The 64,559-nt window shown below is 31.9% G+C and overlaps 4 protein-coding genes across 4 annotated transcripts; all 4 read right to left on the bottom strand.

The window, feature by feature from the left end:
* Positions 1-76: 76 nt before the first annotated feature.
* Positions 77-2,873, bottom strand: LOC139491974 (temptin-like). The gene is made up of 3 exons (XM_071279960.1): positions 1,745-2,873; positions 1,281-1,437; positions 77-438 (listed from the first exon to the last, which is right to left on the bottom strand). Exons 1-3 carry the CDS (start codon positions 1,922-1,924, stop codon positions 347-349), a joined length of 429 nt encoding a protein of 142 aa, XP_071136061.1. The 5' UTR covers positions 1,925-2,873; the 3' UTR covers positions 77-346.
* A 10,942-nt stretch (positions 2,874-13,815) lies between these two features.
* LOC139491975 (uncharacterized) lies at positions 13,816-17,773 on the bottom strand. The gene is made up of 6 exons (XM_071279961.1): positions 17,637-17,773; positions 17,135-17,225; positions 15,979-16,048; positions 15,790-15,851; positions 14,864-14,954; positions 13,816-14,166 (listed from the first exon to the last, which is right to left on the bottom strand). Exons 2-6 carry the CDS (start codon positions 17,216-17,218, stop codon positions 13,850-13,852), a joined length of 624 nt encoding a protein of 207 aa, XP_071136062.1. The 5' UTR covers positions 17,219-17,225; positions 17,637-17,773; the 3' UTR covers positions 13,816-13,849.
* A 6,743-nt stretch (positions 17,774-24,516) lies between these two features.
* On the bottom strand, positions 24,517-26,331 carry LOC139493032 (uncharacterized). The gene has a single exon (XM_071281172.1). It carries the CDS (start codon positions 26,329-26,331, stop codon positions 24,517-24,519), a length of 1,815 nt encoding a protein of 604 aa, XP_071137273.1.
* A 5,621-nt stretch (positions 26,332-31,952) lies between these two features.
* Positions 31,953-60,725, bottom strand: LOC139491976 (leucine-rich repeat-containing protein 15-like). Its single transcript, XM_071279964.1, has 12 exons — positions 60,550-60,725; positions 55,271-55,450; positions 54,959-55,030; positions 53,461-53,532; positions 48,156-48,227; positions 40,789-44,818; positions 40,370-40,441; positions 38,912-38,983; positions 35,827-35,978; positions 34,539-34,604; positions 33,914-34,006; positions 31,953-32,842 (listed from the first exon to the last, which is right to left on the bottom strand). The coding sequence occupies exons 6-12, from the start codon at positions 40,872-40,874 to the stop codon at positions 32,247-32,249; spliced, it is 1,137 nt and encodes a 378-aa protein (XP_071136065.1). The 5' UTR covers positions 40,875-44,818; positions 48,156-48,227; positions 53,461-53,532; positions 54,959-55,030; positions 55,271-55,450; positions 60,550-60,725; the 3' UTR covers positions 31,953-32,246.
* Between the last annotated feature and the right edge of the window lie 3,834 nt (positions 60,726-64,559).

A 64,559-nucleotide genomic window follows, 5' to 3' on the forward strand; every position in this document is an offset into this window, starting at 1 on the left:
TTTGGACGTTGGTTTCTAAAAATTGAATAAAAAAAGCTAAAGATTTATTCGATTGACACAAAAACAACACAGAAAATTGCAAAAAACATGCAGCTTTTATTGTCGTTCCCTTGTAACTACTTTTCTAATAATACACATGTGTGATTACAGGTTCATAAACATGAAAATATAGTTTTACAGATGCATAAAATGCGATTACAAAAATACGTTTTGTAACGATTTGTTAATGGATGGCATTTTATAAAACAACGTCATATTGCACTTGTTCGTGTAACCGAACAATCATGGTTGTGTGTTTGTTATGCAGAATCCCTTTCCAGTTCGTCTTGTATGGCTTGAAAACTGCTTATCGGCCAATAATTTTTCCACTTACACTGTCACAGTACATTCCGACATTTTTACCTCTGCATTTAGGACTACCCATAGGTTCACATATTCCTAAAATCATTCACAAACAATTATTTATTATATCGAATGACTATTTATAATAGCTTTGTATATATAATCCTTGTATATTGCAAAAAGTTAATTCACAAAAATACTGAACTCCGAGGAAAATTCAATACGGAAAGTCCCTAACTTCAAATGACAAAATCAAATGATAAAACACATCAAACGAATGGACAACAACTGTATGTTGTTTCGTCTTATTCTTTTTATATGTATTTGCTGTTTTCTTTAATTTGTTTTTTATTTATTTTCCTTATCTTTTTTTTTTTATTTATTTTTTATGGAATTCTATATCGTTGAAAGAAAATGTGGTTTTAAATTTCGACCAACAACTCATATGAGCTCCAATCTTCAGCAGGGATTTTAACACAAGACCGGAATAATGTGTTCTTTTTTGGGGGGTTCATTTCATATTGTGTTGCTGCCTCATTGATGTTTAACCCATAACAAACTTTTTATTTCACATATTTAACAACCACACGTTGTTATATTGTGATCTATACAATAAGATACATGTATGATTAAAAAGGAGCTGCATGAAGATACAAATACAGGCAGAAATATGTTAAATAAAGGCTACAGTAGTATACTGCTGTTTGATACTCAATAATCGATTAATACTGATGTATTTATTTATTGTTTAACGCTAAATTCAGTGATTTTGGCTATATATGACAGCCATTTTTATTAGTGGAATACGAGGAATACGTCAGAGTTCTCGGATAGGAAAAATAACAGACCTCTGGCCTGAAAATTTTAATTCTAGTCTTTAATTGTTTCAATTAGCTGTCTTAACAGTATGTACAGTATAAACTCCACAGCTGACTAACCTGGATGTCCAGTTGCGTTAGATATCACTGGGTTTGTTGCTTCCATGTACCATTCACATTTTGGATCTCCTAATTCTTCCCCATTGGTTTTCCCGTCACCATCAGAATCCATTTCACAAAGATTAACAGTCCATCGGAAATTAGCATAGAAAAAGTCCTACAAAAAATTCCCGATTAAAGTGTTTGTCGATTTACATATTGCTTGAAAGGTAATGTTTCTTCTTGATACATTTATTGCATACAATGAATTGTCTATATCAAATCAAAATCAATGATATTAACGAATTTAAATTTTTCAATATATATTTAGTTTTTACAACCGATTATTTATTGAAAGGTAGTATTAATTTGGCTCTCTGGTACCACATCAAATTTATATTGACAGCTTAGCCTAGTGCACGTAGAACAACCATCATAAATATTTTTATTGTATATCAAATGTCATGTAAAAATTAAATACTCACTTGACCAAAGCTGTTCCTTGGGCCACTTCCTGCTTCACTTTGATGCCCAACAGCAAGCCATATGTACGAGCCTCCTTTACAGGGATCGGGCACTTTGTTACCATTTGGAATTTTCCCTTGGAACCATGGATATCCATATGTTAAAGAAATTAAGAAAACAAACATTAGAATTTGACACATCTTTGTTTGATATTAGCTATATTCTGCAAACTTCAAAAAGCGTTTCTGTTAATCCAGAAATTATATTGTATATCAAATTTTCAGAATTGCGTTTTATTTATACATAAGGTAAACTATATTTTGACCTAAAAAATCTGTCGATAACATTTATAAGAATTGAAATCAATTAATCAAAAGACGTCACATGCCAAAATACATTTTAGATGGTGCGTGAGTGTATGTAAATAGCCATTGCAAAGCTACAAAATTAATAGGAAACATTTTATTTTCATTTCAAGGTGAAACTACGGGGAGTATGTGTCGTATGTTTTAATAATAGATTTTAAAAAAATCTTAAGATACGTTTTTCTTATGCACGACATGTACCTGATAAAGTTAACGTCAAGTTTCCTTTTCAAAGCCATGACCATACAACTATCAAAGTCAGCGCATAATTTAACACTTATCATAAAACGAACGTTAGAATATAAAAATAATGATAATAGAAAGTCGGAAAAGTTCTGGCCTCGCGGTCATAAAACTTTCGAGCATGATTTTTGTACTCAGACTTAAGAATCAACCAATCAAAATGCGGGATTTCATGTTTCGAGCATGATTTTTGTGCTCCGAGCACCGAGCAAAGTTTCAAGGTGTTAGTTTTAGTTTGTAACCCGGATTTGATTTTCTCTATCGATTTATGAATTTCGAACAGCTGAATACTACTGTTGCCTTTAGTTAGCTACGGCTTATTTTGGTATGTCCATCCGTTTTCACTTTATTGTCACTTCCTGGATGGTGCCTTTCTTTTATATCCCTTCTTGGCGAGTTCCAATATCAGAAACATCGAAAAAAATGTCATTTTTTTAAATTACTGATTTAATGTTTTAATTATTATTTTTCTGTTAAAACTTGATTACATATCCCATAATGTATATTTGTTGAATTTTTCAAAGGTATAATTATATCATATCATGACTACTATTATTATGGTCACATATTTTGAAGAATTATTTTATTTTTATTTCAATTCCTGCCCCCCCCCCCCCCCCCCCCCCCCCCTTTTCGATTTTTTTAAATTTATGTATTGTTGGGTAAAATCTACCAATTGGGCAAATTAAGACTTAAAAAAGTAAAATCACTAAAATACTGAACTCCGGGGAGAATTCAAAACGGAAAGTCCTTAATCAAATGGCAAAAGCAAAAGCTCAAACACATTAAACGAATGGATAACAACTGTCATATTCCTTACTTGGTACAGGCATTTTCTTTAGTCGAAAATGGTGGGTTAAACCTGATTTTGAATCTAGCTTTACCTCTCACTTGTATGACAGTTGTAAAACAACTTTATAGTCAGTTTGAAAGAAACTATATTCATGTTTAACAGATTTAAGGGGGCTCGCGGGTCTAAATCAATTTTTTTATTTAATATAGGATTTCGATATATTTTTCTAAAAATGAACTTTATCTTATACTTAATAGAAAAATGAAATAAAAACATGGGGTCACCGTTCATTTACGCTCACAATCTGCCATCGAAAAAAGCATACATTTTTGTTAATGTCCTTTTTTCTGTTGAACTAATAGGAGCAATAGAGGTAATATCGAAATAAAAAAAGAACTAAATTACAGAAATCGCTTAAATTTTACAATTATTTAGTTTATGTACAGTTCATTCGAAAACAACAATAAAAAATATAGGTCACCGATGAGTTAAAAATGATATTTCAATTTTAATGTAAAAAAATAGCATTTTTGCACCAAAGGGAGATAATTTGGAGCTTTTTCAATGATATCTACATTTTAAAAGTCACCTGGGGCCAACACGAGTTGATTTTGTGGAAAGATTTTTGTAACATATGATAAAATAACAACTACTTAGATTTCTACTTAAGCTCATAAATAAAATTTGTAATGAAAAATAAATGTTTAATTTTTTCTGAAAATTTTGTACCCGCGAGCCTCCTTAAAACATTTTGCTGAATGCTAAAAACAAAAATTATATTTAAAAATTGAAAGTGTCTGAATATTCTGGTGTATACATATATTTTTTTATGACTTCTGAGAAATACATGTACCACGTCAGGAATATGGCAGTTGTTATCCATTCGTTTGATGTGTGTGAGCTTTTGATTTTGAAATTTGATAAGGAACTTTTCGTTTTGAATTTTCCTTGGAGTTTGGTATATTTTGCTATTTTACTTTTTGTAAAACTGTCTTTAAGAACTCGTAAAATATAAAGGCTCCGTCCGTGTACATTTACGCCAAACATTTCTCATTTTAAAATGAAAAATAGATTGCAACTTTGAAAGTTAATTGGTTTAAAAAAAATGTACCAAAAATCTGTTGAAGTCACTTAATAAAAATCATTTTCTTATTGAGATTTGAAATTTGTTATTTTCATGCGGATATTAAAAAAAAATAAGTTGGTGTAAACAAATTATTTGATTTGTAAACAGTTCCCCCCCCCCCCCCAAAAAAATATATCGTGTTGTATACACAAATGACAAAAGCTACTAACACAATAAAAGAAGAACCAGCTTGAACCACAAACAATAATAAATTTTTCGAGCTTTGTTTTTTATTGTAGGCCTCAATATTTTAAAAAATATAAGTTAAACAATATCCAATGCAACATTTTTACACAAAGTTCATTTAATTTATAGTGCTCTAATTATTCCAGCATTGCACGTAAACAAACTCAGAAAAGTCCTCTAAGGGAATGACAGCATACTAAGAAAAACCCTTTTAGAGACCAACCAATTATTAAATATCACATTATTTAAAGTGACTTTCGATGTTCTGCTAGTAACTATACATCTCAATGGTAAACTGCAATAAAGATGTACCATGGAAGATAAGACGAAAGAACACTTAAGATACTCAAGATTTAGTTCAAAATATTGTTGTTATTGGTTTGTAAATATTGACACTTTACTTCCGTAATGTCAGTGTGGGAATTTATCTTGACGTTTTGGTCATGATATTTAATTGTTTGTTAAATTGTAAATAATGCGATAAAAGTGGGTTTGTATGACGTCACATTGATCCCCACGTAGCAGGTATAAACATTGGTGTGCCAAGATAACACATTCAATGTGTATATTAAAATGTTCATCAAGGAAACCGACATCAATCTAAAAAAAAAGGTAAATTGAAAAATCAGCGTTTATTTGACATTTTCTGATCAAAATAAAAAAATTAATATAAAAATAAAAAGATGTGGTATGATTGACTATGAGACAAATTTGTACCACAGAAAAAATGATATAGAAGTTGGTGACTACATTTCGCTGTACGGCTGTCAACAATGAGCAAAACTCAAGATGTTGAAGATCCTTAAACAATGTAAACAAAAATTGAAACGAGATAACTAATGTCCTCGTTTGTGTACAAAACAATAAACGAAAAACAAATATAATATATAGAAACACACGACAATCACCGAATTACGTTCTCAATGCTTGGGACTGTATCATACAGAATATGGCATTGGTTAAAAATGTTAGTCGGCGCACAACCATCCCTTACTTGGGACAGCAGTGTAAGGTCACAACAAGAACAAACTATAAAAATCAATTGAAAGGCTTAACTCCTATATTCGCCCTTCAATTTGAATACAAAGAATCACACAAGGACGAGGTTTCAAAGCTGTCGAAACTTTGCTTAAACTTGAAATTGAATACTTGAATATAAGTATTTCAATAATCATACATGTCGTTTATAAATAATAATCAATTTTTCCTATATCAATATTTAACATTAGAAAAATACGATATTTCAAATTTCAATTGTTTTTCTAAAAAAGATGACTCAGAGAGAGTTTTTATTTTTCAATTTTGGAAGAATAATAATCTCACTCCTACACTGGGTGTAAATAATTGGAAAATATGACATTCATAAATAATCTCGTACTATATATTATGTTTATTTAACCACTGAAAACAGATGTCAAAGGGCGTTCACATTTGTGCCATAAATATATTCTAATTTAATGATAAAATTTAATAACCAAAACATTGCGGATCTTCACACATGTTGGTTTGTTAATAACAATGTTCAGGGTGGTACATGTTGTAGGTGATTAACGACATTATTATTTTTATAACAAGAATAGCGCACTGTTTACCAAAGACAAACCTAATTTATTTTTATAAATATTTTTTATACATATTGTTTGCTTAACTAGTAAATAGCAAAACCACAAAAAAAAACTAAACTCCGAGGAAAAATAAAAACGAAAAGTCCCTAAACAAATGGCATATCAAAATTTCAAGAACATCAAACGAATGGACAACAACTGTCATATTTCTGACTTGGTACCGGGATTTTTTTAAGTAGAAAATGTTAGATTAAACCTTGTTTTATAGCTCGCTAAACCTCTCACTTGAATGACAATTGCATATAATTTCAAACCAATTGTTATCTGGAACAGCTCTTAACAATTTTTTCAGTCTTTCAGTCATTTGTCAGATTTATTAATTGCTGTAAATTCAGTGCTGTTAATTCAATTCGCATGCTGTCAATTAAGATACATCCTGTCAATTTACAAACTGTCTATTAGTTGTTATTTGCCTGTCCACATTAACATCATTCTGAATTCTGCACAAAATGAAAAATTAAACAAAAATCGAATTGTCTGAACAGAGATATTTTTTTAAACAGTGACGAAGTCTGGAGTGAAAGAACATTTCTGTTTTCCGTTCATTTTTTTTTTTTTTTTGGTACCTTGATTAGGCCGTTCTTTTTTCTCGTTTGGTGGAGTTTTTATTCCCCGAGGGTATCATCAGCCTAGTAGTCAGCACTTATGTCTTGACATGAATTATCCTTGATATGGTCATACTTATAAATTAACTGTTTACCAAACTTTGAATTTTTGAAATACTAAGGCTTTTCTACCTCAAGAATAGATTTCCGTAGCTGTATTTGGGAAAACCTTTAGAAATTTTGGTCCTTTATGCTCTTCAACTTCTTACTTTATTGGCCTTTTTCTCTTTTTTGGATTCGAGCGTCACTGATGAGTCTTTTGTAGACGGAACGCGCATCTGTCGTAAATACAAAATTTAATCCTGGTATCTATGATGAGTTTATTTGGATAGTGTTACATTTCTGATTTCGGTGTCTTTTATAACCGACTATGCGACATGGGCTTTGCTCTTAGTTGAAGACAATACGGTGACCTATTATTAGCTGTTAATTTCTATGTCATTTGCTCTCCTGTGGTCTTTTTATTTATAGTGATGACTAAGTATTAAGTTGTTCTGATTTTTCAGATGAATTTGATATCAAAATGGTTGCTTCAGACTAACATTGATTTAAAAGTGAGATGTTAAGCTTGCTATAAAACCAGTTTAATCCAACATTTTCTATATATCAAAAACACCTGTACTTGAGCTTTTGATTTCGCCATTTGATTACGGACATTCCGTTTTGATTTTTCCTTGGAGTTCGGTATTTTTGTGATTTTTCTTTTAACTGGTGCTTATTACCAAAAGAACTTAGTTTATATATAATTAGTTGTTTCACAATACCTACCTTTATTCGTTTCTTTCTCTTTTTTTTCATATTCATGATCGTGACTGTTAACTGGTGATTTGTCTATTTCTGTCATTTTGTATCTTAAAATTGATGACGCAGACTTCTGTGCATGAAGTCTATAGATAAAGTGAAATTTAAATATAGAATCATATTCAAAACAGTGTAGCTGTGGCCATTGATTGACGACCTTAATTTATCCCATTGACTGGGGCAGATTAGGTGAACGTTTGTCTGTAACGACCGCTGCTCACTATGTACTTGTTAAAGACACTTAAAGTGTTTGGTCACAAAAGGTTCTCAACACCTAAATAAAGTAATTGGAAAAACTAATCAGGAATATACGATGTTTTGATTTGTATCAATAATATAAATAAAAACATAAAGTTATTCCTGAATAATTTTTCGAATTATTTTAATATTAAAGGCGTTAAGAACCTTTGGTGACCCACAGCTTAAATTCTATATAATAAGTAAGTAGTGAGCAGTGGTCGTTACAGATAAACGTTAACATAATCTGCCCCAGTCAATGGGATAATTTAAGGTTGTCAATCAATGGCCACAGCTACACTGTTTTGAATATGATTCTATATGGTATGTTACTACTACTTAAAATGGGATGATTTTTTTATGATAGTCTTTGCCGAATTTTGAGTACATTTATGAGACGGTTATCATTATCATTGTTAGAAGTTGCATATTTCAGAAATATTTGTTGATAATCATCAATTGGCCAACGACCATCATTCCTGTTTTGCAAATGGAATTATATGATAATATTGGTCATACAATTGAACACATACATATTAATATTAATCTTCGTGCAAACGGATTATAATATTTTTGATATTTATTCATACCTATCGCGACCTTTTATCTTTTGTTCATGAGGTTTTGATTTGTTGTTTAGCCGAGATAAAATAGAAAACATTGGACCGTAAGACGGAAATCAACTCTGTAATACTTGTTAGCTTTATAGCTTTACGTCACAACATAGTGGTATTGTTGTTTGGACACACATTTAAACATGTAAACAATTTGAAATATCGACTGCTTTTTTCTCTTAAGTCTGCTTGTTACATCACTTTGACACATTATCCATTTTCATTCTCAAACATATTATTCCATTCTCAATAAAAAATATTTACTTTAAGTTGGAGAAACTCAGATTTATTCAATACTTTTTCATTTACAACTTTCAGATGAAAAAGTTTAATTCAATAGCTCATTTAAGGAGGTAGACCTAGGTTAAGGGAAATAACTCGTTAAATCATCAGTACGTTTGTGTCAGCCATTTTCATAAATATGTTCTAAGCTTTTCGGATACATAGATTATTTCCAATCTGTTTCAGGTAAATGTTTAAAATTCATTGACGAAACTTGACTTTTACAAACGCATAATTGATTTAAAGAGTTATCTCCCTGAGCCAAGGTCTACCCCCTTAAATAAAACCTATTAAAAAAAATAGACGAAACCAATCAATACAAATGTATGCACCTGTCCTAAGTCAGGAATCTGATGTACAGTAGTTGTCGTTTGTTTAGTAATTTATACGTTTCTCGTTTTTTTATATAGATTAGACCGATGGTTTTCCCGTTTGAATGGTTTTACACTAGTAATTTTGAGGCCCTTTATAGGTTGCTGTTCGGTGTGAGCCAAGGCTCCATGTTGAAGGCCGTACATTGACCTATAATAGTTTACTTTTATAAATTGTTATTTGGATGGAGAGTTGTCTCATTGGCACTCATACCACATCTTCATATATCTAAGTAAAAACGATGATATTAAGTCAAACAACAGTCCACAGAACACATTTACAGAAAAAGATAGTGCAACACGAACCCAACCATAATCCGTGGGTAAAATATCTAATAAAAACTGACATTTTTAAGAACGAGATACTAGTAAATAAACTGATCATGAATACTAGGATTGAATTTTGTACTTGCACCAGACGCGCCTTTCGTCTTCAAAAGACTCATCAGTGATGCTCGAATCAAAAAAAGTTAAAAAGGCCAAATAAAGTACGAAGTTGAAGAGCATCAAAGACCAAAAATTCCTAAAGTTTGCCAAATGCAGCTAAGGTAATCTATTTCTGAGGTTAATTAAATAACGTATCTCATGGCATCATGATTTAAATTACAATGTTTGTGTCATTTGAGAAACTGGATTGCGTACCCTTCCAAAGTACCCGAGATCATCCCCAGTTGTTTTTTTTTTTTTCTGGGGTTCGTGTTACTCAGTCTTCAGTTTTCTATGATGGAATGTGTGTCCTGTTGTTTGTTGTTTTGTGTCCTGTTGTTTGTCGTCTTGTCGTATTTTGTTAGTTAGGGTGTTTTGCCATTGCAATGTCGTTTAGTTTTGCACTTAATATCCATTAAAAAGTTAAGATATCATTGTGTTACTTGTGTCTTGCCTCATGTTGTGTATCTGAAGTAATTAGATAAAGGAAGATGAGGTATGATTGCCAATGAGACAACTCTCCATCAAAGTCAAAATTTATAAAAGTAAACCATTATGGGTCAAGGTACGGTGTTCAACACGGAGCCTAGGCTGACACCGAACAGCAAGCTATAAAAGGGCCCCACAAATTGCATATATTTTGTTTAGAAAGTTATTTGGACCGGGTGTTCGTAGACGTACCCATTTAACTCTTTAATTATTCAACAGAATTAGAAAATATTTTGGTTTATATGTCAAGGAAGGTCATATGTTGTTCTACAGATTAGCCATACATTGGTCTGATTACTATTAAGTATAGAGTTCAAGATTATATTGTGTTTATGTCTTTATAACGGTATTATGAAATGAATTAAACATTTTTAGATAACAATTTCATTCATTTGTTGGTTATTTATCATAATAATTTATTTATTTGTCAGTTACTTATAAATGTCAATTATTCTGGACCTTGGTCGATTTATGTTGATCAAAGAATTTTTATCAATCAAATGTTAAATTAAAATATTTAAGATTAAAAGTTTGATTAGAAAGTATTAAATTATTTACATAATTAATTGAAAACTTGGCCTCGGCCTATGTTTTACATAACGATAAATTACATGCAAATCGTAGTAAGTCCAACATAATTTATCTAAGGAGTTCCATAACCTAACCTACTCAACTTAGACGGTTCCTTGCAGAGAATTCACTAGATAATTTGCACGTTCAAATATTCAAAGAGTCCCGCCAAAGTCTAACAAGGTCGTCTGGTATGACCGGCGGCCTTTCATTCAATATTGATCATATCTACGAAAAATATCCAAAAAAAAATAATTTCTACGCAATAAAAGTTTAATCTTGTGTCATTTTATTTCAAATTAAAACATACTCTGACTTATCGATCGATTTGATGAGTCGGGTTTATTGCCAAATTCTTATTTTTTTTTTTATATACAATTCAATGACTCCAAAAGCTAAGCTATACCCGAAATGGTTTATTTGCACACAATTACGTGTGATTTTGAAATATTCTTTGAGTGTTGTTTGACTAACGTCCAGTGGCAAATAATTCATGCGCACCTTAACATATAATATAGAAATAGCTCTATTGATATAAATGAGAACTGTTGATGTGTTTTTGGATATTTCTATGTCATTATTGTCATTTATCCCGCACTTTAATTTCTTCATATTGGTAACTGTCAAGAAACTAAAAATACACAATCATAACAAATATTTCCGTTCTCGATAATTTCTTTTTAAAGTCATATTTTGATGTTTAAGAAAGTATCGGTTTAAAACAAATAACGACATGTAAAATTCGAAATTCGATTTCGGTTACAGCAGATTTCATTGAGGATGTAGCCAAAGGTAGTATCTTTGGTTAGCTTGCTTGTTAGCTGAACCGTGAATTCATTATCAGGTCAGGTATACTACCCTTCTTTCGAAGTAGCCTAGTCCAACAAACAGATCGATTGGTTATCTGCCGGACTAGTCTACTCTTAAAGAAGGGTAGTTTACCTGACCTAACAATGACTTCACGGTTCAGCTAACAAGCAAGCTAACCAACGATATTACCTTTGAATACACACTCAATGAAATCTGCTGTAACTAAATCTTGCATCATGCTGTACAAATTAAGAAAAGTTAAAACAATATAAATCAAACAATTAATGTACTGCCAAGCTATAGAATTGTTTCCGTACAAATCAAATAATTTATTTCGGAACTTAATATTAGATTTAATGGCAAAAACTTGCCCTCAGAGCATATTTGTCCTGTTTTCCCATTTGATAAAAGTTAATCAAGTGTACATCAACGGAGATATGGCCTAACCATGTTGTTTCTCGTTTTTTTTATTTTATATAGATTAGACCGTTGGTTTTCCCGTTTGAATGGGTTTACACTAGTAATTGTGGGGCCCTTTAGAGCTTGTTGTTCGGTGTGAGCCAAGGCTCCGTGTTGAAGGCCGTACATTGACCTATAATGGTTTACTTTTTTTTAAATTATTATTTGGATGGAGAGTTGTCTCATTGGCACTTACACCACATCTTCCTAGATCTATTAAAATGAACAGTTATTTTAATCCTAATATATAGAGTTTCTTTATTTTAAATGAAGACAGACTAAATACATTAAAGCTAAAAGGATCGTTATTTAGGTGAACCATTTTCTAGATTCTTCCTTTACTTTGCATTCACAAGGTCAGAGCTATTTAAGGTTAGATTTGTGTCACATTTAGAAGGAAAAGTCATTGATAAATCCCTCTGCAAATAGTATGCAACAGGAAAATCGTAATCTGCATATGATTAATTATTGTGTTACCAAAAAGTATAGAACTATATTTATCTTAAAGTAATTTATCTGCTCCAGCAATGGAAACCGATATAACAGTTTCTTACATAAAATCGAGCTTATCGGAATACCCTTGAACTATTTTCAAATATTTCCATTTGTTAAAACATATCCATGACCTTTTGAAACAAAACAGACTCTGACATTATCAGAAGTCATTTTGCGTACTAAGGTATTATCAAATATTGTAATTGGGAACGAATCATGATTAACATTTTTTTGATAGATTCGGAACGACTTTTACGTTTGTATAGAGAATTGTTACAAACGTGAATTGACGACTGCTCGGTGTATTTTGCATGGTTGTTGGTCGATTGACGTAAAAACCATATGACCTTTTATGTATACTTTCCAGTGCCAGTCAAAATACCTAAGGTTCACTTATGCCAAAATATGGCCTTGAATTATAACGTTATCATATACTTTATCAAAAAGGTCACAATATCATTCTTGAATTGGTCTATCTCTAAAGCTGTATAGTTTATAAAATATCTGCATAAAAGTTTGTTATAAGCTCCAAAGTCGGCGCATTTGGAAGGTCATAAATCAATGATATTTGAATATTTCGTACATGAAAGTTTCGGTAAAATCTACGATCAATAATGTATTTGACCAAAAGATGCTTACTCTTATACTAAATTCAAAGAAACAGGAATTTTCTTAATCCGGGGTATGAAAGATCTGATAATGTCTCATCCAACGGACTACTGCAGAAAATATTTTTTCAGAGATTCCATTGACGCTGAAACTGCAAGTAACACAATCAACTGAAAGTACTGGTATAACCACATCACGCAATATATAGTATCGATTTGTATCGTGAATTTACAAGACTAGGCATTGTATTTGTAATGTGTCTTGCGGTATCGTTTCTCTCATTGTTTAAAGCCTCACGTCGACCATACCTATTAACTTGTTCTTCATTTGGTTTCTGCATGGTGGAGAGGTGTATCAGACGACATTTTTCATTCTAATATTGCTAACATCATCTTCCGAGATCTTATTTTCAAGCAAACCAAACGTTGTTCGTATTTTCTAACACGTGTTTTGTAATCTTGTCTTTTGTTGGAGATAATTTATAGACCTCTAGATGTTTTTTTTCCTTATTTCAGAGCCTTGTTAGGTTGCTGTTCCACCACCGTATCTCAATATTTGCGATGTTTTTAATCATACTACATAAACATGATATACCAATAGATAATTTCTTCAACATTGTGTTTTATATGTTGTAGTCAGATTATTATGTCTATCGTCTACAGTTTCTAATAGTTATGAATGGCATTTGTAATTTCTAAGCTCTAAAACATGACGAAGAGCATAAAAAAGACGATGTTGTATGATTACCAATGAGACAACTCTCCACAAGAGACCAAATGACACAGAAAATAAAAACTTTAGGTCACAGTACAACCTTCAACAATGAGCAAAGCCCATACTGCATAGTCAGTTTGTCAAATACGGTCAATATATGTGTCATTGCAATCATCCTTTCAAATCATATGACTAGTTAAATATCGCACGTAAACAACATAATAAATTATCAACAAATTACGTCAGAATAAAATATTTTTATTAATAAAAAAAACAAAATCAAAATAATTTAATTACATGATGATTCATCTGGTTGTTTTGCAAGAGCAGCATAACAAATTTCTCAACAATTTGCTACCAAGCTTTTTTGTTTTTCTTTTTTGTGTGTCTGAAAGAGACTGAGAGTCTGTTTTTGCTATTTTGCAAAACTTGTTTTCCTCTGCTGGTGTTTCACTTGAAGTATCTCTGTCTGCTACTTCCCACAATCCTCCATTATCTGAGGCAGTTTCCGGTAACCTTTCTACACCAGTTATACCCCAGAATTCTTCACTGGGATAGAACTCAAAATCGTTACCCAAATCCAGCCATTCGTAATCAATAGTCATGTTTGTCGTCGTTAATTCTGAAAAAGAATACAATTAAAATTGAATACACAAAGTATTGACCTGAATACCCGTATGATATATATATAATTTCTATTATGAATAATCTAAAAATGAAAAAAAAAACGGAGTCGTTTCCATTAAAAATGAATGTTTCTTCGCTATTTGATGCCTAAACATTAAAATTTGACCTTATTGTTTATTTTTATAACTCTTGCAGAAAATATGTCTTTTGAAGATTCTAGAAATATTATATTTACTTTACACATTAAATACATGTAGGTAAAATCTATTTGTTCTTACATTCATAAGAGCCGTGGATTGTGAAATATTATCCACATATTTCTAAATTGTTCACGTAAATTGATCATTGTCATGTGTTTAACAGCTATTTGCCAATAAAATCGGTATATATCATTTAATCTGCACGGTCTTGATGACCCGTTAATCCGAACACCTTATATAAGTCGTTCGGGTAAATTACGTCACCCAAGCCGTGCAGATTAAATGATATATACCGACTTGCTTGGTCATTAACGATAACATATTGCTCTTAAAAAAAATATAATTACTGCCATAAGGTTCACCTTATTCTCCTGACTGTGTCAGATTTGTGTTTAAATAGAACATAAAAAGTTCCAATTCCTCTCCCCCACCCTCCCCCTAAAAACAACAAAAAAACACATAAATCTTCCTAAACATTATAAGTGTAGTTACCTTGCTGATAATATTCCTCTTCGTCTTCAAAACAAAACTCTGTATCACGTGTCTGTCTATGTTTTACTTGTCTGATCATTGATCCTTTAATCTAGGAGAGAGAGAGAAAAAAATTAATTCTTCTCGTATACGACATAACAAATAATTCTGACTTGGTTCTTGTTTCCAATTTATGCTTAAGTTGCGTATATACAAGCACAAATAAAGTACACACAGTATAACCATGTTGATCGTCTTCTGCCTTTAAACAACCGGACATAAAAAGACAAAAAGACAAACAAAGTACACAAAACACAACCCAGGTACCTAAAATTTGAGCAACATCAACCCCAACAAAATCAAGCGGATGCTCTCATGTGTTCCGGAATCCTGCTCAACATGAGGCACCAGCCAGATCAAGTATTCGTAGACAGGCTCTATATATGTCATTGCTTGGTACCAGGACCTATAAGTTTTTTTGTTGTTGTATTGACTAAATAAATATTGATGTATTTATGTTAAAAATCCTATTATTATTGTTAGTTATACTAGTATACGAGGATTTGGATAGTGGTCCTTCAGTTCTGTATTTTTTGTATTCTTTTTCTTTTAGCCTTATTCTTAAGTTTATACATATTGTCCATTATTGTCTATATTCTTTATATCTGATCACCTCATTATTTTCTTTTTATTTTGTTTATATATAAAAAAAAGAAAAAGATGTGGTATGATTGCCAATGAGACAACCGGCCACAAGAGACCAAAATTACACAGACATTTACAACTATAGGTCACCATACGGCCTTCAACAATGAGAAAAGCCCATACCGCATAGCCAGATATAAAAGGCCCCGGAATGCACCTTTTTCTGTCGTGTTCACTAACTGTTTATTTTAAGTACAAATTAGACTTGTGGCATGTAACACCATCCGTCCTTTCTTAATTACCTTCATAATTTTGTTGAGTGCTCGCCTTGTCCAAGACGATTTCTTTTTGTTTGATGGTCTATCTGAAATTAGAAAATGTTTTGAAATACATAAAAAGTATAAATATCACATTAAAAGAAAAACGATAAACTCTCTCAATTGAAGTGGCTGATTTATGTCTCAAACTTCTTTTTTTTATTCTACACGATCTGTTTAATGCAGTAATTAATATTTCTTGACCAGGGTTCTTCTTTTGTGTACATCTGAAACTATCCTTTTGCTGGAAAAGAATGAAAGAAGATACATTATGTAATAATATGCGGGACACAAGCATTTGTTTATCGGATATAATTTGTAGCTTCACATATTAGAATCTGTTTCGTTATTTGTGTTACAATGCCAGCTCATATGTGTACAACAAAATCTTGTCGCAGCTCATATGTGCACAACAAAATCTCGTCGCAGCTCATATGTGAATAACAAAATCTCGTCGCAGCACATATGTGCATAACAAAATCTCGTCGCAGCACATATGTGCATAAAAAATCTCGTCGCAGCAAATATGTGCACAAAAAATCTCGTCGCAGCACATATGTGCACAAAAAATCTCGTCGCAGCACATATGTGCACAAAAAATCTCGTCGCAGCTCACATGTGCATAACAAAATCAGAGATCTGTTTTTACGAGTTGGTCAGTCTTTAGGTTTCTATGTTGTGTTTTTTGCACTGTTGTTTGTCTATTGTTTTTTTAATTTGTTTTTAACATGGTGTTGTCATTCTATTTTCGACATATGAGTTTGAATTTATTCTGTGGTATCTTTAGACTCCCTAATATACGGGGATGTCATCTTTAATTTCATATCGATACAAAATATTTCTTTCGACTCTCTTTTAATTTTGAAGACCACAAATCGCAATTTTAGCGACGATGGTACAGATTTTATGTGCATTCTTAATTCTTATTTTATTAAATTCTATAAGAAATGTAATGGACTTTTATGGGCTAGTTTCAACTATATATATCTTTATTCTCATAAAGCCAATGCATTACATCGGTACAGAGATAACAAATACAACAATAAATATTTACAATATGTACAAAACAAGCGAGAGAGGTTACAAAAGTTACAAGAAGACTGCCTCTGGGTCCGAGATTTTTTCGCTGAATTGCATGCAGACCCATTAATGGTCGTAGGCGGGTTTCTTCTCAGGTCGGGTTGTTGTCTCTTAAATTAGTGAGAAATTATCCGTTTCAATTTTCATTTCTATTTTGCATTACTTTGTCGGTTTTCTTTCGATACATTTGAATTTATTTGTGCGAGTCTTATTCAAAGTATCCGTATTTTGCAGATTGCAATCAACTTGCCTCAATGTTAATTCCATGTTGGGTTTTGTCGCTGCAAGCAGCAGACAGAATAATAGAAACATCTATAGAGCCAGATCTATCCATATCTTTCCTGAAAAAAAATCCAATGTAAAATTATTTGTTGTGTATATAAAAAATAATAATGAAGAAATAGAAATATTCATTACACAGCAAATAAGTTAAAAAAAAAATTATGGTGGGTTTTTTTTTCAGATATACTTTTTATAAAATTCACTGAAATGCTATAAGACATCGAAATTTTCTGATTAAACGTTCAAACCTTAATATGCTTTGCTCTTTGATGAATGTATTTTTATCAATAATTATTCTTTTTTCTTCTTCAGAGAAAACATTTTATAAAATTCACTGAAATGCTGTAAAGCATCCAAATTTTCTGATTAAACGTTCAAACCTTAGTATGCTTTGCGCTTTTAATAAATCTTTTTTCATCAATTCTTTTATATTTTGTAAGTTATTGTTTAATTTAAAAAAAAATACGTACTTACCAAATCTGTAATCGAGATGTCTGTATGATTTTATATGCAAAATGTTCAAGCTGGGATCTAGTGACTGTCTTGAAGATGGATAACGTCGGGAAGATATCTCCTTGTCAACAGCGGTATATTGTGACGTAGTTGACGTCGGAAGTCACATGTTTGAAAACGGTATTATGCTAACACTGGTTGTTTGTGACATTACAACAGCAGTTATGTGTGTAAACGTAAAGACGGAACTTTGAATATTATATTAATGAAAATATAATATTAAAAAAAGTTATACATTAATTTGTTTTGCTGTAGAACAGATGCGAACGTGCTTTTAATTATATAGCTTAACTAAACGATAGATGAATACATTATTTTTTTACATTATAAAATTTGAAATTCCATTTCTTGTCCCACCTGCCCCGTCCTTACGGAACTTCATTTATGATTAATCCAGACTTATTTTTTAAATACGCGTTGCAAAAGTAATAGATATTTTATAAATCAAGAAATCAAGCATCTATATATGTTGATAAAATGATTAAGCCGGATATCTTTTTGTTGAATCTTTTTTAACTGTGCGTTTATCTCTCCTTAAGACATGATGCTCGTATCTGCGTTAATTCAACTTGGCTATTCTTTTTTTACTACACGTGACAAAACATGCAGTCAGTGTAGTAAAATCATATAATATTTTGTACGATTTTTACAACTTTTAAGACATTTCAACTGTTTTTGTCGTCGTGAACTGTAGAGGTTGGCGATTATTGAAAAGGTTTACTAGAGACGCACAGACTTTCGACATCACTCATATATTTATCGGCGATTTTAGAAAAGTGTTAAATTGGATTATCTCCCATTGAACACTCTTTTTTTTAATCCTCGTTGTCAAACAATCTGGGACTTCAATGAAACTATGGGGGTGTTTGGATATACGCCTGAGGCGGCCTATGTTTACCCATAGGCCGCCTCAGGCGTATATCCAAACACACCCTATGATAAAAGCTGTTACAAGTATGATCAAGAGACGATATCTAAAATAACTTTTTGAAACATTTTTTTTCTTCAGTTTTCCGCATTTTACCGAACGGACTTATATTTTGCAGTTTATAATTACATTTAGTAACAGTCTCGAGTTTAAGTTTTTAAATAAAAATGAGAAGGTGTGGTATGAGTGCCAATGAGAAAACTCTCCATCCAAGTCACAATGTATTAAAGTTATGATTATAGATCAAAGTTCTGCTTCAACACGGAGCCTTGACTCATACCAAACAGCAAACTGTAAAGAATTTTAAAAGATGTCAAGCATGAAAAAAGTGTATGGAACTTTGAAAGAAGAGTATTTTTAACCCCATTGCACATTTTTGCCGGGACAAAAAAATAACAGACGTCCATCATTCATCGTCCGTCCGTCCGGCCTTGTTAGCGATCTCACACTTTTTAAAAGAGTAATACCCCATGGAAATATTGAATTTATGGAAAATGGCCTCGGTAGCGCTCTCACGGTTACAATTCTTGCCAGATTTTATGAAACTTTAAGTTTATAATATAGTATACTATAAGTAATGCCCTGAAGGTCTATTTGAAATATTACAAAACTTAGAAACAGACGCGGCGAAGCAAAATAGCTTCGTTTGTCTTAGCATAAACAATCCTGCCTTAACTAACCTTTAATTCATGTTTGATCTGTGCCAATTGCCAGAGTATCGCCAAACACCCAAAGTTATCCAAGATTTTTCTAAAACCTCCTGTCTTAGCTTTTAGGAGACCAGAAGTAAGACATTTATGTGATAGTTGATGTCTCTTCTTATAAACGCTTTTTAACTGCAGGTTGGTGCAAGTCGTGTGGTAACAAAGGATGTCTGAATTGCCACCAAATACTGAATACTGAAACATTGACTTGCCACTCCTCTATGTCTATGTACACTATATTTTGCAATAATACTTGCAAAACCCAGAATGTTCTTTCTTCAGAGTCGATGAGGCATGCAGTATATGTTGACGATACAGAACAGATATTCAATAAACGCATGGTCATCGAAGTGATTATACCTACAAGCCCGACCTTCCCGTAAGTCGGCATTTGCATTAATTTATCTTTATTTTATATGAAGATTTCCACGTTTTCACAAATCAGTTGTACGAAATATGTAAGAATATATAGACAATAACTGTTTAGTGTCTTTAAATATCAGTTGTATTTGTACGAGGCTAGAAAACAAGGTGTATGCGAGCTTTTAGCGTGCTATTACACCTGTTTCGAGCTGAGTACAAATACAGCTGGTATTTAAAGACCCTAAACAGCTATTGTCTGTATCCTGCAATTAATTCTGTATATTATTTGTGTTTTGAAAGACACAAAAACACATGTTTTGCATTTATTTTCGATTTGAAATCCCCTGTGGCCCGTGTAGTAATACGATACAGTAATCATACATTCAGCTGAAGCTGGGTTCGCAAAAAAGAATTTCGAATTAAGAAATAATTCCTTCATGTCATGCTCTATGCTCATTTTAACATGGGTAGGCATTATATTTGTCGATATTTTACACTGAGCGTTAGCGAGGTGTAAAATGTGGTCAAATATAATGCCTACCCATGTTAAAATGAGCATAGAGCATGACACGAAGGAATTATTTCGATTCTAATAGGACAAATACAGTATTTTTATAGGTCGAAGTGTACGGAAATACCGTAAAAATGTTTAGCTTTTACTGTTTCCTCTCCGAGGAGTCTGTGCATTACATTTCATATTTGATAAGTTTAAAAACTACGAGCATGGTACATATATGTTGTTTTATAAAAATATATAATAAAAGTTTATGCTAGCTGCTTAAATGTATATATTTTAAGGGATAACGATGGAAATAAGGTTAATATACACAGTAAGTTCGTGCGCATGTGTCAGACATATTTTGTGCTCATTAGAACACGGTTTTGTTTACAAAGCGTAATAAGGACGTCATATTAGAATACACAATCATACACATTCAAGTTTTGAAGTCGATAGTTGTCATCTATGACTGCTGTTCATGTGTGTATGTTATCAGAAAATTGGTGTGATTCTTATTGCTCTAAAGAAATGTTTGAAAACAAACAGAACGTATAAAAGTAATCGTTAATTCGCAGGAATGCGACTGCAATACACAATCTGAGGTCACGCAGGTTCATACAATACTCAGTCCGGCAGTGGGCGGAGCTTTAAAGCGATATCTTGTCTAGTATACAGATACAGCTTAGCGATATCTGTAGGGCTGTATCCGTATAGTGGAACACCTAATTGCAGAATAAATTAATATGTCAATATGTAGATAGAGTACAAAACTCGTTGACTGTTGTTGGCACGTTGCGCACGATGTTCCTACAACACGACGTTACAACACCACGACGTCAAAGAGAGTTTTCTGAAACTTTTGATGTTCATTTATTCAATTTGCAAGTTTCATTTGCTTTTTTATGTAGTTGGTTGATTCTAAATCTGTCTCTATTAATTTTGTGATGTCTATTTACCATGAATTTATTTACCTCAAGTTGTGGAAATCAATTAAATAATGTTTGCCCTTAATTCACCTTGAAATGTTGTATTGTCGTAAGTAATGAACTTGAAGGAAGGAAAAATGGGACAAAAGAATACGGTTTTCAATAAATGAATTATAACAAAACTTTTATCGCAGGCTGCTAAAATTACATGGTGCATATCATCTGTCATTGTAATTTTTTTATATCTTGATTCAACCCTAATACAAATATATCCGACACTCTGCAAGTAAATAAATCATATTTACCCTTGATTAATTTGAATTGAATTGTTTTAAAAATTTGCTTGACACATAACTTGTCGAAATACAACCATTAAATAAAATTATTATAACCCGATCTTGAAAATTATTTTCCCAGTCATTTGATGTTGCTTGCTTTTAAAATGTACTAATCTTCTCCTAAATTGTCCGTATAATACGGGTTGCATTAATTCAATGAAACTGTTTTTGTCGCTGTTTCCGATAAGTCTTTAAGTTACCACCGTTTCATGCACAACATGCACCGTGGTTTTTTTTTTCGACAACCAGCTTTTTTTTTTATTTCACCACGCGATTCGTTTTAAGTATCAGGAATATACAATGGAACAAATTTTGCACATGCAACGTCGAAAAAAAAACGTTTGTTTGGATTTTTCGACGTTTTTCGACGTTTGGACAAAATGGCTACCGTTTTGTAATGTTTCGTAGCATTTTATTCCTGTAAGACCCAAATATGCAGTTAATAAAAAAAAAGAATCTATACTTCATGTTCTTTTCGTGTATTTAACTTTTGTTTTGGTAAATTATTAATTACTTATTGAAATATCAGGTAAAAAACCCGCATTAATTGCTTGGACAATTTGTCAAATGAAATATCAACTTGGACAAAATGGCTACAGCTTGAAAAACGAATGTGTAGAGATGGTTTTATAAAATCTACAATTTTTGAACTCACGAACAAAGAGGCAAATGTTTGTTCTTTCGGTAGATGTTATAATTATCTCACATCTTAAAGACATTTTTAGCTATGTCTACTTATAAAACTACCTTTCAGACGTTAAGTCAACGAAAAACGTCATTGGACATTTTTCTTATTCCAGCTTAATATGCAGCCACCGAGTCAAACAAAATTCGACAAAAGAACGGCTTTAATTTAACCAAGAACTGACCTCCTTCGTTGCTTCTGTCAAGTTTCGGGAAGATCAGAGAATAAGAAATAGGATCACTATACATAAGAGATAAAACACTTGTTCAAAAATGTAACGTTTGACATCCGTTTTTTTCACATAGTTTTGTTGTTTTAATCCTCAAATATACTAGATATTACTAAGAATATGACCAAGAGCTATAAGAACATAAAGGAAAACATAATACTGAATTAGTTTTTATAGTGGTTAGTGTTTGTTACCATTTATTTTGTTTTGCGGAGGAAATTTCGAAGATTCTGTTTTAAATCATAGGGGTTGTAGGAACAGCGTGCGTGACGTTTATACAAGATTTATTCTCTCTTGGAATAGTATACTTTCTTAAATATATTTTGTCCCAGATTTTGTGAATTATTTAGTTTCAATTGATATTATTTTGAAAGATAAATCAGAAATCTTAATTGTAAACTTCCCTTTATACTTGAAATAATTAGTTATTTAAATATACAATTCATTCTAAATATGTGTGAACGTAATGAAACTGATTAGCGATCACATAAAACGGTTTCATGAAAAAGTATATGTGATGTATATTTCGGCGTTTTACATTTCCCAAAATTGGCATTACTTTTCCAGGAAAAAAAGATGACTTTTCCGTGGGAAAAAGTCGACGTATCCGGAAATAAATACTTTACTTTTCCGGGAGAAATAGTCAGTAATGAAAAAAAAAAAAAATTATTACTTTTCCGAAAAAATAATTAAGGAATACCTTTTGAAGGAAAGCAAAGTCATAATACAATTTGTAGCAAACATGTCGTACAAAGTCCATAATAGTATATACATTCACACTGTACAAGTGATTTGTCCAATAAAGGAAGTTCATCTGCTTCTGTTTACAGTTTTAATAGCACATCGACACAGACAAAAAAGTAAGCGTAAAACTGCTCGTTTAAGTGGGTATGAAAGGACTCGGCACCATTGTATATCCTTATAGAATTCAAATATTTATGTAATCTGCAAACTTCATTAATTTTTCGTCAGATGGAGCATCTGATAGTAATTTTACAAAGCATTCTCCAATCGTATTGTTTGGCAAGTAAGCCAAACCAAATCAATGTGTCAGCCATTTTCCAAAAAAAAATCCTAATAATCAGATTCAAATGGTAATATCTATAAGATCAGAATTTTTTGGTATAAAAGTATAAAAAAAAATTAATGTATCTAACATTTATTCAAATAGTTATAATTTACTACTAGGTAAATTTCCGGAAAAGTTATATATACAAATTCTGGAACGTATACTTTCAGTTTCAGGAAACGTAGTATTGGAACTTTGAAAAATTAGCGGAGACGCAATATGCCCGTATATATCTTTAGATGAATGAATGAATGAACATTCCATAGTATAAGTAACCCAAATAGTTCAGTCCCTCCCCGTAATCGATCACTCCTACTTGCGAGGGCCTGAATTCCTAACACGATTGAAACTCTTCACGAAACCTGGATTTTGATTGGTGCCTAGTAGAAGAGGTGACCAATCAGCAATCAACTCAATTTAATCGAGAAAGGTGTATCCCGAGCTAATTCCGAATGGTTGATTGAAGATTTTTCATTGTCTATGCATTCAGGCGTTACTTTAGTAATCGTAGATCAGCGGAATATTACAACTCATTATTCGGGCAATAGTAAAGGTAAACAAGAATAAACTTTATTCTGAAAAGTATATCTGGATGTAAACTAACGAGAACGTTAACGTTCAAAATGAAACTTACAAAGAAATGGAATATATATAGAGAGTTGAAAGTGTTTCTAGTGGTTCTAGCTGCCAATAAGTCAAAGTTTAGTTCGCTGTACTAAAACTTATTGAAAAAATAGTATTCATTTGGTCACTTTGTTTCCCTTTTATTATCGTATAGGTGGGAAATAATGGGAAAAGGATGTTACCTATCAATTTTGGAGACAATAAGTCAAAGTTCAAGGTCACAACATGAAACTAAACTACTAATTTTTTCAACAAAATAAACGTTTCCTTGAAATGAGATTTTTATTTACGTTTTGGCTCAATATTGGTCATGTGAACGTACACCTGAAGGGTTAATCAAGGTTAGGCAAACCCCGTTGAAATTTGTTCGAGGATGAAAAAAATACAAGATCAGATGAAACAAAATAATTAATTTGATACATATTCCAAAATCTAAATGAACGCAATGTTCTATTCGGTGAGTAGGACGTGATTATGTAACATGATACAAAAAAGCGTCACCTTTAGAAGTAGCCACTAACAATGTGTTGGTCCGTTGGTCATAGTGCAGAACTGTCGGATCAATCAGTCCAGCAGTTCTTCGCGATAAAAGTTGCCTGCAGCGTTGTCCATCGGCAGAGATTACGACCACATTGTGAGTAGCATATCCCACTACAAACACATTACCGCCATTATCTACAGAGATACCGCGTGGATAAATCAGAACGCTTGTATCACGGAATGTCCACAGTATATAACCATGGTAATCACAACATATTACGCTGTTATTGTTGCCTTTTGTATAGATCAGTTTGTCAGCAAATGTTGTAACGTATGCGTTAGGAGGTAGTTCAATATTATGAATATTGAACATAGATTCATCTTTAAGACTAATCATATTTAGTCCATTCTTCCTCGAACAACAAATCAAATTTCCATCTTTGTATACTATTCCATAATTACCAGAGTTTACTTGTATTGGTTTCTTCAGTTTGCGGTTCCTTATGTCTATTATATTAATCTTATCTGATTCGGCAGATGTTGAAGCAATCGAATCGTTATCAATAAATGCCACATCAAAAGTACGATCTATTGTCTTAATTTCAAAATCCGATGTTCCGCCTGATTTGAATACTTTTATTTCCTTTTGTTGATAACAAGAGAATACCATCCTTCTATCTGGAAGCAGTGAACAACCTCGGATCTCTGACAACCCTGTGTTGAAACATTTTTGTATCTTCAAAGTCAGTTTATTGATATTTCTTGTTGGGAGAGTTACCATAATCTGGGGTTGTCTGTCGTTTTGTTTCTTAATGGCTAAATCACAGCGAGTAGAACTGACATTCATATCTTCAACCTTCTGTACCCTGTCTGTGATTTCCTGGTTATCGATATTTCTGGTTGGAAGAGCTACCTTTAGCTGGGCTTGTTTGTGTTTCTGTATCTGAATGGACATCTTACAAAGTTCGGAAGAAACATTAATTTCCCCAAACTTCTGAATGCTGGCTGTAATTTGTTGTAAAGACTTGTTAATTGTGCATGAAATATTGACTTGATCCGTGGTATCACTTTTGAACAGCGATTGGATAAATTTGTCTTCGATTGCCATATCGTTTTGAATATGCTTAATTGACAAAAATGTGTGCAGCTCCGATGCAAACTTATTTATATTCGCTAAGTTTGTCTGATATTTTGCGACCTTTTCTTCCTTCTGTTTTAAAGTAGTTAACAACTTTCGTATTTTGCTGCTTTCGTTTTGTTCTGTCGCCATTAATTCTTTCATCAAATCATTCTGAAGTTTGTCAAGGTGATTATTTATCTTGGTTCTGGTTTGTTGTATTTCTTCTTCGATTTCTCTTTTCTGGTTTGCCAGCGATGTTAAATTCTCTTCCCTGTTAGAACTTATCCGTTTGATATTCACAACAGCTTCAAGTAAAGATTGATCGATTTCGTGGAATGCATTTGAAGTTTTGACGTTTTTTGTTACTTTGTTGATGTCGGTTACACCTTTGTAACTTTTATGATATTTCAAACAACATTTACAACATACACAGTCGTGCTTTTTACAGAAAAACTCGTATTTACTGTTATGCTTGTCACACATCTGTGCGATTTGAAGGATTTCAGTCGGTAGTTTCTTGTAATCGACAATGGAAACTGTTTCATGGTGTTTTGTTCCCTTAGAAACACCGTGGTGTTCTTTACAATCTCCGCATAGTCCTTCCTCGCATTCGGAACACCAGACTTCTGACGGGTTGCTTATATGACGATTATCACAAACACCACAAAGACTCCAATTACTGGCCATGACCCTGCAACATAAGTGTTAAAGAGATTGCAAGATAACTTTGTATACAAATTGCAATCTGAAAGTTATTTGAATTTTATCTATTTTACTTTCATTGGGAACTACTTCCGAAACAATTTCATATAACACTTCAAAAAGTAAACTGTTATATGCCATTGTTTTTGTTAAGTGTGATGGAAAGCTATATGGAATTCGCATCAACATTTCATGCATATGCTTGACGATAACACATTAAACAATTTATAGAAAAGTTGAGTTCTGAAACATTGTTAAACCGAAATGATAAGTGGAAAATTTGAGTTTCCACTTCAAAAACAGCTGGTACAAAACGAGAAAGATATTTAGATCTCTGACATTTCTTCATTAACTACTTTTTACATACCTTTGAAATGACTGATGCAATGATTCCTATACGGGGGAAAAAGAGATTGGAAGTCTACCTATACTTGGCATTTATACATTATTCAAATATAAAATTTCTCATAATGTTTCGAGCCTAACATTTTTAACTTGAATTTCTGGTTTATATTCTAGTATTGTTACAACAAAAATAGTTGTTCATATTTCTTAGCTGAATGCATTCCAAGAACAGTATCACATAAAACAACACTTGACATCAGATGTTTTTAAACTTTAAATATTTCGGCATGCGTGTAATATTTCTGCATGCGTATTAGAGTTCATTTAGACAGGACACAAATAAACATAAAAAACAAATATAGTCTTCAACATTTTACAGGACACGAATTACATAAAAACACACATATAGTATTCAACAATAGATAGGTCATTATCAAATAATCAAAGATAACCGAGATCTGCCATCAACACCAAATTCTCCAAATAGCAAGAAACTTTGAAATGATAAAATAGCTAATAACTGCTGGGTATATCAAGAGAATAGTACGAAAAACAAAACACAAATTTCTACGTTCTTTTTTCAAATTTTACAATTGCAAGGTTATCTTATATTCGGAGTTTTTTATTCTTATTATTATAACGGGTGTCACATGAGAGGCAGGATCTGCCTACCCTTACGGAGCACCTGAGATCCCTGGGGTTCGTGTTGTTTAGTCTTTAGTTTTAGTATTAGTAAAATATTCAGGATGTTCAAAGCTGTGTGGTGGAAAATGTTAAACGAAAATAATAAAAAAAAAAAAACTAACGTTAGTATACTCTATATACGTGTGAATGGGTGTTTGAATGCAAGTGCATGGAAGCAAGTGCATGCTTTGAATTTGTTTAATATAGAGAAACATAAAACAAAATACGTACCTTCACAATATAAATAAAGATATATGGTATGCTATTTCAAATATAACCTATATCCAAAAGAATTCCAAATAATCTGAATTAATTAAAGCAGCTACGAATCACTCTATGGTCTGTCGTAATGAGCTAAATCCATACCGTGTAATGACATTTCTTGGTAATAGGAAGTAATATACTTAACTTGATTTAAATATCAAAAATGGTTCATGTCAATAACCGCTAATTTTCCAAAATGTAAAAATAAAACAAGGGAAAAAAATCATATAAATATTTGTTTTTATTTGTAGAAAGAAACACATTCAAAATCTTGTAGAAATCGGAAGATATTTAAAATATCGGCCCACCATGTCAGTAAGGTCGAAGCATTGTAATATATGCCTAATAGTAATAAAAAATGCTGTCATGAATTTTCAATCGGACATAAATAGCTCTGGACATATTAATCATTCCAAAAGAGTACCACAGTGCATTCGATAAACGTACAAAGAGAGAATACTGCGTGCCATTTTTAAAACAAGCATCAATTTTTACAAGACTATCCCGAAATAAACTTCGATCGGCAAAGTGGTATTAAATCCAACATTTGAATGGCAGTGAATTGCATTTTATTTTGGGTTTTTAACTCGGAGTGAAGTGGAAATTTTTTATCAATCAATTTTTCTAACTTTTCTCAATGGATAATTATTAAATTCATAAGAAATAAATGACAATTATGTACTGTGAAGAAACGGACGGGGGGCGGGGGGGGGGGGGGGGCATTTGAAATTTGAAATTTAGGGATGTGAGAGGTGATTGGATTCTGGAAATTACTATACTGAGGAAAGTACAACTTTACTTAAAAAAGGATGGAAATGAATATTTGGCTTAATAAACTGCTGGAAATATATCTGGCAAAAAGTGAAAACATACGCTCGCAAATATAAACACGATTAGCAAACTAGTAAACATTAGGGATGTCAACGAGTACTCGATTCCAATGTTAGCGTTTAGCTGTCATTTTGAAAAACCTGCTAGCAGATGTACATGTAGAATATTTGAACAAGAGCATTTCCCCAAGGCTTACGTTTAAAGCTAAATAATTTTATGGACTCTCCCTCCTCTGTACCAGAGCGTTTCATCAGCAGGACTGTTAGTTACCTTACAAATTTGAGAAATAGCTACGTCCCAGAAAAAAACTAGATAATACTGTTAAAAAAGAACAAGTTCGCTGCACCCTGTGTCGACCCTCAGAAAATAGTTGATGGTATCAGTAAGTTCCAATCATTACCCCTTTGTTGATCATTAAATGAGATTTTCTACTGTTCCAAATTACTGTTATTTGAGTAATAATTTTTCTTTAGATATTATTTAATTACTTGATAAGATTATAACCAGTTTACATAGTTAGTACATGTAATAATTGAGCTATTAATTATGGTATAAAATTCCTTGGACTGTTATCTAGTCCTAGGTAATAATGTTGAGGGTTTTACGATCATAAGACAACGACCCACAATACATGTACATAAAAGGGTATAATTATATATAATTTATCGAGCGAGTACTCAAGTATCGCTAGGTAAATCCAACGAGTAATCGATTAGTAAATCTTCCCTAGTAAACATGCATATGTTTAACTAAAGCGAAGACCGTTGGATTCAGAGGGGACATGATGAACAAGAAAATGAATAACATGGCATATAGCTAGTAAGACCTGCAAGTAAATAACTTTGCACAAGATAGAATAGAAAAAAAGTACTAGCATTTCGCAACCCAAAATTCAGACATCAAATGTATACAAAAGAGAAAATAAAAAATACAAGTTCTTCTTGACCTCTGAGTTTAAGTTTAAACATCTGTACTAATACGTGACCTGTATGAATCATTACTTCGTTCTATTTATAACATGTCCGTATATAGGTTTTATCTCTTGATTTCGATTGTTTTTCTGTGATCGATCTACTTTTCTTAGTTTGAATAAAAACAACTGTGTCAGGATAAGTATTTCCTTCAATTGTTATGAGATGGTGAATGAACATTGTGTAGAGTTTCCCTGAAAAATATATTTTAAATTTGTACAAGGTTGTGCCTCACATCAAACAGCACTTACATTAATCTTTTATCGTTTCAACATATTTTTAGATATTTTAGTAATACATATTTATTATCTTAGCAACACCAGTTATAATTTACTGTTCTTATCCTAATAACCAGTCCTAATATGTTGAATATCAAAAAATATCAAAATCGCAGGAAATAATTCAAACTTTCTCATCCAAGTCACAATTTGTAAAAGTAAACCATAATAGGTCAAAGTACGGTCAAATTATTTGTTTTAATGATTACACTCACATAAATCATCGAAAGTGTTGAATTTTTCGAAAAACTAAGGATTTTCTTATCCCAGGCATAGGTATCTTTCGTCCCTTCTTTAACCTAAGCCGTATTTGGCACAACTTTTTGAAATTTTGGAACCTCAATGTTCTTCAACTTTGTACTTGTTTGCCTTTATAACTATTTTGATATGAGCGTCACTGATGAGTCTTATATAGACAAAACGCGCGTCTAGCGTACTAAATTATATACCTGGTACCTTTGATAACTATTGAATATGAATAATTTTTCCAAGAACAATACTAAACCATAGATGTATTTCAATTAAAGATGACACCGCGTCAGGTAAACTCGGATATAAAGACAATCACAAAGAAAATAAGCACTTAGTAATCTTTACTGTGTGTTGGTGATTGTTTGTATTTTGATTGCTGTTTTTTTGTTATTGCTATTTCGTTGTCTGTTTATTGTCGATCTATGATTTTGAATATTCCTTTGTTATCTTCCGTCTCACTTTCACATGCAAATGCTTTTGTACAACGTTTGTTTTATAAACTTCTAAACACGGTGAAATAATACACATTAAACATATATACTTTTCTAATTAATCCTATGTTTATAAAATATGACTTGCAGGGAAAATCCTAAAAACTGCCGCTGCTGTTGATTAAGATAGGAATCCTGTTCTAGATAACGTCATTTAGGTGTGATGCATGTATTGCAAAATACGCTTACTCTGTCGATGCCTCCGATCTAGTACATTGCTTTTCCTCCGTTGGTGTTGGTGTTTGTTTTGTTTTTTTACTTTAATTTGTCTTCCTAATAGATCATGGGATTTTTACATCGATATAAAACCTATCATTCTAGATTTACTAACAGCAGTTAACAGTATCCATTTATTTCACTTTCCGCTTAATTGATGATTTTCTCTAATTAAATAATTTAAAAAATTGGTTACTATGTTGAACTTATCTTTCCAATTACACCTGAGGTTACAACAGATACAGTTCAGTCTGCCTCATAGCAGTACTTACAAAATTACAATGAAAGTCGGTTCAAATCAAAACTGTACGACAAAAGAGATGATTACAGCTTACCAATTGTGAACTTTCTATTTTTATGTAGCATTCATACGGGGTATATATCTTCCAGTTCATATGATATTCAATGGCGAATATTACCTATCGTGATTACCTAGATTGAGTATCGCTGCTCACAAGGAAGCTATTCTTCCAACAGTTCCAAGTAGTTGATTGACTGTTATGGAATTTGTGTTTTACAGATGACGACGAATATGTTCCAATTGTTGTAACTAATATCTCGTCCCCTTCCTTTGAAGCTGACAAATCACTTGATATCAACCTCAGTTTTTAGTGAGGTTCTTGTTGCTCAGTCTACGATGTTTCACCATATTTTGTGTACTGCTGTCTCTTTTTCTTTTTAATTTTTAGCCATGGCGTTGTCAGTTTTTTTACGACTTGTGAGGTTGAATTTCCATTCTCCTCTTATATGCAATTCGTTATTTTTTATATTCTTGACAGGATTCAGTAAATGTGTTTGACTCTAGTCATTAGTAATACATTTTCCCCCAATTCCAATTAAGAAAAATAAATTTTTTGTTTTCATCCAGAATTAAGCTGATATTTTGATAAACGTTTTTTTATAATTATTTTGTATAATGTGTTTCCATTTTCATTTATCAATTTCTAAATTTTACTATCATTAATTAAATGAGTTTTGACCTTGCCTGTTGTATTTTCTGTTGTAATTGCTCAATTTTACGTTTTTGTTTTGTAATGTAATCGACTCCTGTTCTTTTTTGTTGTATTGAGTTTTTTTTTTTTTTTTTTTCGCGAGTGATATGAATTAGCGACTTGTGTCTTTGACTGCCCATTTGCTTCTTTCAACCTATAGGAAAGGAAACTCGTGAAGTTCATTTACACACATAGAACACACTTTGAGTCTTATGAATTCATTAGCTATGAAACGAAACAACGATAAACTGATGAGGAAAACAAATAGTTGACTAGGATAAATTAGTAAACACTATATCTTTTATTTACAATGGTATTTAATTGATTTGAAAGTTTACAAATCGATGAATGCTATCATTTACATAACAATTAAGTAGAAGAATGCACAAAAACAATAACGGACATTGTTTTTGTTTTATAAAGGTCTTTTTGCAATTTACTTCACAACATACTGCTGGCCATTTTTTCATTTATATTTGAACGTATTGACTCATTCAGTTTTGACGTCAATGTCTGTTCCGCTTTTAAATGACATTTTATTTCAATGCAATTGACCTGTGACTGTCGAAATTATTCCTACAAGGTATTCCTATAAAGCTTGATATTAACATTTGCACTTTGAACGTTTTTGTTTCGAATGGGTGCATCCACGAATTGTAGACATATTACACTATGACATCTGGCATATATATTTGATTCCTTCCGTCTGGGTTGTACACTATGACATCTTGCATATATGTTTGATTCTTTCTGTCTGGGTTGAAGAGATTGATAAAGATTTGAATAAGTCCTGTTCTCTTCAAACGGATTACTATAACCATCAGCATCTTCCTGTAGGTACGGCTGTTGCGGTGCTGGCAGTAATGTCTGATACGGATTTAAATACCGATCGCTTTGTAACATGAGGGAGCCGGACGTCTGTTGATCTTCTATTTCTTCATATTCATGAACACTTGCTCTTTCTTTTGAATTGTTTCGATGTATTTCACCGTCATCGTAAGTATTAGCTTCAATGTCATTTGGATTTGTACTTTGGTGTTTTTTTAAATTTCGATTAATGTATGCCTTTTGATATTTTTCGTATGCACAATAGCAAACAATACTCAAACTGATAATAAGGAAAATTCCAACTCCCAGCAATGAATAATTTGTAACATCTGTATTAATTATGCCTACAAACAAACACAATTAATGCTGTTAGACACCTTTCACTTTGGTCCGTTAAATTTGTTTATCACGGCGTCAAAGGCATTAAAACATCACACACATGAACTAAACCTGTTCAATATCAAATCAAATCTTTAACCAAAACATTAAAATATGCTTAATATTTACTATTTAAAAATTTGGTAGATACATGTGATATTCTGGAATATATTTATGAATATTTTCTTTGTTCTTACTATTTGATTGCCGGGTAATACAAACATGTTCCTCAAATTGGAATAGCAATGTTGTTGGTTTTTACAATCGTTGATTGATTGAATTATTATAACGCTAGCAGATACAATTGTGTATTCGAATCACAAACGTATCACTTGAAATGAGAATACGAAATCCAATGTGCATGAACAATTCTAATATGACCCCTAAGATAATTTTTTAATTACACAATGTAAACAATCTTATATAACAGTTAATTTATGATAAAATATCCCCAATCAAGCGTTTAAGGCAAAAAGTAAAGGGTTGGGGTAATACAAAATTTTATTACAAGTTTACTCTATTCGCGTTGTTTATTATTTAGTTTTCTATGTTGTATTATGTGTACTATTGCTTGTCTGTTTGTCCTTTTCATTTTTAGCCATGGCGTTGTCAGTTTATTGTCGATTTATGAGTTTGACTGTCCCTCTGGTATCTTTCTTCAATCTATTACAAGTTCGGGGCATATAAATGTTGAAAATATGCCGCACAGCCCTATATTTAGACCTTTGAATAAAATAGTAGCGCATATCAACTTTCTATTCTAGGAGACAAATTTTCACAAAACTTCAGAGTAGAAGTGTCACAGTTTCAGCCGCAAAGGGAGTTCCTATCGGTAATTGAATTGTCTATATTTACAGAAATGCAACATAGCATCGTGTATATTTTCTTTACAATAGTAAGCACAAATCGATCTCCCTTAGCTGTTCAAATCAGCCAATCCCAACACATTTTTTTTCTTTCTCCAAAATTAGTCTGAATATTTGAAAGTAATTTGTTATTTTGTGTTTTCTTTTTTTAAGTTAAGTAACATTAAATACCTGTTGTACTTTCTGTTGTACTTTCTGTTGTTTTTGCTTTTTTCACTGTAGTAGTAGAAGATGAAATTACTTCTTCTGCTATTGTTTCTGATTCTGAAAATTAATTGTGATAAACAAAAGATTTAAACAAGCATCCAATTCATCATGCATTTGATAAATGATGACAAACATACCGTTTGTAAATAGAGGTAATAACTGTTCAACAAACAAACAACATCATATTATGAATTGTCTATCAACAATAGATAATGTTTTACATTGTCATTTCGGGGCCTTTTACAGCTGACTATGCGGTATGGGCTTTGCTCATTGTTGTTGAAGGCCGTACGGTGACCTATAGTGTTGATTTCTGTGTCATTTTTGGTCTTTTGTGGAGAGTTGTCTCATTGGCAATCATACCATATCTTCTTTTTTATATATAACTATACAAATAGATAAATAGTAATGAGAAAGGAATATTCTTAAATCAAATTTAATTCTTTTATTTGTTAAATTCATTGCATAACGATTTCATATGTTTGTCCGACATTATTTTTGTTATTACATGTGAGCATTACTACTGTTTTGTGTACTTCTACATTTCTTGTTCCGCGAACAATTTGAACCTTCAATGATTGTAATTTACCTGCACTTCTTCCAATCAGAGTTGGTTGTTGTTCAACATCATCAACATTTGGTATTGTTGTCATCTCTGATAAATATGCAATTACAAAATTTCAAAATACTTTAAAAGACTATATATCAAATAGACAACACTGAGTTTAGTAGAAATGTACTAACTTAAACAGTACGATATGATTTTATGTATACTACTTCCAATTAAATATGGTTAATGCCCAGTTATAGGCCAGTTCCGTATACGGTAGTTTGTTGAATCTGTTTTTAATACTTTACCTTGGATTGGATAAAAGTTAGTGTTAAAACATCTTAGGAACGAAATATTTGACTTACGAAACCCTCATCTTCTTTAATTTATAAAACCAAAAAAAAATTTACTAAAAAATGCTAGAATAAAAACAAATAATACATGAAATAAATTATTTACAAATATATGATTAAAGAGAAAGATAGACAGTTCGCGAACAAAGTCAAAGATCTCAAATAATCTCTCTTTGTAAAGTATATTAACTAATAACAGGAGAATAAATATCCACAAAAGACCCATTTCTACTTGTCAAATTTAACACAGGTAAAACTTTTGTGTATACATGCGAAACACTGGCAAGGAATATAATAATTTCCCAAAAAATCATGTAGTTTCATATTTGATTAATAGTTAAATTTGGATGAAAACGTAATGCACAAATTTAAAGCCTATGTGATGTGACTACAAGACAAGTAAAGAAGTTGATCAATTGAAAGATTTACCAGGCTGTGTAGAAAAAGTAAAATACATAAAATTACCAAATTCTAAGCGGAAAGTGCCTAAGCAAATGGCAAAATCAAAAGCTCAAACTCATCAAACGAATGAATAACAACTGTCCTGAAATACATCTTGCAATTGCGGCTTGGTAATCGTCATGTGTTAAAGATAACGTTGAATTGTTTCGATTTTTCAAATGCATGGACCATTTCAATCTGATTTTTTTCTCTAATTATCATGTTTGATGTCATTGTTCGTTATAGTAACTTGCGCCACAGTCTTTGGTCTCTGTCTGATCCCAAACATGTATATAACCTTCAGTAACCATGCAACCTCAAATTTCCAAACTACCCAAGATTTATGTTTATGACCCTGAAATTTGTACTGCAATGAAATGTAAGATAAGTTAACTACAACTGTCAAATTCAAAGGGAATGGTTTTTTTTTAACCTATTTTCGTATGCAAGCAACTTGGTGTGACGAACTATGATTTTGTGGTATTACATCTGTCACCGTTGTTTTTTGTCAAACATAAGTTGTATTATATTACCTTTGCAGTTAATGAATGTATGGTAAATTAACAGTTCGACTTTAGCATCACATCTCGCATCTGAATTTCCGAAATTATTATTTTTTAGAAGAAAATCCTTCAATTCTGAACCATGGCAAGTTGAGCAGTCAAAAGGATTATCGTGTAGGCTCCTGTTAATACATAAAACAAAAATGAAAATAGTATTTGACTGGGTGATGATTTACTGGTTCGCTTATTTCAGACCAGTCCATCTATAGACGGGTGTTTAAGGATAGACTCATAAATGGAACGTCCAGTTAAGGCCATTGAACCGCTTAAAATATGTAAACACTTTATTTGTATCCTCAAAATAAAAAGGGAGGCACAAACGTTGATTTTCTTGTAAAACAGATACCTCTTTGTAACAGGAAAACAGCTAGCAGCAGTAACAAAGATAACACATTTTTTTTAAATTGTGAAAAAATTTGACGACAACAGTTACTAAATATGCATTTAGTTTTCTCGTTTGAATTGTTTTACATTGTCATTTCGGGGCTTTTTATGGCTGACTATGCGGTATGGGCTTTGCTCATTGTTTAAGGCCGTACGGTGAGCTATAGTTGTTAATGTCTGTGTCATTATGGTCTCTTGTGCACCGTTGTCTGCTCTAAAATCTGGGAAAAATCATTGTTGTTCACCTGCTGTTTGACCGTGTAATAAATAAAGGCAACAGTAGTATACTGCTGTTCGAAGGCATAAATTGATGGGGAGAAAACATTCCAGGTTACAAACTAAAACCGAGGGAAACACATGAACTATAAGAGGAAATCAACAAAACAACAGAAACACTGAAGTTCAACAAAAACAAAAGACCCAGAAACAAACTATAAGATAACAACTGCCATTTTTCTGATTTGGTACAGGACATTTTAAGAAAATAAATATGGCTAGGCAAACCTCGCGCTTTAATGGCAATTTTAAATGTAATATTAAAATGGCAACATTATATGACAGGACTACAGTCCAAATAAATGCAAGAACATTCAAGACAGAGAAATACACAAATAAACAAACCAATCGTACATTTTGACATGCTAATAGTTATCAAGATACCAGCTATAAATGCTAAATTTGATTGCGAAAAAAAAAATCTCATGGACAATATTTTATAACAGCTAGATATATAACAATGTTGGCAGATATTAAAAAAAGATTATATCCTCATTTAATCAGATCCAGGTGGCGATGGAGTCAAGTTGGATTGTATGCATATAGACAATTATCTTCAAAAGGTTATGAAATATCACATTCAGTTCAGTTATCTGTATAAACCCTTTAAATATTTGACGCTGCTATCACATTTTTCTTAGTATTATTGTAACCAAAGGATTTTTAGGGAAGCAGTATTTTCACATTCAGGATAAACTAAAGACACATCCACAAATTGGTGTATTTTAACAATGGAACCCTATGAAATTTGCGCTTGATAAGAATCAGAATTGTATCGTGATATAGCGATATTTGTTTATACATATTTTATAATACATGTATAGTGAATCTTGTAAATGGCCCTAAACAGGACAAAAAATAGACAGTCAGATTTCAGATGATCTTAGCATATGATAGCTCCATTTACTTGTCATGTTAGTTACGGGACTTCAAGAATGTCAAATTGATGTAGTCCAAAATATAATACTGTTCTAATCAAAGTTGTTCAAATATATCTGCAAGATTGATAATGATATACACTTATTTGCAAGGATTGTTTTATTTTCATTTTAATTTTTAAAAATCTGCTAACCCTACTCTAGTAAAAAGTAAAATAATGAAAAATTTAAGTAATCTATTTTGTTGTCAATAAATAGTGTGCATCACCATTGAGCACATTCCATATAATATACAATCAACAAAGAAACGATACAATGCAGTGTATTTTCTATATACAATGAAATTGGATGCACTATACCGAGGTAATTGATTGAATTATTGGTCTAATTTTTACAGAGTGTTATTTTCTCATCAAAACCAATGATTGAAGGTAAAAGCGAGATTTTTTTGTTGTTGAAATTTTTGTCATTAAAAAATCGCATTTTCACTTATCGATTTTAGAACTTCAAACTTTTAAACTTAAACCATGGTCTGTTGTAAATTGTGAATGCCTTTGTAGATATTTGAATACTTAATTTTCAACTTCAAGATTAAGTGCTGACTTTTGTCATCATTTTCCGAAAATTAAATTTGACCCCTGTCTTCAATAACTCGGTATTTTTTAAATTTCCAATTTAGTCAAATTCTTTAAATCATAAGCATTTGCTTTGTAAATGAATATTTTTCATTGGATAATTTTACAGTTTTTCCTATTTATTATATTTTATGATAAGTTTTAGTTAAAAGATGTGTATTGTTTTTTGTTGTTGAATAGTATACTAAGCTACCTTATCGCTTCTTCTTGTATTTCTAGAAAATGGTACACTTTACAAGTTAAGTGGTACATATTTATAGAATTTATAGAATTTGTAGAATTTTTAATCTTATTGTTTTCAAATAAATTTATTTTTTGTGAGAAACGCTACAACCAGAAACACACCAGAAACAATATTTTTTATGTAATGATATTAAATTTTATAGCAAAAAGTAAAACCCTTACGGTATAAAACGCAAAATACAAACATTATAGACATGTACACATGTAACATACAATACATGAAAATGTTCTAAATAATTGCAAACTCCATACAGCGTTATCGTTCGGGTCATACTTCCCTTTCTCTACAAAGAATTGTTTAATAAAAATGACAATTCTATGAATATCTTGAATCATTTCGTTGATAATCAAGCGCAACCACAAGAATCTTGTGATTTTGAAAAGGGCTGATGGCAGTGGTGTAAAGAAGCGTAGCCAGATGTCACCACTGTTTCGGAGTTTGAAATAATTGATGTTAATAATACTAATACACTGTATATACGTTTATAAATATTAGACTAATGTGCACCTTATTTTCGCAATTCCGTTGACTGCTTTATATAGCCTACTACAATAGACATAATATCTTTATTGGGATCTAAAATTTATTTATTAGTTTAGAGTTTTAGTCAAAGTGGTTAATGGAATCAATTTACTTACAATTGTCTGAGAGCAGTCAAATTTTGAAAGAGTTTTACGTCTAGATTGGCAATTGTATTGTTGTGCAGGTACCTGCAAAATAAAATTTGTGAAACGTTTTGTTACATAAGTGCTGGCATGTTCACTTTTATGCAAACATATCAGCCTTTGAAAAAGGAGACAAAAATAAGTTTAATAGATCTGTTATATTACAATTGTGTCTTTGGCAATTCATAATTTAATGGGGTTCGTATTGCTTATTCTTTAGTTTTATATGTTGTGTCATGTATTCTATTGTTTGTCTGTTTGTCTTCTTTCATTTTTAGCTAGACGTTGTCAGTTTATTTTCGATTTATGAGATTGACTTCCCTCTGGTATCTTTCGTCCCTCTTTTACTATAACTATTCGGTTTATTTAACATATTGTATTATGCATTAACCTGAACGTGAAGTTTTGTAAAGCTGTTTCACTTGATAAAATACAATTTGGGCAAGTTTTATTTAATAAGTTAAAATTTTTATAGAGTTATGTCTCTTTATTTAGTTCATTTGTGAAATTCTAAATTTATAATCAAGTGAGATTGTTATTTTGTTTTTTGCAATATTTGTAGGCACTTTGATTACTGATTTCCAAGAATAAACATCTTCATTTATTAGAATTTTCTCTTGTTTTACACCATGCGCTAAAAGTCATGAGACATAGCAGAAAAGTCAGCACACCAGATCTAACATATTTACGTGTAGATCTGTTTTCAAACCCTTTGAAACTCATGCAACTATACTAACTGGTGCTCATCATACAAAACATACACATGTTTGCTTAAATGATATATGTTCAATATCTGCTATAAATTGTAGCATTTGGTCTTCAGACGGGTTAACCGCTGTATCGATTATGCATTTGAATACAAACACAATTATTCTGTACACCAAATTATTTTCGCGACTTTAGCGAGTAAAAAAATAACGCAAATATAAGTCGTTGCGAATATGTTAAACCTGGATCGGTCCTTCAAGTGATTGGAAAATCGCGAAATTAAATAGCCGCGAAGTTGTCTAGAAATAAAGTATCCGCAAAAATAAGTTCATCGCGATATTTTCCAACAACTTTTTCTCAGTGTTGGCATATTTATATTTGGATCTTCTGACTTTGATATTTAAAACGTCACTTCAACATAACAATATTTCAAATTCCGATTCTTGTATCTAAGATGAGTTCATTTACACCACTGAATAGATGCCACTGCTGGATGTGTTAACATGTTTGTTAAATGTCAGCCTGTTTATTGCAGAAGAGAATAACTTTGTAAAGTTAACTGACAACGACAACGATGGACGGTCGACGATGGACTTATTTATTATGAAGAATCAGATTTAATATGATATCAATAATATCCAGAATCTTGATAATAAAATAAAAAGCAAACCAATTAAAGATGGTGGCAGTCATTTATTTTATTAGTAATATCTATGTACTCACAAGGATTCAAGAACCGTCAATCCTCGAAATTGATTTTTATCAAATATGGAAATTTTATTGCTGTAAAGGAACCTGAAAAATAACATTTTGAATGTAATTTTGAAACATATTTTAATTTTCAGGATAACAAACAGCTTGAAGTAGAAAGAGATGGCTAACATGGATGTGGGTAAAGATGTTTGTAAACTAGTTTATGTGTTATAAAAGCCATTACATTTCGCTTTTTCTTCGACAAATGTATCAATTTAGATAAATGATTTTGAAAATATAAATTATCATCTAACATATTTTACACAGCTATAAAGATACCAGTGTGCGCAAACTTTCAAGAGAAGTGTAATACAATGTGAAAGCAAATAATATACACATGGTGGCCCATTTTTTTTTTTTTTTTTTTTTTGCAGGATCAAGTTACTTACAAGAATCTCAAAGCCGCTAAACCTCGAAATAAATTCGCATTGAGCCTGGTAATTTTGTTGTTATCAAGGGACCTAAAACATAACATGTTTGAAATTTATTTGTTCTTTATATTTGTCACATTCATCAAAGCATGTGTCTCTTTGATCCATTCCCTGTTTCTTTTTTTTTTCACTTTTATATTAGCGTGGAAAACAATATGTTACTATACATGATTTACAGCTGTTTGAGTAGTGATTGATATAAGACATAAATGCTAACAAATGTTGTTCATAACACAAAAAACCATTATTAACTAATGTATGACCTAAATGATTTTAACGTTATGAGTTCCATCTTTAAGATCTTTTTCATTCTTGTTCATACTTTTTAATGAGTATATTACTACAAAAGAATATATTTTAGTTTTTGAATGATTTTGCAATCGAACACATGCAGTATGTTAGGGTTATACGTCGATAAAATTGATTATCTCCTATTGCATTGTCAACTGCATGTTTATTTTGCATTGATTGTTGAACTGTATGATGTTTGCAAAGCAGGCAACACTTGCTAACACTTCTGGAGAGACGAGTCGTAGTGTAGTGGTTAAGTAATTGGACTACTAACACAAAAGTTCCTTGTTCGATCCCCGTTTCGGGATGAAAATTTTAGGGACTGAATTGTCGGCTCTCCGCTGACACCATTTGCGAGTATGGTCTTGAGAACGATGATAGTCCGGCGGAAGGGGGCGATAAATGGCTGACCCATGTTAAGAGAGAGACATATTTCTTGCACGAAAAAGACGCCCTTGTAGATTTCGAAAAGGAGTAGAATAATGCCGCTACAAGGCAGCACTCGCACCCGAAAGTGGAAAGGGGTTAATTTAAGTTTCAGTAACTTGTTTTCCATTCCCCTATGAATAAATATGTTTAAACTAACACATCTGGTCTTGATAACCTTTAGAATTCATCCGATATTTACAGTTCTTATGTGTAACATCTTACTCGTCTTATTCAATTTGAAATATGAATGTATTAGAGAAAATTAAAGAAATGTGAGAACAACAGATAGCGTAAGTTTTTTACAGGTACTTGTATCATCCGTGGTGAATGTGGTATTGTCTTGAGGAATTGCCCCACTGTATCTCTACAATTTATTAAATTGATAAAAGGTTTGTTTTTCCTTAGACCTGAAAGAGATTTAGGTTTTTAAATAATCAGACATATAATCTGATAATTGATCCATATTCTGAAAGTTTTTTAAAAATCTGAAACCACTAATTTTCAATAGTTTTTAAATCCTTTGATATTTACAGAGAGTGACTTTTTATAATTAATTGATTTTTTATATTGTTTATCTGCAAGAAAAATTATAGGCCACACGCAAACATACATATATACTGGTATTCAAATGAACTTAACAAAGAAATATTGAGGAACGAAGATTCAATAATCAAATTTTTGATGAACCGAAACTCCAATTTTTAAAGAGCAGTAACATTTTGAAGGAGAACAACTAAGTTTGATCGAAGAAGTTTACCTGCATATATAAATGAGTTTTAAAAAAAAGTTTTAAAGTCATATGAAACAAGAGACCTGTGAAAATAACAAAATAACAGGACAACAATACAAATAAATGGGACAACATATAGCACAGAAAAACACATGAATAATAGCTAACAAAAGGTACCAGGTTTAGAATTTAAGTCGCCAGACGCGTGTTATGTCCCCACAAAACTAACCAGTAACGCTCAGATTATTATTGTATAACGTGTACAATAAGATATTATTTATTTCGTTGACAGAACGGTGTTGACGTTTCTTGACTCGCTATGCAACGTTGGTTTTCCTTATTGCACTTGCGCATTGCGATCATCAGAATTTAACGAGAAATGTCACGCTGAGGTTTCTTTATACAGAAAACATATCGGCGAATTGGATAAACTAGAGAATTATCTTCAGAAACTAGGCATTTAGTTAGAAATTAAAAAATGCATCCTTTTTTTTTTATTTGAAGTTTTATATGACTTAAACATATTATTTTGAATTTTAACTAGTTTGAACACAGCAACACATACTTTTCCCTTTACATTTCTTATTATATTTTCTGAGTATGACAGGAACTTTTGGTGAAACATCCAGTTTAGAAAAATAAAGTTGTATTAGTTTTAAAGGAAATGCAGACAAAAAATACTTTTAATCCCCTAAGTCGACTGTCTCCCTATTATATAACTGATGGTTTACCGATTACGCACTGCATTGGTTTCATTTTTCAAATGTTTGTTTTGTATGCAAGTTGGTAATGTGTGGTTTTGTCTTGCTTGACGGAATACCGAACATCGGCCAACACCGCACAAAGTCTAAAGTCCCAAAGAGGTTTGGTTCAATCAGGTTTCACTGTCTTAGTTTGTGATTATGACAGTTTATGGGGAACCACTAGCGGTAAGTCAATAATAATTGGTATGCAGTTGTATAACCGTTGTCATATCTCATTTTCACCGAGGTTATTTGGTCTTGCTCTCTCTGTCATGGTCTATTGACTTTGAAAATTTTGCTTACTTTTCATGTATTAGTACTAGTTTAGTTTGTGAGTAGTCATAGTTATCAAAGGTACCAGGATTATAATTTAGTACGCCAGACGCGCGTTTCGTCTACATAAGACTCATCAGTGACGCTCATATCAAAATATTTATAAAGCCAAATAAGTACAAAGTTGAAGAGCATTGAGGATCCAAAATTCCAAAAAAGTTGTGCCAAATACGGCTAAGGTAATCTATGCCTGGGATAAGAAAATCCTTAGTTTTCGAAAAATTCAAAGTTTTGTAAACAGAAAATTTATAAAAATGACCACATTATTGATATTCATGCCCACCCCCTCAATAATGGTTTATTGGCTTTGAAGATTTGCTTAGTTTACATATTTTTGTTTGTGTTTAGGTTTATTAAAAGGAACTACTTTTGGGTCAATGGTATTTGGTGTGCATTTATATAAGCATTGCCACATCTCATTTCTATGGAGATTGTTTAGCCATGTACCTTCGGTCATGGTTCATTGACTGAATATTTGCAAAACCTAAATGTTAAAGTGTTGCCATTTTATTTTCAACACTTGCATTATAGAAATTACCAAAAAGCGAGACATATCTCTGCGATAACAGTTGATATTAATTATATTTGATGATAATTTGAAACAAACGGCTGTTTTGAATGTCATATGATCATCTTGATGGTAACTGTAAGATGAATTATTGACGTAGTAAACATAATATAAATAGTTACGTCACTGTTTTGTAATATTAGGTTGCGTATGAATGTTTGTTGTTGTTCTGTGGTTTGCATGTTGGAACGACTTCTATATTATTTGTTTTGCGTTTCTCTGTGATGAATATTCATTTGTGTGTTTGTGCTGTATTTATGTCACGTAGTGATGTTATTTCGACGATATTTTTAACATTGTCATTAAGCAGGAGGTTTTGCTAGCCATAAAACTATCAACCCACCATGTTTTTCTTAAATTGTCCTGTAAGTTAGGAATATGGCAGTTGTTATCAAATACTTCGATTCTATGTATGTTGAAGCTTTGTTTTTGTTGCACTTCAAGGTTCCTGTTATTCCTTTTGTTCCTTTTATTTCTTTGGTTTCCTCTTATAGTTTATGTGTTTTCCTCAATTTTAGTTTGTAAACCAGATAAGTTTTCTCTCTATCGATTTATGACTTTTGAAAACACCGGTATACTACTGTTGCCTCGATTTATATAAACAGCACATAGATAGGGCGATAGAGAAAATTGTTACCACGAGAAACCATTCGCCCCCAAGGCGAGGATTAACAATTTCCTCTACAACCCTCCCAAATGTGTGTTATTTAAATTAATTTTAACTTTGAGTTTGGTCTCTTATTATTTAGTGTACTACCTCGTCAACAAAGCAGCAACTCATGGCAGCATATTAGTTAGTTATATTAGAATAAAGTTACTTACAGTTCTCTGAGAGCCGTCAAACCGTGAAATAGGTTGACATTCAAAAAGGTTATTTTATTATCGTTTAAGTCCCTGAAAAATAACAGTTAAAAGCATTCATTTTATGAAGCAATTACAAAACTACTTATTTAGAAGCGCCTGCATACGTAGAAGGTGTCTCCCAGTTGATATGACATTCCAGTGAATGTACAAGGAAAATGAAAATTTCACAATTGGGAAGCTGCAATCTTCTCATTTGTAGTAAAGCTTTGTTTTCAATCTCTAGATATATGTCTGTATCTATGATGCAGACTTACTTTGCCTATATTTATTGTATTCTTTATATCAAGTTCGATAAGATAAATTTGTTCAACATTGTCAACAAAGTTTGAATCATTTAATTATATATTATCATCTATGTAGCGGACAGTGACGTATAAGGATACAGGTAACTTCCCATATGAAGTCAGCCTCGTATTAATTGAGGAACACGTCGACATTAAAAGGATCAAGGTTTTTTTTTTTCAAAAAAGACATCACCACAACGGAACAAATATGTTGTCACTAAATGTTCTCCCATTTACTAGTATTTGTATTGTAGTCTTGTCATGTAAGGTTGTCATTTTAATGTTATATTTAACATTACCATAAAAGCGGGAGGTTTGGCATGCCACAAAACCAGGTTCAACACAACATTTTGTTCTTAAAATGTCCTGAACCAAGTCTGGAAAATGGCCATTGTTATATTATAGTTCGTTTCTGTGTGAGTTACATTTTAATGATGTGTTTCTGTTGTGTCGTTGTTCTCCTCTTATATTTGATGCTTTTCCCCCGTTTTAGTTTGTAATCCGGATTTGTATTTTCTCTATCGGTTTATGAGTTTCGAACAGCGGTATACTACTGTTACCTTTATTTTTCAATCAAGAAATCAAGCCTCTAAATAATGTTAGTCTCAGAGAATCAGAGTGATTTTGATACAAAGTGCGTTTTATTCCTCCCTTATTGAAGAAACTTGTGCCGAAGTTTGTCATCCTTTTTCATGACACATAGCAGGACCAACTCTGTCAATAACTCTTTTTGTTTGGATTGTGTAGTGTAAAAAAGACGACTGCTTTTGATATCATTGCAAGATGAAAAAAGTTACCAAAAGTACCTGGATTATAATTTAATACGCCAGACGCGCGTTTCGTCTACATTAGACTCATCAGTGACGCTCAGATCAAAATAGTTAAAAAGCCAAACAAGTACAAAGTTGAAGAGCATTAAGAACCAAAAATTCCAAAAAATTGTGCCAAATACGGCTAAGGTAATCTCTTCCTGGGATAAGAAAATCCTTAATTTTTCGAAAAATTGAAACAGGAAATTTATAAAAATTACCATATAATTGATATTCATGTCAACATAGAAGTGCTGACTACTGGGCTGATGATACCCTCGGGGACGAAACGTCCACCAGCAGTGGCATCGATCCAGTGGTGTAAAAAGTTATCAAAGATACAAGGATTTTAATTTAATACGCCAGACGCGCGTTTCGTCTACATGAGACTCATCAGATCAAAAGAGTTGAAAAGCCAAACAAGTACAAAGTTGAAGAACATTTAGGAAATAGTATAGGATTATATGTACTCTAAACGATCTTTAATCTTTTTACCACTTATATTTTATGCCCTCTCTTGATAAGGTAGTTTCACTAAAAACGTTGCTACCCGGATTTGATTGTTGATGATATTGATGATTATTATTTAGAAAAAAATGTTTTGTTGGGCACTTAAAGACCAAGCAAAATAAAATGGTTTTGTAAGACACTATAGCGTCACTGATGAGTCTAATATAGACGAAACGCGCGTCTGGCGTACTAAATTATAATCCTGGTACCTTTGATAACTATTATCTAGTTAATGTATCAAATAAGGCGAATAAAGATCCATTTCAGGTTGACCTTAAACACGAAAGTATTTCCTCTTTAGTAAGTATCGTGGGGATATACGTCGGGTTTTCTAGTGATTTGTCCATAATACACTAACAAAAAAATTTCAAATTTTATCCAATTGATCCTCAATGCTCTTCATCTTTGTACTTGTTTGGCTTTTATGATTATTTTGATATGAGCGTCACTGACGAGTCTTGTGTAGACGAAACGCGCGTCTGGCGTACTAAATTATAATCCTTGTACCTTTGATAACTATTACCATGCTGTCAATTTTGTAAATTTGTGATTTTTCTCCCTTTTAAGTAAAAATTGCATATTTTTTCAACTTCTTTGTTATAAATGATTGAAAAATGCATATCTAAGAAATTTGAAAAGAAAAAAGGGATATGGGATGTACATGTTTCTGGTAAAATAATTTTTTGTATCCCTCACCTATGTTTCAAAAATTCTGGCTAAAAAGACTGACATGATAGGTAATAAAATTTGAAAAATTGATTACTCAAAAACTACTCATTGGAAATACCCATTTTTTTTCAGAGTTAAGTTTGATTATAACATTTTTTAAATTCATTGATATTTTCCACTTGTATCACATATTTTAGAAATAATTCCAGAACAAGATTTCAACGAGACTGAAACGTCAGAAGAATACATCCTTAACAGTTAAGTAACTTTGACACAAAAAAGCAACAAAATATGATAAAACTTTCTCATATTTACACCTACATATAGTTTTTTCAATTCAAATTTATTAAGATTGGTCCCCTTCATCTTTATTGAAAGTATGACAAAAAGTTTAATTGTGGAAATGTGATTTGTTTCATGTTTATAGCCAAAATAGGTAAAAATTGATGAAAATTGGGAAAATCATCAAAATTGGGTAATTTCAAACAAATTTGAAATACTTAGGCTTTTCTACATCAGGAATAAATTACCTTAGCTGTATTTGGAAAAACTTTTAGGAATTTTAGTTCTTAATGCTCTTCAACTTCGTACTTTATTCTGCAATTTTAACTTTATTGGATTAGAGCGTCACTGGTAAGTCTTATGAAGACGGAACGCGCGTCTGGCGTGAAGAAAAAATAATCCTGTGTATGATGTGTTTAATCATAAGAACATCCTTAATATTTTTTTTAATTCAAAGTTTTGTAAACAGGAAAGTTTTGGAAATTATCATGTAATTGATATTCGTGTCAACACCTAAGTGCTGACCACTGGACTGAGCTACCCTCGGAAACTGTCACGAAATAGAAGTTCCTTCATAATATATAAGTTCTAAAAGGAAAAAATATTCTGGAATATTATTTCACCAATAATAAATATTACAGTAACTGTTCCTAACGGAATAAATGGTGGTATAGAATAATTGTTCCAACAGGAACATATTTTATGACAATATTTATAACAAAGTTTCCAATGGAACTTCTGTTAGGAGGAACAAATATACGTTGACACAACGTCTTGTAGAAAATATTTTTTGGTCGAAAAACAGTTACTTACAATGTTTTTAGAGCTGCCAAACCACGAAATGCATTTGCATACATTGACGAAATTTGATTGTAGCCAAGGTCCCTGAAAAATTAGCATTATATTGAAACGTATTGATGCATATTATTTTCATATTCCTAAACAAAAACAGAAATCAGTTCTCAAAGGTACTGATAGGTGTTTAGAGGACAATTACCTGTTATTATAAATTTATGACTGTAATGATTTACACAAATATTAACATGTTCAAGGCCTGTTTTAAAGTTTTAAAGCTCCAGACTTAAAGATATTTAATTATTTAGTTATTATTTTATGTTTTCCTATTCCTGAAAGATTAACTCTCTCTCTCTCTCTCTCTCTCTCTCTCTCTCTCTCTCTCTCTCTCTCTCTCTCTCTCTCTCTCTCTCTCTCTCTCTCTCTCAGTGAATGAGAAACACTTATGAGTAACCAAGCTTCACCATACACAGTAATGAAAACAACAGAGATAAATTAATAGAAAAATTAAACAAACAGTGACCTTAAGTGTCCACATTCCCTTTATTACGGGATATCCGTGACCATATTTTACGACAGTTTGAATTTAAAGCAGAGTAAATATAAAAAAAAAAAAGATGGTGTAATTGTCAATGATTTAATGCAATGTGAAATAGACCAGCGGTAGAATCAGAAAATATTTTTTTTAATGCACCCACCGAACACACGGCTGAATTCTATATCACTGAAAAGAGAAAATTGTAAACTTTCAGACTAATGACGCCGTAATCACGAGAAGTGGTCGGAATTTTGCATAATTGAGGTCAAAGGTCAAACATTATATATTTCCAAACATTGTCCTAACTGTCAATTTTGGGGTAAATTCAGAAATTAAAATAAAGAAATAAAGCAGAGGACAATTTTTCATTCAGTATTTATGTAGCCTATATGGAATACCAGATTTTATTAAAAAAAAAAACAAAAAAAAAAACGTTATTTTTAACGTTTAATTGACGTTGTTTCTTCCTTTTCTTCCTTTATGACTTCATTTTGTTCCCATACAACGATGGCCAGGAACAATGGTACTAATTTTTTTTCATAAACATAAACATGAGGTCTAAACACGACTTGTTATTTTGAAAAATTTAAGTCAGGTAAAAGAGGGGTTGAAGTTATTTTCATTGATATCAGGTCCACTGGGTATTTCAGTAAATTTTCGAAATTTTCAATTCAGACTTAATGTCTAAAATATTTGTTTTTCACAATCAAAATGTATTTATATAAGGTTTATGAAATATATAAGCATCATATCAACGTTTTAGGCGTTATTTGACGTTCGTAATGTCACAATCGTCCTTTAAAAGCACACACAACACTTTCTGCAAATTGATTTTCCTTTGCACGTGCACACTTAATTTTGAAGGAAGTCAGATGAAATTTGACCTTCAAAAAATACCGGTTCAACACCATAATTTCTATCTTTCTGAACAAACTGTAGAGTCTATCCGATAGCCGACATGGCGATATATGCATTCATCCAGACTTTGGTTTGGAAAGAAGGCATAAATACGTGATGTTTAATTCATGCTTCACAAGGAAGGAATTGGACCTAGCTGGAATCTTTACAAGTTGCTAATCCAACCGGAACTTGTTCAGATTGTTATGGCAGCGTTTGGACTTTCTTTACAGACCACACAGCTTTGTTATGAGTTTTCGACTAAGATCTATCGAATCATCTATATCTAATTAAAAAATCTGGGACAAGTCATTGAACTGTTCACATGTTTCTTTCAGTGCATTTAGCATTGATTTTTGCATATACCCAAACTTCCAGTGGAAATTTAACAATTGATTCGAATTCTTTCTGACTGTCTCTTGTATTTTCAGACTTTTATCTTTTAACTTTTATTATTCGAGCGTCAGTGATGAGTCATTTGTAGACCGAACGCGCGTCTGGTGCATATTGAAAATTTCATTCCTGGTATCTCTGTTGAGTTTATTTACAACTACTGCCCCTCTCTAGATGTTCAAAATATCACAAAACAATGAAATTAACAAAAAAAGCACTTATAAAATAATATAAATATAGATAAAAACACTTAAACATGTTAAAGTGAAATAAGAATGAACTATTTCAATGGCTTGCACAATGATAGAATTGATCCGAATGAGACTTAAAGAAAAATAAACGGCTCGGACCGCATTCCGGAATTACATAAATGGTTTAGCGGATTGATGTGTCCTTTCTAAATTAAAATTTTGTAAATCGAATAAGAAATGTTACAAATGAAAGTTGTTTTGTATAAAGTAAATATCAAAGAGGGACGAAAGACACCAGAGGGACAGTCAAACTCATAATTCGAAAAAAAAACTGACAACGCCATGGTTAAAAATGAAAAGGACAAAAATCAAAGTGTATGTTTATGCCAAATAAACACAAATGAGGCGTTTTATTATTATCCTGTTATTTAAGAAAACCGGTCAAAATCGTGTTAACCACAACTACTGAAGTAAAACGGTTTTTAAAATGTTGACGGTAAATATTTAAAAAAAATGATTATTGCCTATTTTTATCGTCAGTATTATATTCTTACATTTTCATATTAAACAGGAATGTGTCCATAGTACACGGATGCCCCACTCGCACTATCATTTTCCATGTTCAGTGGACCTTGAAATTGGGGTCAAAATTTTAATTTGGCATTTAAATTAGAAAGATCATATTATAGGGAACATGTGTACTTAGTTTCAAGTTGATTGGACTTCAACTTCATCAAAAACTACATTGACCAAAAACTTTAACCTGAACTTCACACTATCATTTTCGAAGTTCAGTTGACCGTGAAATTGGGGTAAAAACTTTAATTTGGCACTACAATTAGAAAGATCATATCATGGGGAACATGTGTACTAAGTTTAAAGTTGATTGGACTTCAACTTCATTAAAAACTACCTTGACCAAAAACTTTAACCTTAATCCGGACGAACGGACGCACAGACGAACGAACGGTACGACAGACGGACAGAAGAACGGACGTACAGACCAAAAAATATAATGCCCCTCTACTATCGAAGGTGAGGCATAAAAATAGCCGTAATATTGTGATTCATAATAATAATTAACATTTGAATGTATCAGTAAGTTTTGTCGTATTCACTACAGAACGCCCTAAAAAGCTATTTTTACAGAAATTCGACCATACGATTTTCTTACGGCATGTTTGAAATATAATTTTAACATGTATTCTTTCATTTAAAACAAAATACAGGTGTGTGTTCATTGGGTGCATTAAACTCCTTAACTAAGCGTCTTTTCAGATTTCGCCGCTGCACTAAGATAAACCACTAAAATAACAACATTACATGACAGGAATACCGTACAAATAAATGCAAGAAACCTCGGGACAAAGAAATACAGAAACAAACAATACACTAGTATATTTTGACATCCTAACCACAGAATAACAACGAACACGTAAAACAACATAGGACAGCACACAAAAACCACACACAAAAACACCACGAACTGTTCGTCACACGACAGTATCAATGAACCACATCAACAACAAAAACTACTGAACATCAGATTACTGACTTTGGACAGGTGCAAACACAAACAGCGGGTTTTGACATTTAAATAGGTACCAATCTTCACCCTTATCTGAAACAATAGTGTAACATCACAACATAGACAGACTATTGTAATGACTTAACTCTATCGAAAGACATATTAACACAAGTCAACATAAATTGAACGAATAAATTTGATCTATGACACAATGTAAATACAAAATCAAATAAGGGGTTAGATTTTTAACAATGTCAGAAAAACATTCATAACCGTGAACAAAATGCCGGCAAATAGAATAATGTACACAGGTAAATGAAAATGATGTTGTTGTAAGGTAAACAGTATAAATGGAAAACCGAAATACTGTTTTACAAAATGAATAATTTTGTTGTTCATAGTACGAGAACAGAAATGAAAATTGATAGTCATACCAAACAATTATCAAAGCTTGTATATATTAAAATAGAAAGACGAGATATAACTAAATAGGTAAACATTAAATAGCAGAAATGCATTACAAATTGTGTCAAAAGGTCAAATTAACAAGTACGATTTGTGTGTACTCGCAATTACTGAAAGCTAGTTAAAAGCCAAAAGGAAATAATACTTAAAAACATATGCATCGGAGACAAACGTCAACTAAAACACATCCAAGAGATTTAGTATTTAATGTGATGGACAATCAAACAACACATAACTTGTGCAACGCCAAAAATAAAAGTATCGACAGGCATTATGATAGTTAGACAAAATTAATGCGGATGTGTATATACATCCCGTTTGAAAAGAAAACAAATTATGTCCATATACCTGAGATATGCATTTCGTTTGTCAGATGCAAAAATGCAAAAAGATTTATTTTAAAAAGTAAAATCACAAAAATACTGAACTTAGAGGAAGATCAATTTGGAAAGTCCATAATCACATGGCAAAATCAAATAACAAAACACATCAAAAACGAATGGACAAAAACTGTCATATTCCTGACTTGGTACAGGCATTTCGCATATTTACAACAGAAAGAGAAATACTAATATTGGCAGATATCAAGAATAGCAATCATCAGTTTTCAAATAATGTTTTCCGTGTGTAGCCCATGACATCCCTGTTTGTTTACATGTATATAATAATATTATATTATTTTAATCAAATGATTTTAAGAGTGTCAACTTTTTTCTTTTTTTTCTATGTTCCACTCTTCATTCAGTATTTACTAAAGCACATTTTGTCTAAATTCGGCACATTCTAGAGCTATAACTTATTAATGTTCTTTTCAGTTTTATGAAACATTCTGTCATGTCGTTGTTCATCGATATTTGATAAAATATGTGATACATCTGTTATATAAACTTAGAATCCAATTGATTATTCTTATTACTAGATTTATTTCGCTTGACTGGGAGGGGGTTAGAAAGTTCGCTTATTGAAGACCAGTACATATATAGACAGGAGTTTTGGGATAAACTCATCAATGAAGTGTCTAGTTAATCGTCCCATGTCATACATTCAGTTCTTTCGTTTGTGCGTTTGGTGACACTGATAGGTAATTAGAAATCAATAAAAATTATAACGACAATCATCCTTATCACACACATCTTCAAATAGACTGTCCTTATGCAAATTAAAACATAAGCTCCGCCCGATCAGTTGAAATAACATTGGTTATACGGCAGAATAAAGCCTCGTAGAAATATAAAAAAAAAAAAGAAACGCATGACAGACATGAAGCTAGCAACAACTTGTAGCACATTTTTACGGAATTAAGAAACTTACAATTTTTCTAGAGCTGGAACCATTTGAAATAGATATGCGCCAAGTGATGAAATGCAATTGTGTTGAAGGTCCCTGAAAATGATATTCACAGATTTGAATTAAAAAAAAAGTTCTTATACATCATGTTAATACAAATATGAATAAAATTCTACATCTGGCAAATGTTAATCTAATGATTTTAATGATTTACATAAGAAGATAATATTCTCAAGGCCAGCTAAACAAGGGTTCACACTCTAAAATGTCTCGCCTGCTTTACTGATAGTTAATTTTATGTTGATAGCCCTATATATTGATCTTTACTACAAGTATCACATAATCATTCAATGATTCAGGAATATGAGGTCAAGGTCAGATTAACCTAAGCAGAAATTAATGTACTTCGTCAAACCATTCCATACACCAATTATAGATGAACTACTGCAAATAATTTCTTAGAAACGAACATCACCAGAAAAATTTAACATTGACCAATGAACCATGAACATAAGACCAGGGTCCATTGTAATTGACCTGTTGCTAATAATTCTATTCTGTTTCTGTTCTAAAATAGACCAAAACATAAAATCTTAACACTGAGCAAGAGTAAAAGAAACCTGCCAAACTGACAAAAGCAACATAAAACATTTCAATACACCAAATACAGTTGATCTATTGCATAAAGCATGCGAAAAAAAGATCACAACACCAAATCTACACTGAAAATGAGGACAACATGTACATCAGATGACACCTGTCTGTTGGACCTCAAAGCTACGATAGAATATATAAAGATGCAGTGTAAACTATGACAACAATTGTCATCTATTTATCAAGGTCCTGGAAATATATCATTACGTATTTTTGTATTACATTTGTCATAATTATAAATACAAACAAAGGATATGCACAAAATCAGAACATACACACAAAAACACACACAAATACACACATAAAAAAATGGAACACATCTTGTATTGCTGTCCCTCATCACAAAGTCACAGTGAGGCATTCAACACGGAGCTTAACAACTCTTTCTTAACTGCAATTTTTAGACAGTCCTTAGCACAGGCTTGAGCGAGATTCTTTGCAAAAACTGTATAACGTCTTACAGAACCTAATCGGGACCGGACAAAACATAGATAGTGAAAAATAGTACATAATTAAAACAAAATAGTTCCTTAGGTGAAAATAACTTTTCTAATACAACAACTAGTTTAACATGGATAAAATAGAAGTATGATCTATTGTGGCGGGAAACAGCAAATCAAATGGGAATTAATGTTGATGCAAATAGTTATCAAAGCTACCAGGATTATAATTTAGTACGCCAGACGCGCGTTTCGTCTATACAAGACTCATCGGTGACGCTCATATCGAAATAGTTATAAAGCCAAACAGTACAAAGTTGAAGAGCATTTAGGATCCAAAATTCCAAAAAGTTGACCAAAATACGTCTAAGATAATCTATGCCTGGGATAAGAAAAGCCTTAGTTTTTAAAAAAATCCTGATAATTACAATCGTGTAAGAGCCGTCAAACCTCTGAAACGATAGGCCTCCAGTCTTTGTATTTTATTTTCGTCCAGGTACCTGCAAAATAAGATGTTTGAAACTTGAGTCTGTACTATATGTGAACCATTAGGAAATCCAAACAAAGAAGGACAAGCAGAAACATATAAATATATTGACATTATTTTCCTTTTGTTTAGTTTATGCGTAATTTATTTCTAGCTAAGGTGTTACATTGAAGGTAGCGTCAATAGAATACGGATTCAATGAGGTCAAATTATTCACCTAAAGGTAGATTAGCAATTTGATTGAAATACTCACAATGTTGTTGTTGAATATGGCACATAAGTTGGGACTTCGTTAAGATTTCTTTGTGCGCAATCAACACTCGAATCACTGCATGAACATTGGGTATCACACCATTGCATTGTGCTTCCAAAGCATGCAAAGAGGGTGCATGAGACAACAAATATGATAATGTAGATCTTCTCCATTATACACCTGCAAAATGTCTAAAAAGGTGTTTATTTTGTATGATATGTAGTAAATTGTCGTTTGTTTATGTGTTACATACTTGTTTTTCGTTCATTTTTTGTATAAATAAGGCCGTTAGTTTACTCGTTTGAATTGTTTTATATTGTCTTATCGGGGTCTTTTATAGCTGACTATGCGGTATGGGCTTTTCTCATTGTTGAAGGCCGTACGGTGACCTATAGTTATTAATGTCTTTGTCATTTTGGTCTCTTGTGGACAGTTGTCTCATTGGCAATCATACCACATCTTCTTTTTTATATTGACTAGATATATTTAAATATAACCTTGCATCAACAGCCCAGTAGTCAGCACTTAATTGTTGACATGAATTATCATTAATATGGTCATTATTATAAATTTACTGTTTACAAAACTTTGCATTTTTGTAATACTAAGGCTTTTCTATCACAGAAATAGGTTACCTTAGCTGTGTTTGACAAAACGTTTAGGAATTTTAGATGCTCAATGCTCTTTAACTTCGTATTTTATTTGGTTTTTTTTTTTATCTTTTTTTATTCGAGCTTCACCGATGAGTCTTTTGTAGACGAAACACGTGTGTGTCGCATATAAAAAAAAATAATCCTTGTATATATGATGAGTTTATATACCGGAAACGTACGTACATTGTGTTTTTTCAACCTGAGGTTGACTGCATATAGATTTAAGAAAACCTGTGTTGTAACATTCTAGCTGTTGAATACAGTGTTTAATTGATAGATATTAATTATCTACAATCAAAAAGAAATTATATGCATGCTATTTGTGCTTGGCCTTTCCAAATTTACAATCATATCATGATAAATATTTCATGTTGATATTTAAACATCATTTCAAATGACACAAACAGTGTTTTAGTTGTCCAACGAGAACAATTCTTAGCTTTACAAAATACTAAAGTTCTTTACAATCCTCTTTCTAAGAACCTTAATCAAATTAGAATAAATTGCCTTCCAACATAAGTTTGATATTTAAATATTTTACATGTCTTCCCTTAAGGAAGGTGGCTTTTCATGTTTGGAAATTTTTTCAGATTTTCGGAATCCTCTGGTTTTATCCATTTGAATGCATAAAAATATTTTGCCCGGTGACCCCAATTTTTCTTTTGATAATTCTTTTACATGTATAATGATAAGCTGTCTGTTAAAGTCTTTTAAAATTTTAATTACTTTTTAATAGTTTTTGAGGACTTTAACTTGTCAATAATAAAGTTATGGAAAGTCAAGAGAGAACATTTTCGCGCCAAAATTCCAATGGCTAATATATCGAAAACGAGCACGGTGACCTATATTTTTTTTTTTGCTCTTTGGATTCCTTTATTAATCCATTATCAATATAAACTAGTGTTTTGAAAAGTTAATTACTTTGAAACCGAGAAGCGAACTCCCTTAATGTTTGATCAATGACTGACGGAAATAATTATAATCGCTGCCATAAGAATCTGAACCTTATTATCTTAAGACCAAATCAAATCTTGGATGAATAGGAAAACAATGACATGATTCCATACTGTCCTAGCTTGATAACAATTCCAGTATATTGTAATGACTTTTGATTACCTTCCGTATGTATTTTAAACATGTCGTTTATAGTTGTATCAGTAACTTTCAATTTCTTATGTGCTCTGTGTTTATTTTGTCACACGAAAAAACAACATGTTAAAAGTACAGTAATGTTATAGATCCGCTTTTTTTAATTGTTATTATCGTGAGTGTGAACTATAAACCAGGGATTTGCCTTTTTATGAGTTACATGCATAAATTTTTATTTTTTTTCATTGATATCTATTTGAAGTTCTTTTAGTTAAAAAAGGAAAACAGTTCTTAGCTGTTCCAAAACACTTAAATAGTTTGGTGTTCTCCCTCCAAGCAACCTGACTCAAATCGTGAGTACAATTGCTTTCTAAATATACTTTTATATTGTAAATATCTGGTCTGAATTAACTGAAGAGAATTATATACATGGGATGCATAAATAGAAATCCATAACATGTTTCCATACGTCTTATGTGATTTTAACTGAAGTAATCGTCATCATTAATTATAAGGGCTTTGAATTGAGTTCCATCCGTATGCCATTTTAACGAGTAGTTTAAAGCTTGATCAGTTACTGAACTTGATAGGAAATGGGGAATGTGTCAAAGAGACAAAAACCCAACTTAAGGACAGAAAACAACCAACGGCCACCAATGGGCCTTCAATACAGCAGGAAAATCCCGCACACGGAGGCTTGCTTCAGCTGGCCCATAGACAAAAATGTGTGCTAGTTCAGTTATATTGGACTTCATACTAATCTCTTCAATATATATAAATGAGCTAACATTGAAAATCATACAAAACTAACAAAGGCCAGAGGCTCCTGAGTTGAGACAATAATGCGGCGGGGTTAAGCATGTTTTTGAGATCTTAACCCTCCTCTATACATCTAGCCAATATAGAAAACATACACACAACAATACGCACAGTAAAACTCAGTTAAAAAGGTCCAGTATGATGGATGTGAGAAAAGGTAACGAAAGAAACTAAACAAAATGACAATGATACATAAATTAGCAAAAGACTACTAGCAGTCTACAACTTGTTTTATGATATATGTGATATATCCTATGCAAACACTCTATAAGTGAATCAATTTTAAAGCCATAATATGTCATCTTTAAATGCCTTGACAACAGTATTGTAACTATATCCTTTCTTTATAAGTCTGTTTAAAGGTTTTGTAAGCTTTTCAGGTGAATGCCGACATTTTAGTGCTATTATTTATTAACATAAAAGATCGAATGTGAAATACCTGAACATATAAGATGTTAGCATGTTGATAAAATTTATTAAATGATTTGACTAGTTTGTGACATCGAAAACCCTAGTGTAATATTTTTCAGTAATTCATAGATTTCTTTCGCTTAAAATAATACGTTGTTACATACAAGAGCAAATCGTAAAAGTTGAGCTATATAAACACCATAAGATGGTGACAAGGGAACTCTCCATTTTTTATTTGCCTATAAACAGATAAAAGTACTTAATTTAAAAAGTTTGAAAATTAGGATCAAATAATTAAAAGATATTTATAAGGCATAATACAGGTAAGTCACACGCAAAGTTTTAATTTCCTTAGAAAACTTATATCACGCATTTTATTTTACCAACGCTCCACGAGTTTATCATCAGAATAAATATCAATATAATATCAACAGTTGTCCAACATTGCATTGAACCCAAAGCACGACAGTTACTGGAAGATTTCAAGCCTGTATGGATAGTTATCATGTGAATCGAAATACAGCTAGTCGAAGCCAGTATGTAATCCGTCCTTGATAATGTGGAACATATAGAAAATATATAAGTATAAACTAATAAAATTATCCAGGCCTTATATTGTGTATGGCACATGGGCGTCTCGTCTAAATAGGACTTATCAGTGACGCTCAAACAAAAAATAGTTTAAACGGCGAAAATAAGTACGTAGTGGAAGAGCATTGTATACCCATAATTCCTAATGGTTTTACCAAAACCAGGGGTTTAAAATTCTTAAAATTTCGAAGAAAAAACTAATGTAATTTCGAAGAAAAAGTTATTGTAATTTTGAAGAAAAAGTTAAAGTAATTTCGAAGAAAACGTTAATGTAAAAAACTTTTAATTTATAATTATAACATTATCATAAGATCGACCCTATAACAAGTAAAGTATGCTTTTAACCTGTTGTACGGGCTTGTCGTTTGATAATGTGATAAATAAATTTTTGTTCGATTCTTGTGTTTTATATAGATTAGAGACTTCGTTTTCCTGTTTGAATGGTTTGACATTTGTCATTGTTGTGGTCCTTTATAGATTGCTGTACAGTGTGTCACTTTGCTCTATAATTGTTTACTTTTATAAATTGTGACTTTGATTGAGTGTTGTCTCATTGACACTCATACAACATCTTCTGATATCTATGTATGAGAGGGGACTATGACGTTTTGCCATGCGCTCTATATTGATTAAAAATATAGTTAGTGTCATCGTTTTTTTGAAGATTACTTGATTTTCTTCCCTATGCACTTAAAACGAGAAATGGCTTATCTCTTGAAGTTTAAGTCAAACGGAAAGAGAAATCATACGGATGTCGGCCATAAGAGACCGGATTGTTTCGACCATTTCAGAGAAAGTGTAAATTTTAACTTATTGTCGTTAAATCTTTACATCCATTTTATTCTTTGTTTTGATATTGTTGTGAAAAGATCTGATCGGTAGTGTAAGAGTCAGATATGAACTTCCATTCAAGTGTATAATTATCAAATATCAATAAATTCAACAATACACCATGTGTTAAAGGGGAAACATGCCACTTTTGTAGACGAACGCACGCCTGACGCATATACAAATTTCAAGTGTTGTATCTATGATGTGTATATTTATAAACATTTCCCCATAATTTCGACATTTGATTATAACAGTGGAGAAAGCGTAGCAGTTGATGTACAATTCTCTTAATTTTTCTTCCTGAAGTTCTTGAAAAACAATTTTATCAGTTTATATTTGATCTATTGTTTTATATTTATTAAATTTTTGATATCTGATAACGTTTTAGTCAGCTTTATATTTAAGTTTGAGGATTGTTGTTTTCTTCCGTGTTTTGTAAACAGACTATATCAATGATAATTCATATCAACACAGAAGTGATGACTACTAGGCTGGTGATACCCTCGGAGAATAAAAACTCAACCAGCAGTGGCATCAACCCAGCAGTTGTAAATAAACTTATCATATATACCCAAGATTGAAATTTTGTATATGCGCCAGACGCACGTTTCACAAAGTGTTTAAAAAGTAAAATCACAAGAAAAAAGACAGTTTACAATACAAGTATTTGAAATAAGGATCACTATTTTGAGTCTCTCCGTAACTCAATTTGTATTGTAATTGCAAATGTTACTATGCCTCTAGAATATAAAATTTTAAAACATAAAGCAATTTAATGCAAGGTAACATGAAACGAAAGCATTGATAACATTTTCTATATTTTTATAATAGATAAAAGTGAGTAAATTAATGTTTTTATTCAAATAAAAAATTATGATTAATTACAATAAGCTTCACAAAGATATAAGCTGAAACGATTTTCGTAGGGTGCAAAATACTTGTCAACGCCGTACTAAATACAGTTAATTGTGTTAGTCACCGCCTTTCCCATTTATATTGACATTTTCTTATTGTATTTTGCCTATGTCCTTATCTTTATTATATTTTCTGTAATCCACTTAAGAAAGCTTTCCTTTAAAAGTTTTCGCAAACTGACAAAAAAACAGAAGAAAAAGGATGCTTTAATATATATTGATAAATAAAATATACCAACTGGCTCAATATCTTTAATTGTTTTTACATAGGCGGTAATGGTAACGTTTTTTCCTGTAGCTCAGTCCATATCATAAACTTGGATATGTATGATAGCTCGTTTCGAAGCTGTGACATTTTCACATATGTGGTTAAATTTTCGGGGTACGAAGTGAGATTACTTTTTCCGTAAATTAGCAAACCCCGAACATCCTTTTGTGATGCGGCTCCTTGTGGTAAAATATCCCCTTTTTAACACAATAAGTTCTTTGAAAATTTAATGCTTTGAACACATTCAATAGCTCCATAGTTTATACACATTTATTCTATGTTCCTCTACTTTCCTAATCACCACAAATAATTAAGTTCAGTCATTTGTTAAAAATAGAAACATGTCCAATATCACTACACAGAGATTTTTTCTTTACACGTGACTTTTGAGTACCTCATTTCGAGCCGCATTAGGGATGTTGTCCCAACTGTTTCGTACTAAAAAAAGAATAGGAATATGCTAGATGAACAGTCTTTTCAAATTGCATATAGTCGTTGTTCTTCTCTTATATTGATGGGTTTCCCACAGTTTTAGTTTGTAACCCGGATTTGTTTCTTTTTTCTCAATCGATTTATGAATTTCGAACAGCGGTATACTTCTTTTGCCTTTCTTTATTAATTATTTCAGGAAAAAGAAATTCTGATCAGACGATAAAAAGTTATCACTAAGCAATATAAAGATAGGGGTTGTGACACATGACCTTTATCACTAAGCAACAAGAAGGATGGTCATAACAACTGTGAAGCTTTATTAAACTCCTCGGCAGTTCCAGTTCCAATGTGCATACGGGTCCACATACTACTCTCTACACTAAAAGAGGGACGAAAGATAACAGAGGGACAGTCAAACTCATAAATCGAAAATAAACTGACAACGCCCATGGCTAAAAATTAAGAAGATAAACAGACAAACAATAGTACACATGACATAACATAGAAAACTAAAGAATAAGCAACACGAACCCCAATCCTACTCTCTACACTAATTGTTGGAGTAAGAGAAAATAGTTCCCAACGGAATCGATCACTTTACGGAGTTTAAAGCTTTATTTTTATGTTTAATTAAATGTGTTACAATTGTATTTTGCCCTCTTTTCATTATCACGGGTCTTAAACTTGAACCGCACGTTTTTTTTTTGTGTCATAGATTTGTTAAAAGAAGCATTAAAGGTTGTAGTCTTGTAATTGACTGCTCCATAGGCTTACATGCAAAACAGCTGATCTTTGAAAATAAAAAAATAAAAAATGCTACATAGAAAAAAAAATTAAATGTTCAAATCATGTTTGTACTAATGTGAAATTGTGATTTAATCAAAAAAAAAGTGGGTAATGCCTCGAAGAATAAAAAAGTTAAGTAATCCTGCAGTCAAAACATTTTTTTCTACTTTCTGTTTGCTATTTTAACTAGGTTGCACCACTTCCAGACAACATGATATTCTTCCACTTTCATTGATTGATATCCTCCAAAAGATGCAAGATTTTTTTTAAGTCTATATATATGTTTCAATTTAGCATAAATCTATAATCAAACAGAAAAAAATGAGTTCAGAAAAAAATTCAGAAAAAATGCACTATTTTGTTTCCCTCCATGTTTTCACATGCACCGGAAACTGGAGTTGTAATACAAGACTGGTACCTAAACGCAATAAAATGTGCATCCGGGTAAATACAATTGCTGTTATACTACAATAAATCATTATTTGTTTATTTATAAGGAACTCTAAGCTCATAGGAATAGTCATTGCTATTGTAATATTTAATTTTATTATCACAGTGAATAGGTCCCATATCATAAAAAGTAAAATCACAAAAATACTGAAATCCGAGGAAAATTCAAACGGAAAGTCCCTAATCACATGGCAAAATCAAATGACAAAACACATCAAACGAAAGGACAACAACTGTCATATTCCTGACTTGGTACAGGCATTTTCAAATGTAGAAAATGGTGGATTGAACCTGGTTTTATAGCGCCATACTTCTCACTTTTACGACAGTCTTTTTATTATCTTATTTTGCAGTGTCAATGTTGTCCTTATATGATTTAAAACGAAGCAACTGCTCCAGACACTAAAGTCATTGAAAATGTAAATGTAATGATAGCAGTCCTTGTGTGCCATTTTTTATGTTTAGCTGTTTCGATCATTTGCTACAAATATTATTTATCGTAGGTATGAACTGCGTCAATACACTAATTCATTTGCGCCAGATTGCCTATGTACAAAAAATTATCATACACAATAAATCTAAATAAAGTGAGGTACTTACAAGTATGATTTATAAAATAAATGTAACTATTGTTGCTAAAAAAATGAAAAGCGAGTAAACAATTGAAAAATCTATAAGATGGTGTTTTCGTAGTTATTTCATATTAAAAATATCACATGGAAAAAAAACATATTTGAAATGTAGCAGACAATCTAAAAAAACAAAACCCTAGACTCATGAAGGACATACGACGCGTGTGTTATATGTCCTATGTGTTAACATAATTAATACAGTAACTCACAGTTCTTGGTAATTCAAGAGAATGCTAAAAAAATATTTCAACGATCTTTTTAAGTTTTGCAATTGCAAGGTAATCTAAGCGTCTTGGTTTTTTCCTAATTCATCAGAATACAAATTTAAATGTGTTTTCTAGAATACCAGTTAACCATTTCACCGATTCATACTTCTCTGACATTGACCATGAATCTTTATATTTTCTATGATATTGTGATGCTTTGTGAAAAAAAAAATCTCAACAAGAAATCAAAGGGAAATACTCATAGAACTAAAATAAAAATAAAGGCAATGTTGTTAAAAAATTCATAGTATGAGTGTATGAATGCATGTACAAATGTGTATGTAGGTTTCAAAAAAATTCCAAAATGTATTGCCATAAAAGGCTTATGTAATCTATTCCTGTTTCAGTAATATTTGGTAAACGTTGTATAAGCATTAGGATATCTCATTTCCGTGGAGATTATTTGGCACTGCATATTTAGTTTTCGTTCATTGACATAAATGTTTTGCATGATAGTTTACATGTTAAAGTACTGCTATTTTGATTTCATCATTTGCATTATACTATTAAAAAAGAGGGACGAAAGATACAAGAGGGACAGGCAAACTCATAAATCGAAAATAAACTGACAACGCCATGGCTAAAAATGAAAAAAGACAAACCGACAAACAAAAGTACACATGAAACAACATAGAAAACTTAAGAATAAGCAACACGAACCCCACAAAAAACTAGGGGTGATCTCAGGTGCTCCAAAAGGGTAAGCAGATCCTGCTCCACATGTGTTACCCGTCGTGTTGCTTATGTGATAACAAATCCGGTAAATAGTCATTCGGTAGGTCACATTCATGAAAGGGAAAGGGATTGTAGTTACGACTTCAGGAAACTATCCGATATCATTTGTGAAACGGTTATTCCATAACGGTCAACCAACTCGTGATGGCGTATGTAAAATTTACGAAGGGCTGATTTCAACTTCACCATTTGGAACTGTTGGTTAAATAGCTTCCTTGTGAGCATCAACCCTCTATCAAGGAAATCATGATAGGAAATACAAACACGGGAATATCGTATCAATTTGGTGACATATACCCCGTATGCAGGTGCTGCTGGAATGTTGCTACTTCGAAATAGAAAGTTCACAATTGAAAAGATGAAATCGTCTCTTTTGTCGTAAAGTTTTATTTTCAACCGACCCTCATTGTAA

The sequence above is a fragment of the Mytilus edulis genome, chromosome 10 (genome assembly GCF_963676685.1).
Source record: "Mytilus edulis chromosome 10, xbMytEdul2.2, whole genome shotgun sequence".
Taxonomy (NCBI): Eukaryota; Metazoa; Mollusca; class Bivalvia; order Mytilida; family Mytilidae; genus Mytilus; species Mytilus edulis.

Coding starts and splice junctions, on each gene's coding strand:
- LOC139493032 (XM_071281172.1), bottom strand. CDS start 26,331: ATGGCCAGTAATTGGAGTCTTTGTGGTGTTTGTGATAATCGTCATATA.
- LOC139491975 (XM_071279961.1), bottom strand. CDS start 17,218: ATGGATAGATCTGGCTCTATAGATGTTTCTATTATTCTGTCTGCTGCT. Junction 16,049..17,134: donor AACATGGAATTAACATTGAG/GCAAGTTGATTG, acceptor ATTCTTTTCCAG/CAAAAGGATAGTTTCAGATG. Junction 14,167..14,863: donor AGAGGAATATTATCAGCAAG/GTAACTACACTT, acceptor ATTCTTTTTCAG/AATTAACGACGACAAACATG.
- LOC139491976 (XM_071279964.1), bottom strand. CDS start 40,874: ATGTTATGTTTTAGGTCCCTTGATAACAACAAAATTACCAGGCTCAAT. Junction 40,442..40,788: donor TTAGCGGCTTTGAGATTCTT/GTAAGTAACTTG, acceptor GTTATTTTTCAG/GTTCCTTTACAGCAATAAAA. Junction 34,605..35,826: donor TACATTCATTAACTGCAAAG/GTAATATAATAC, acceptor CATATTTATCAG/AGATGACAACAATACCAAAT.
- LOC139491974 (XM_071279960.1), bottom strand. CDS start 1,924: ATGTGTCAAATTCTAATGTTTGTTTTCTTAATTTCTTTAACATATGGA. Junction 1,438..1,744: donor CAAGGAACAGCTTTGGTCAA/GTGAGTATTTAA, acceptor AATTTTTTGTAG/GACTTTTTCTATGCTAATTT. Junction 439..1,280: donor TAACGCAACTGGACATCCAG/GTTAGTCAGCTG, acceptor GAATGATTTTAG/GAATATGTGAACCTATGGGT.